Raw genomic sequence first — 72,089 nt, 5'->3', positions numbered from 1 at the left:
TAGTTGCTTTGATAGGCTCTTGTTAACGGGCAAACAAAAATGCTCAGTGAATCACGTTCACTAGATTATAAGTACAGTTTTTATATACAAAAATCGCTTTTGTAACACCAAATTTTTACGAAAGATACTTTTCACATCTGAAAAACGGAGTTCATACTTTGAATGTGTGAAAATTACAAATATCAACGTGTTAACAAATCGCAATCTTATATTTACGAAATCCATAAACAATGATCGCAATTTTTTATATTCGAACCATGACAAACAGAACAAAACACACACACACGAACACACAAAATAACAAAAAGTGCATTATTTTATCTTAAAAATGTAAGACAAACACAATTTTCATCAAAGTTGTGTTGGAAAATATTACTTGTGAACAACTATTATCATGTTGTTGTTCAATACTGGTAGGTGTACCCGGCCGCAGCCATGGTCGATTGTATCCAGTTTCTGTACACAAGGATGTCCTCGAAGAGACCCGGCTCATCGGCGGTCTTGCAGTCGCCCCCTGAGGATGCAACACCTACAAAGGAGAAACGTGTCCCGTCTGTGTGTGTTTTCAAAAGTTTATCAGGTTCCCCGCGCCTAAGGTTACATTATGTGAGGACTCGTAGGGAATCCCAGCACTCCTACATTGTTAACTATTTGACTCACGAAATTTGTGAAGACTTTTGAATCATTTATTATTCCTGCAGTTTTTTTAAATGAAAATTATTTTGATGTATTTTTGGTGTGGTTTTGAAGCGGGAAAGGGTGACCGGATAGTCCGGAGGAAACCCCCACGTCCGGTATGTTGAACACCAACCACTTTTACATGCTTCCGGAATCGGGTATTTAACACGTGTCGCTCCGGCGAGAAGCACGTGTACCGCGTGTCCCCGTCCGTGCTTACCGGACAGCACACAGACACTCTGATTAAAATAAAATCATTAGTAACGATACACGTTTCGGTAACAGCCTTTCAAACGTCACCTTCCAGCGACCTTTCATCGACCAATCACCGATTGAATCATTTTGTTGTAGTGGTAAGTAATAAGTGTATATAAATGCGACATTCGTTCGCTATTCATGGAATTACGTTGTGAGTTACAGCATGACATGTAACACGATTTAGTGCATAATGGTCAATTCAATTTTTTTTTTTAACTTTAATTTTAATTTTTTTAATTTTAAATTTAACAAAAAAGAAATATTAAAAGGACTATATTCAGATCTTCCTGTTGAAGGATTTTTGCACCTTAGTCAAATTACAAAGCCGTGTAACAATTGACCACCGCTTCTTTAAACAATAATAGAAATAAAAAATGCCTCAAAAGTGGCATACATGACTCCACATTTGGCCTTGTCACACAAATTAGGTATCCGTTTCAAAGAAATAGACAAGCAGACATTTTTAAAATATTATGACACATGTTTGCCTATAATAAATATGAATTATTTAATACAGTTCTGTAACCATCTTCTTAGGATAAGTTGAAAATAGGTCGACATGTCCTGGTTTGATTTTATGAAACTTGAACGTTTAACGCTGAGTCAAGTAAATAAAACTATATTAGCTTGCACAGATTTGCTGAATTATTTTTGATTTAAATATTAAATAAAAAACTATTTTTATAATAAGACTTTCTTGAATAATCATCCTAAAGCAATGTGTTTTATTGGGGATGATTTTTTAGTTGAAACGGTGCGATAACTCCGTCAACGTTGAGTTTTTTGAAACCAAAAATAAAACTGAAATTGTTTTATTTATTATCTTACTTATGTGTTCAATTCAATTTATGAATAGGTTCACCTTTCGTAAATTACATAGTACCACCTCGAGATCACGTTTCACGGTAATAACAGTCGACAAGGAGCCAAAATCCGTCAACCGCTAGTGGTTTGTAATCCGTCAACCGCTAGTGGTTTGTAATCCGTCAACCGCTAGTGGTTTGTAATCCGTCAACCGCTAGTGGTTTGTAATCCGTCAACCGCTAGTGGTTTGTAACACCATTCGAAGTTCACCTTTATTTTATGTTTTTGCACAAGTGTTACACAAAGTATAGACGTTAATAAGCCAACTGGTCTAGTTTTTTTAAGTTATCATACGGAAGTTATGAAATTAACAGACCAACTGACCGGTTTTAGGTCGCCTCAGCGTAGTGGATACGATGTGCGCCCATCGATCGGGAGGTCACGGGTTCGAACCCAGTTGTGGTTGCATTCTTTAGATATCCCCCTAATAGACACCAAGTACTGGTTCTAGTCCCAGGAAACGGACTCGAGAGCGTTTCAAAAAAGTCTTAGGCTTTCTATGCAATCGAGCTAAAATAAATATGTTTAAACTAAACCTACTGATCGGTAATTAGATACAACTGCTTGAACCGGAGAATTAAATTGGCCGTGCTCTGTGGAAAGAGGTTTAATGCATACCGGTATACGTAAATACACTTTACGCCTAAACTCGATATTTGCTAAGAAGAGACTTTCTTAAAACGAAAAATATCCTAAAAGCGGAAAGTGTCGTCCCTGATTAGCCTGTGCTGACTGCACAGGCTAATCTGGGACGACACTTTACGCACATTCATTTAACCTCCTGTTTACAGAGCACGGCCCAAATATAAAAAGTTTGTCCTATTACAAGATAAACGTCATTCATGGGGATGTGGGTTGAAGTCAAGCAAAGTTAATTAAACAGATTTAATAGTTTTGAAGGAATTTCAAATACCTTGAATGTACCATACGCTGTTGCTTTTGTCCTGGCATACAAGAGGGCTTCCGATGTCACCCTAAACATGAAAAAGATTGATTAAGACATCAAAATAAACATGTCGAAGTTTTAAAAGTACTTTCGTCCGATAAGACACTTTATTTTTCAATGCATGTACAAGAAAAATAAAGAAGTTATGGCAACTCAAAACAAAAAAACACGGTTTCCTCCCATAGACATCTAGCAAAAAGAGCTGAGAAGAACTGAGAGTTTGCATTTTAAAACGTTGAATTATATTTCTCAGAAAGTTACATTGCGATCATCGTTAGTTTCATTGTTGTTAAGAGTCAAAGTATGTCTTGTGTACAAATCTGTTATTAAGATTCGAGTTTCTACAGAAGAGCGTCTCCTCACCGTGCAAAAATCCTTGTGGCCCGACTCATAGCCCGCACATATTTCCGTTTCCGGTAGCACGTCAGTCCAGTGTTTCATGCACACGGAGTCTTGCATGCAAGCAAAACTACCCTTCATTAGCATTCGCAATAACGAACAGCATAAAGATTATTAAATTCGGATGGTTATGTCATCATCGTCATCGATATCAGCATCGATATTGGCATCGTCATCGTCATCGTCATCATCATCATCATCATCATCATCATCATCATCATCATCATCATCATCATCATCATCATCATCATCATCATCATCATCATCATCATCATCATCATCACCACCACCACCACCACCATCACCATCATAATCATCATCATCATCACCAGCATCATCATCATCATCACCGTCATCATCGTAACCACCAGCACCAGCGCAAACAAACGCCTGTGTCAACAAATACATAATAGAAACAACAACAATTCACTGACAACAACAACAACACTGAAGATTAATGCCTCTACGTTATTGGTTTTGTTCAGTTCATCGAACACTTGGCCGAACCAATACTGAAAAAGCTCAACAACTTCGATCCGCCGTATACCTTGCAATATTGGTAGATCCACCTGCTGCAGACGACCGGCGTTCCCACTTCCGGCTGAAACATACAGGCATACTACTGCTTACGGACTTTCACTTTTAAGACGGAAGTACAAGTGTTAACGAGATTCTTGTATATTTAATGTGAATACATACCTTAATGCGGTTGTGAAATAAATAGTATCTTTAAATATATGTAAACGCAACATTTCCTGTCCCGACTTATATATGAATGTGCGTTTCTACAATCCAATATTGTAACTATTACCATCTGTACATGTTCGCTGTATAATTGACCTCAAGACCTCTTCATTTATTATTTCCTTTTCTTACCGTTGGTATAAAGTCCTACCAAAATATTGTCTACCTCTACTGAATAACACACATGATATTATTATTCGAGTGGAAATAATTGTTTCCTCGCCGCTCAGAAATCCTTTCCGCCATTATCATAAACGATTTGTAGTTGACCACTTCGAGTAGTTTTGAATAGTGTAGTTGACCTTAAAACACATTCAAACTTACACTGGTCGTCCCATCCGGCCAAGTAGCAGACGTCCCCCGTAGCGTACCTGTGTGTTGCGTCAGGAAGACAGACGGGCCGCGTAGCGTTACTAAAACTAAGCGAGGGAGGTCTCCTTTTATTACCACCGACAATTTAATTTCTGGGAAAATGGCATATGTGAACACATATTGATTCAAGAGCTTGCAATTAATTTAAGGACGAACATTATTTAAAGGGCAGAAACCACATTTTGGTTAAATGACGGTTTTCAAAAAAAGGTAATATTTAAAAAAAGACGGCATGCATTATGTTTAGACAAGCAAAGTGTGACTCCTGTTTCAGAAAAATGTTAAAAATATTGTGTTATTAAATTAAATGTATACTGGTCATGCGATATCGCTAAACTACTAAAGCGTTTGTAACGCCTTTTCTCGATAAGTTTGACCCATACAAGTAACATATCGTTTATAATTTATGTTTTATAATTCTTAAGTATCTGAAAACCAGCGCGGCGCAGTGTTAGCGCATAAACTATAACTAAAACAGGACGTGGGTTCGAAAGCCAGGAACGGCAATATTTTGTATTTACTTTTTCACTTTCTTTTGTAATAGGTAAATACTATTTTACACAGTATAGATTTGTTAGTAAACATATTTAACGGCCTTTTTGAAAATATAAAAATCTGTGAACATGTCAATTAAAGAATAGCGCGACAAGTGAATGGATGTAAATAGAACCCTCGGGCTTATGCACATGGATTATAGTGTTCATATACAAAAGGGACATAACTTACTATAATGTACATGACCGAAATAATACAATTCAAATATTTAATATATAATTATTTTCTCTTTATCTATTTTACTATAGTATCATAGAATACATGTATCTGCTATTGTTTATCAATGCTGGGAAACGGGACGATGCACACCTTTAAACCGTAGAGCTCGAAAGCGGCACTACACAGTTGTTCATAACATAGACGTAGATAACCTTTGCCTATGTCTTTGATCGTAACAAGCGCATATATATAGAACTCGATACGAATTATATCGAACCTTTCAAATTAAGTTATTTTGGCAAGTTTCTAATAACGACGTTTCGCAAAAAACGTTTACTTGTAGGTACATCAGTAAGCAACAATGATGTTATTAGGTGTCAATGGTCTGTACACAGGTGGTCAATCTAGCACTACCTGATTTCCTCAGTGGTTACTATTAACGCCAGGTCATTCAGAAGGTTGGTGTCATTGTATTGTGGGTGAATGATCACGTGATCGATATGGTAGAGCTGTACACCCCTATTGTTTGCGTGGACTGAATCGTCGTAAGAGCTGTCGTACAGTTTCCAGTCTCTGAAGTCCTTTACTGGTCCACTTGTACTGGAATTGTTTCGTATTAAAGGGCATTGCATATATACAATGTAATTTTTTAACGTATAACTCGTTCGTTAAGATACTTATAAGAGCAACGTGATCGAATGGTACTTTTTAAATTGCTGCCAGACCCATTATGATGTAATAAAATAGGATGTTTGTTGGCCTTCTACAGATAACACGTGAAGATGTTTAACATTTATCAGGCTGTAATAACGTGTTACTGCTTTTAAGTAGATGACTAGCAATCTATGTCGAACTGCTTACGAATTAACAGTATGAACGTAAGTATAAATTTATATATTAACAACTTTAAAATGACACAAAAAGAAAACAAATAATATTAATGAAAATCAATGTGAAAAAATCATCAGAACAATCAGTGAACACACTATTGGTCTAATTTAGTTCTTTTAAAAACGAAAATACTGTAAAAAAGTGAGTGTAAAATGATAAAACAATGACGAGAGTTTACTAATTTGTATATAATTAATACATATTTTATGTAGGCATATACAAACTTACGTCTGAAGCACTTGTGCTGACGTCAACAGAACACTTGGGTGTATGACGGCAGCAGAACCAACGTTACTTCCGTCAACTCCACTTTGTATGTAAATCTTTAAAAGCCAACATTATACACTTTAAATGAATACAAACTTCAATTAAAAGGGGAAATTAATGAAAACGATAAAAACAATAGCATATGTTCTAATTGGATTGTTGCTGATAACATTTGTTTTGAGCAAGACAAATGCAGACAGAAATGACAGAAGTGACGTTATTATTTAAACTTTATACCGATATATAACACATTGGCAAGATATACATAGGACGTTAACAATATAAATACATTTAAACTTGTACATTGAAAATAATTGCTTATTTTTTAGTTTTACTATTACAGTAAGAAAACATGTTTTTCTTCCATTCAATCTTTTTAATGCATGCCACTTTCGAGTTTTGCTGTTTCACATTCGGTAATGTCTACTTTTAAACTTATTTCAAAGTAAGTTTAGAAAAACCGCCGTTTGATTATGTAAATAGATGTGCCCTAACGCAAGATTAAATGTTGCTTCCTCTAACCATCCATGGCCAGGCATTGTTCATAGCGACATGACCGCCTACGATCCGCTTGTGGCCCGATGACGTAACTGGGACGCCACATGGAACGCCGGGCGTTACTGTAAACGATATTTGTATACAGATATACTTCCAATAATACTCGTACATATGAGGAAATTAAACAATTGATCAGTTTTGTTCCTTTCGATTGGTTTACGGCATGCTTTATAAAATGTTTTAAAACGGAATGATTGTCAAGCGTTTAGGCTGTTTATATTGATTTGACTAAATATGCAAGGACCTCCAACAATCCGTATTCTTATTCGATCAAGACTTACCACCAAGACATCCTGCTGACAACAGCACACACAAAGAGAGAGCCACATATAACACCATCTTACAATAATATAAGAAAAATATTGATGTACTAGACATACAGATATACGTCTCAAGACTTCTCTACTGATAACGGAAATCATACATTGTTGATCGTGAGGTCAAAACATCGCTAGATAAAAGCGAAGAATAGTTATCTTCAAATGCTGTGGAATCATTTATGATTCGCCAACGCCATCAGCGACTCGGTGCAACACGAAGACTAGACTATGAGCTTTTCATCATAAAACATCTTTTTATTATTACACATATTTACGTCCTTGATGCAAGCTGAAGAGGTGAGGGGGGGGGATACATGTTTTGCACACATCTCATGTTTATACTTGCCAATTGCCATATTTCTTTAATAAACGTGCACATGTTTCTGCTTCAAGTAATTAACCGGAATATCAGTGTTTCGACTTGCTTTTGGTCATTTCTGCATATGCTCCTCTAGTTGAGCTTTCGTCTGAGAGGTCATTTGTCCTCTGACTTTTGAATTTTGTTTGGCAGTCACATTAGAGCCTGCACGTTATACTTAAACACCAGCTGTATCTGTAAAAGAACGAGTTGATAAATTGACAGCCGTGATATAAGTGAAATCCAAAATAAACAAAACTTTTACAAAAGTGTTTTTTTTTATCTTTGCACAACAGTTTTCAAAGGTTAATTCAAGGACGAACGATTATTAATTATAGTAATTGATCAGCAATACCGACTTAGTAATTTAAGTCTCTGGAAACGAGCATTGGTATTTTTTTTTAGAATTTACTTATATTTGTTACGTCTTAAGTTAGACTCTGCTGATGTATATGCATTTAGATTGATTATGAAATATTGTTTACAAAGTAGATTCGATGGAAATTACTATTGGGGATAGTGAATACATACGGAATATTACGCTAGTCAATTGTTTCAAGAGTTTGTATCACTCGAGTCGCTTGTGTGATGACGTATCACACGAGATGCGGAGCCTCGAGTGTGATGCGAAATATCAAAAGCCACGAGAGTGATACACACTCTTGGAACAATTGACTAGCGTAATATTCCTTTTATTATATACAACAACTGACGAAAACAGTTAACAAATGTATTTTTAACTTTAAAAAAACTGACAAAACAATGACTAAAACGGTACGCCATAGTTTATTTAAGACGCGTATGAATACAGTTTATGTAAATTAACGTGTAAACATTCGAACAGGGAACACAGGTTTCCGACACGCATACCTTAATGCCATCGTTAATTCAATTTTTATAACAATTAAGTTGACAACTTTAATCCGATGTTTATAACAAAAACGTTTAAACGATATGCACTTCCACTTCTATCTTCCATGTCTTTATCGAAACTTAGTTTAAACCACACTATTTTATTGTATTCCTATCGAAATATACATTTATGCATGATAAACACACGCTCCCAATTACGTTTTTAACACATAGTTTACTGTTAAAAAAACACCACGTCCGACATGTCCTTACAGAGTTTAGATAAAACTATTGTGTTTTGTCACAGAAATGACGTCACACGATGTACTACGTTATATATTTCGTAATATAAAATATTTCTATTTTCGGTGCGTGTAATGTGACGTCATTAAATGGGTCGAAGTAGTCCGGCTAGTACGGTAATACGGAATTGGAAACAGCGCGTAGCGTAATTACGGGATTTTTTATTTCAACGATTGATACAACCTGTATTTTGTTAAAAGCATTAAACAGGTATATAATAAATCATCGTTAATCAATGCTTGAGTTGTATGAGTTAAATGTTTAACTAAGCTCATTGCTATCGACTCCACGATAACAAGGGTCTATTTAAACACATGATTCTACAAAATCATCGCCTTATTAACTGACATTTATAGCATAAAAAGATATAATTTTCGAATAGATAAACATCTCTAAAACCACTTACGTTTATGCTAGTGGATACTATTTATTCATTTATTCCATATAAACATGACAGACAATATCTGTATGAAGCATATTTGCTAGAAGCAAACATTTTACCCATGGCTAAAATATAAGGTTGTTAAGAGATTTATTAGATGCAATACATATTATTTGTAAATACATTTACATAAAATTGGGTCATATGGCATATTGGGCCCGCGTTTCTCCAGACTAGATCAGAAGTTATAATTTCCGGTATGAAGTCATTCAAGATTTAGTATTATCATTAGCGGACAGGTGAGATCCTGATCAGACTGCGATAATCCTGCATGTGCGTAAAGTGTCGTCCCAGAGTAGCCTGTGCAGTCCGCACAAGCTAATCAGGGACGATACTTTCCGCCTAAATTGGATTTTTTGCTAAGAAGATACTTTCTTTAAACGCAAAATAACATAAAAGCGGAAAGTGTCGTCCCTGATTAGCCTGTGCGGACTGCACAGGCTAATCTGGGACGACACTTTACGCACATGCGCAAATGCGGTTCTGGATCAATGCTGGCCACATATGTTATATGCCCCATATTAGCATAACATGACTCATATAAAGATTGGCATTAGTGAAGGCTTACTTGTTCCTATACAATTCGTAAGATATTTATTTCAAACAAAAAAAACCGTTGATTCTTGCAAGAGACAATGTAAACCTACGACTTTAATGTTTGTTACGTAGTAATGAATACACATCATACCGACATCATGATATGAAATCAAGAATACGGATTATGCCGAGGCGACTATGAGTAATTTCTAATTAACCGTTTACCACTTTGATACGTATTTTGACGCATTTGTAGTCCTTTAGAGAGTTAGATTTAATTAAAGACTTTTCTTACTATATTCAAGTCTTAAAGACTTCATTTCCAATCCGTAGATACTGATGAGCAGCAAACAGCATATAACCTGAGCAGACTGCGAGTTACTCGCAGGCTGTTCTGGTTTTATGCTGTTTGCACATAGCCATGTTCACTTTGCTTCTAAGAGGGAATGGTTTAAATCATGGAGCTTGCTTATCTTTTGTAGGACACTCCCATGTCAATTACCTTGGTATGTCTACGAGAGTGCGGTGGGGTTAATATTAAGAACCGGTGATTTAATAAAAATGTTGGTTTTTAAATCTGTGGATTGCAAAGCTGTTAATGGTGTGAAGCGAAGTTCTGTATACGGAATTTTTTATACTTTAGAAAAACACCACAGAAGGTCTTTGACGGTAAATGGCAGTCTTTCGTTGACCAAAGCTCGTTTGAACCACATAGTTTATCATATGCGTTTTACGGTTGTTACCAATCCTTTGTTTTTATTGCTGTCCGTACGCGAAAAAATGATAGGCTATATATTATCCTGAACATTTCTGAATACCGCTTAACATGTCTGAATGTATTAAAATATGAAATAAACAACATAGTGCTTCATCTTACACCCACAGATTGCATTGGACAATTTTTTCTTCCTCAGTTATTACCAAAATCGCTATAATTTCATGCGATTATTTTTTATTTAAACATTCTCTTATAAAAAATACTGTTCTTCCCGCAAATACAAATATTTTGTTAACGTCGCTTTCCGTAGCTTTATTATTTTGTTTTTCCTAATGAGAATTTTTTGCTGAGTAGGGTAAATTCCCGTAGGATGTCAGTCACCATGTTAGGCTGTATTGCTTTCCGCTTCGCGTAAAATGACACAAGACATAGCTGATATTTAATGCTGTAAACGTGTATGCTGTACTTACAGAGAATGACCTACTTTCATGACACCGGTCTGTATTTTGAAAGCTTCTGAGCAAAAACGTAAATATGATGGGATAATATAAAAAGCAAGAAATTATATTTTCTACATATCAATTTATCAAATTATTTAGTGTATATTTTTATTCAAGGTATTTACGCCATGCAAATGTCAATATAAGGTTATATTATAAAATACCAAACTCATAATACTTTTGTTATTCTACAATCCTCCAACGTTAACCCTTCGAATGCTGGGAAATTCGTCGTCTGCTAAAATGTCGTCTGCTGAATTTCTAAAATTAGCATTTTCTTCGATTTGTTCAAAGAATACTATCCGAATAGCAAACAGTTTGGATCCTGATGAGACGCCACGTTCTGTGGCGTCTCATCTGGATCCAAACTGTTTGCAAAGTCCTTTAAAATTCGGTTCCAGCGATGGAAACCGACATGTTTCACCACAATGGCGTCTATTGAATAAACACAAGTTAAACACAAACATTACGTCTTAAAGCAGATGTGCTGCACAAGTTTGCTTGGTACATACGTAATATATTTTCTAAATGCAATCGTATTGTCTACTTTTCTTACAAGTCTTTTGGTGTGTTCTCCAAATATATGATTGAATAATGCCGGAATGTTAATGCCGTGAAGTACAATACACGAGTCGTGTTCTGAGAAAACTGGGCATAATGTATGTGCGTAAAGTGTCGTCCTAGATTAGCCTGTGCAGTCCGCACATGCTAATAAGGGACGAAACTTTCCGCTCTTATGACATTTTTCGTTAAAATGAAGTCTCTTCTTAGCAAAAATCCAATTAAGGCAGAAAGTGTCGTCCCTGATTAGCCTGTGCGGACTGCACAGGCTAATCGGGGACGACACTTTACGCACTTGCATAATGCACAGTTTTCTCAAAACGCGTCTCACATTATTTTCTACATGGTTTGATTTCCAATCAACGTCTCGCCGAGGTCATTTATCCTCCGAGCCATTGTACAGACGCACTAACTTTGAAACACGTTGTACTAATAGGTGGTACATTGACAAGTAACAGACAAATCGGGTTTTATTGCTTGGTCCCGTCTGACCGTTATACCATGGAACATTTAAATTACTATCCCCTGTACTCATTCGTCATATTTCGTGGATGAGCTAACAACGCACGTCCCTCTTATTTACGGTTGGATTACACATTTAATGATGCGCATGTTATTGTTTTAACAAAATTATAAAAGGTTAAGCACCACTCAAGTTTCTTTAGCCAATAAGTGTTTATCCACGAGTGTTATGATGCGAAGATTTCGACGTTAGTGTACTATCCCCATACACACCTTAACTAAAAAAAAATGGTCGTTGGTTAAACGATTTCAATGCAATTAAGACAATAATACGAATATTACCGAATAAATTAATTATTTCAAAAATCACATATACTCTTACGTTTATTATCTTTGCAAACATAGAAGCATGTATGAATGTGTGGGATAGCCTTACAATGGAATGTTTGTTACTCCTGACGCTTACGTAGTTTGAGTAGCTGATTCTATCATCAAAACGTTTAACGGCTTAATTTTGAACCATTTACTGTAATTGCTAGTTTACTAAATGTTAAAGATGGTATGATTCACGTTTTGTCTTAACATAATTATATACTGTTTGGAGAATACCAACATGTATATACATGATTGTTATGTCGCGACGAACTTGCTTTTTTAAATTGTGTACACTATCGCAAATGCCATGTAGACAATAAAAAAGAAGTTAAAAAATATGTACACATGATTAATATAAGAATAAGAATATGAGGAAATCATTTGGCATATTGAATGTGTGTGAATTATTTTGCAAACATAGACACGCGTGTGGATTGCGTTGAAAATTGCTCTTCAGTTGAGAAAGACGTGACAAGAAACCTCCTGGGTGTATTACCATCTTAAGTCAAAGAGCATTATTTATTTTCGCCGAAGCAAATTCTGATTGCCTAAGGGACGTGTCGTGCGATTAATAATATCATTTCAGCCTTAAAAAAATCCACACATATATATCCTAAAAAATTAGTTTAGAGATCTAGAATGATCGCGTCAATTTCACCGACTACCTGCGAGCCCCTGAACGGTTGATATTGACGAGATATGAACATGTTGTTATATATTGTTATGCCGTATAACAAAGAAAAAAAGAGTTAATTCTACCTTTATTTTCATTTTCATAATTATTTTCATGATAACAAAAGCATATATATAGGATCTGGCACGAGTTGTCATATCATACCGTATTTTATTAAACGAGTTCAGGAATTTTGTTAGTAAGCGAGCCGTTGGCGAGCTTACTAACGAATTTCCTGGACGAGTTTAATAAAATATGGTATGATATGACAACGAGTGTCAGATCTTTTTATCACATGCTTTTAAATGAAAAAATTAAATAAATATTTACGCAAACATAATTATAAATCCCGAATATTGTTTACATTTCGTGACGTCATTTGACGTTGCAACGTCATTTCAGCAAAATAACAAAATGCGATTGGTCAATAAACGTAAACTAAGCCAATGAAAACGTTTAAAAATGTTGTATTACACATGTGTAATATAAAAAAAATATGTATTTGTTATATTACATGGAAAACAGGGTATGGCATGTGATAAATCAAAATATCGTATACAAACAATAATAAAATATTCATACCTGCATCCCACGACTTTTCAACCTCTTTTTAAATGTTGATATTAATCTGAAGTACTCTCTGATTATACTCCTTTAATTGACGTTTCGGCATAATGCCTTTATCAAAACATTGGAAATTATATGTAAACTACATTTTTACGTCTTTTGACTGCACAATTTAAATAACAAAGAAAAATGTTTTTAAACGTCAAATGACGTTGTACATGATGACGTCATAAATGGCGTTATATAAAATGGCGCCAAAAAAAATGTAAAAATTCACCAAAAATGAAATGACGTTAAACACTTACATATTGTATCTTAATCTTATGTTAAATGTGTGCTTTATATATTTAATAAATTGATATTTTATAATAAAACAATCATCATCATATGTAATTTTATTTAATGCTTTCCGGTGGTTTATAGAGAAAAATCAGTGAATTAAAACTGATAATTTCACTGTTTCAAACATTGAAAATTATCAGTGAGAATTATCGATAATTTTCATTGTTTATTGTGAAATTACGTCATTTTTTGACGAAATGACGTCAATATCCCAGCAAAATTCTTTAGTTAAACTCTTGAAAAATGTATATAAACTGTGAAAAATGCATTAAATAAAAAGAAAATTTGTTGGATTCGGTGGATTATCGATTTGAATTCACTCGTGATCATACAAAATATATATTTTCACTCGTGGCGAAAATATTATTTTCTATGATCACTCATTTTTGGCGAATTTTTACATTTTTTTTGGCGCCATTTTATATAACGCCATTTATGACGTCATCATGTACAACGTCATTTGACGTTTAAAAACATTTTTCTTTGTTATTTAAATTGTGCAGTCAATAGACGTAAAAATGTAGTTAACATATAATTTCCAATGTTTTGATAAAGGCATTATGCCGAAACGTCAATTAAAGGAGTATAATCAGAGAGTTATAATTTTTTAATATCCCTTCGGATAATTCAACTGAGCTAATCTGAAGTAGTTAAAGTATCTTTTCAATTTTGATCTTTCTCCTTTTAAGCTGTATTAGAAAGTGAAAATTGTTTACGTTTGACCCCGCTATTTATACTAAAACCGTCGTGACGTCAATGACATGTGACGACCGTTAAAGTAAAAATATCTACCAATGAACGTCATACGAAATGGCGGATTTAAGAATGAATACGATGCAAGCGCGAACAACAATAATAAGTTAAATCGTTGACAAAATACACAAGTTTAACAATGGGTATGACTTTAAATATATATATACTTGATAAAACTTTATCAATTGTGCAGTGATTTCCATATACTCGGTATTATTCAGAAATGAATTTCCTTTCTGGAAATGTACATATCTTGCAATATGTTTACAAATGCTGGGTAAAATTGTAAGAAATATCAAGATACACAACTCGTGTGACCTACTCGTCATCGATCATTGATATTGTGTGTAACGTCTAATGAACGTTTTTATTTTTATGTAAGCAAATCGATTTTTTTTTAATTAAAGAAAATATTCCGTAAACTAGATACACGGCAAATATAAAATATACAACTATGTGTCTAAGAAACAAATGCCTACCGCAATATATTCCTGTTGAAAATACAAACATATGTATTAATATTATGCAGCCATTCAATCATATTACATTGTGTTCCAAAAGAGGGTATTTTGTTAAGCAAATGCCGTAATATTTCATCACCGTGCAATTTCGATGATGTGATCGCGTTAACTATATTGTATAATAAATGTTTATTCGCTTCAGAATGAGCAAGATTGAATTATTCAACGTAAAAACGGTTTTATTTTTAAATCTTCAAACCGTACCCCAAAAAGCTTCCAGTGTTATCTTGGAAATAGGCTTATAACGCTTAGTGTATGTTATAACAAATATTAAATAACCCATAAAACGAGTTACGTAAAAAAGATGTTTCATAAAGTACAGCTTATTTCTTCTTTTGTTTATGGATATTTAGATCATTGTTTACAGTTGGAAGATCAGATTTAGTATATTCGAGGCCATGAAATTACGCGCGGCGTCAATATGGTGATATAACTCCAACGATAAATCATAATTTGTCCGACTTTATTATTTAGAACGTGCATTAGCAAAAAAAGACTTTCTGGTAGAAGGCGTAGAAGCTTTATGTTCCCAATTAAGATTAATTTGTGATAGCACGTCGTTTGGAATAACAATAGAAACAAAGCCGCGCTGTATTTCTTGTTGGAAATAAAAGCATTTGAGTTTTTCATGGTGAGATTTTTGGAATGCAAATTTCATTCTTGCGAAAAGCACTTGTTTTTGCGAGGTATAAAAAAAATATAATATTAAGAAATATAATCATAATAAATGGCGTGGTTTACCTACTCAACCACCTGCTTCAACAATTCAAAAAAATATCGTATGTTGTGGCATTTTAATATCTGTAAAATATTGCACATAGGTCAGCCTGTTGCGTAAACATCGGAGAGGGATAATTACGCAATACAATTTTGATGATACACTCAAAATGTAATTTATACTGTACATAAAAAGTAAATTAGTACCAATAATAGAAAACTTAAAACTATTTACAGAGGAAAAAGAAATAGCTGATATAGCTCTTTTGCTCAGGACGAACCTAATGGGACATATAGTAACCGATGGTAGTTGTGGCTGATATGACGACTGTGCGGCGGGCGACCATAATGTTGACGAAGGTTACGAAGAAAAGTAATCGCTGTAATAATGCAATTGCGCAGGTCGACGATAATGGTGAATATAGTTATCGATGACAGCTATGGCGTATACTGCGCCTTTGCGCGCGAAGACCGTAATGGTGGATAAACATAGCGAGTGGCTGATAGGTGACTTTTGCGCTTGGCGACCGTAAAGATGAATATTGTTACCAAGGGAAGCTCTGGGTAATATGATGCCTTTGCGCAAAGCGATTATAATGGTGAATATAGTCACAAAGGACAGTCGTGGTTGAAAAAGCGCCTTGCGTTGGGCGACGATAATGGTGAACTCAGTTACCAAAGAAAGCAGTGGTTGATACGGTGCCTATACGCTGGGCGACTATAATGGTGAACATATTAACCAAGGTAAGCAGTGGTTGATATGAGCGTCTTTGCGCAGAGAGACCTTCACGAAGACCTATGAAACACATGAATGAAATCAGCTTTGGTGTTGTTAAATTTAGCTGTATTTAACAACATACCTTTTTATATCACACGGTTTTAGGTATCGAAAGTATTTTTTTCTGAATAAACATTGCGTATTCTTAATGTTTGCTCCTATATTTCAATTTTCACGATCATTTAAAAAAAAGTCAATTCTGTAGACACGCTTTCAGTTTCATTGTGTTTGTCATCAAAGACCAGATATTCAACTGAATATGTCGTTTATTGCACTTTAATTCGGTACGACGACCGTTTTTGCTCGTAAATGTAATTTATCGCCTCTCCCGAAGTTCGCCTCTTCATTATGTAAGTGAATATATGGCCAAAGGTCACCCTATCAGCATTTTCGCTCGATTGAGCACCTATATTGCAGAAAATAGCAAAGATACCGCAGCACATCTATTGAATATCTGCTTCCATTTGAAAATAATTAGCGACCCGATGTAAAGCTGCGATTAAATTCAAATTTTTTCAAAGTGTTAAGTCGATTATTTAACGCTAACTACATTTTACACCATGGGCAATTTTCACAGAAAATGAGCGCTTGCGAATAATGATTTCCAGCAATTCGTTTACAGTGACAACATCCGTTTTAATGGAGTAACCATTAAACTGCGTTGTTTATGGAATAGTGTTCGATATGATAAATATGCTTAGTAAATCGCAATCTACCAACATGATATCCTTTTACATTTACTTCAATTTAGAGTATACGCTGTAAGTGTTTGTGATGTGACCATTCTTGAGTTGTGTTTATTAAATCCGAAATACAGTCCATGTTAATACCTGAAAGACACACATATTGACTTAAGACAAAATATAAGGTATACATGCCATGTTTGATTAAACATTCTGACAAAGACGCCCATATTGTTTTCGACATTTTATTAAAACTTTGTATATAACACGATTTTGTGCTTATAACGAACTTCTTCAATGGAAAAAATCAAAATTAATATACAAAAAACACAGTAAAAACAGAATTTGCTATCTTACAAAGCAGCACATTCACCACACGCTTATGTCATATACTGGGTATATCGTATAAATGATTTAACATTCCGTGCCAAAACTCATTTAGTTATAATACCCTGGTGGATTATATAAACACAATTTATAGACATAGATAATGTTAGCGATGTTTGAGCGCATGCATAAAACATTTTGCCGCATATGAACGTATGCGGGATTGAATTCCGCAGACAAATAAAATCACCGTATGTTGCCAAAATATTCCGACGGATTTTTACCGTAACGGGAAACAGCTGCCAAACTTGTTGTTTTATAACGAGCTTATAAAAGCACATCATTCTGCATTCTACAGTAGTCCATTAAATCCAGACATTTAAGTGAGAGCACTGCGTTTATCTGTCATGGGAAGGCAGTCTCTTATAGGTGATGTCTGACTGAATTGCCGTTGACCTTGTCCGTACTACGGTTTATATTGTATTCATTAGATGAGCTGTTGCGTTCACTCTCTATGTCAAACTGACTTATAGCACATCTACATCTTTAAAAAAAATGTATGCATGAGTGTGTACCACGTGTATACAAATTATCTTATCTGACCACTGATCCGTATGAATTAAACTGTTTGGGCGTTTTCCTGAGTTGAAAGCAACCCACGCGATAATAGTGCAATTCTACTCTATTCATATTTTACCATGTGTACGATGTGAGTATATGGGTTTAACCCATTTACCCCTAGTGGACTCTCCAATCCTTCTAAATTAGAACAATTTATTTCCAAAACTAGGAATGTCTAGCATATTTATTTCTATATTTAGAATATTTCTTACAGAAATGCCTTTAAGCAAACAGCGCACACCCTGATGAGACGCCGCATCATGTTATGTTTAAACACAAATAAGTTTATCTGGTTTACTCTTTTAGTCAAGTGCCTTTTTGAGAACATGATTTAATCAATGCACTTATAGCTTTTAATAATGATCTTATATCATTTAATGTTGAGAAGTTTTATATTTAAATTAAATAAAACAAGTGAATTCAATAATTCATGTTAAACTAGAAATGGTTCGGCCGCGGCCGACGCGTATCCTCACGCTGCAGCTTTTGAACCAGGGGTAAGTTAAAAATTCCAAATAGTGCACTGTGGCACATATGCTCATAGCTACCATGTGTTTAAGTTTCAAGGTTCTAGTGCTAATAGTGTAGGAGGAGATAGTGGCCAGGACGGACGGACGAACAGACGGCGGAGATACCACATAATCCCCCGCTCCAATTCGGAGCGTGGGGATAATTATCTCACCATTCAAGGCCATGCGTTGTGTATAGCCAAATGACAGCCAATGATCCGCTTGTGATCAGATGCCCTGACAAAGACCCACGTGGGACGCTGGGTGTGATTGTTAATCATATGTTTTAAATAAATAGCCCCAATAATACTCGTAAATATGGTAAAGTTTTATAAGTATTCAGTTTTGCTATTAATGGTTTTGCGGTTAACGAAATTCTTTGTAAAATGTTTAAAAACGATATAATTGTTAAAATTTTAAAGCCCTTTATGTCGGTTTTCCTGTCAAATTTGGTATTCTTTGGAATCACAACTTACAACAAACACACCCGGCTCAGAACCGTTCCATATAAATAATTAGAGCCACTTCTACCGTCATCGTTTACTATTTTCAGAAAAACTGTGGTCTTCCACACTGTAGTTCTTGTAACGCAGAGATATACGTACGACACTACTGATGAAGCAAACACTACAATAGTATTACCAATATATGGCGAGGTTCCCAAAATCGTGAGATAACAGCGAACAATGATTATTTTCAAATTATTTTTAAACGTCATAGAAAATCATTTCAGAATCGCCCTAGCGATGAGCAACACGGTGCACAAAGCAATGAGCAACCAGAAGAATAGAGCGTTTCATTATAAAACAAATCTGTTAAATTATTGCACATAATGACGACTTAGCTTCATGTCATACGAGGGACGTGGGCATACATTTTTTGCACACACCTCTTGTTTGTAATTAACCGTTGTCATCTTTCTTGAAACGAAAATGCACGACTTTCTGCTTCAATCATTATTCAAGATTTCAGTGATTAAACAATGTTTTCATAATTTGAGTGCTTCTTCACAATCTTCTTGTTTAGCTTGCGTTCGCAATTCTCGCTCTGATTCTCAATACACTTTGGTATGGTAGTCAGTTACTAGCATAAGTATTGCAATTTATACGTGAAGTCCAGCGGAAGCAGCACTTAAAATGACGTCGATGACGTCGCAATTCTCGCTCTGAATCACAATACAATTTGGCATGGCAGTCACTTACTGGCATAAGTATGTGTAATTTTTACTTGTTGTCTAGCTGAAGCTGTCAAAGTAAGTATCTGACCGTTGTGATATACCTTATTCCATTTATGCCTAGTGGACTCTCCCATCCTTCTAAATTGGATCAATTTATTTTCAAAATAAGGGATGTCTAGCATATTTATTTTTATATTTAGAATATTTCCCACAGAAATTTTTTTAAGCAAACAGTGCAGACCCTGATGAGACGCCGAATCATGCGGCGTCTCATCTGGGTCTACGCTGTTTGCCAAGGCCTTTTTCTAGACTCTAGGCATAAATGGGTTAAATACATGTTCATGTTCATATGATGTTGAAAACAGCAAAATATCCACATTAAAGGAAGAAAATGTTTAAAAATAATTATTCTTCAGTGGTATACACTAAGAAACCTCATTATGGCTGACAAATAAATTGATCGAGATTTTATTTTGTTTTGAACATAAATAGACTTAATTTCAGTGTATATTTGGGTATGCAAGGTGTCATACATTTTCAGATTAAAATTATCATGTCTATCTTTCTTACTAGTCCTTTTTGTATGGTGTGTTGTAAAATAATTGAAGCAAAAATCCGTGAAGAAAATATCATGCGGCAAAAAACATCATTTCGTATTTAATCATAAAACAACGTCTCGACGAGGTCAGTTATCCTCCGAGCAGCACTATACATTTTGAACTTCAAAAACACTTAGTCCCTACATGAGGTAGATTGACAAGTAACAGACAAGTCAGAATTTATTGGGAATATATCAATCCCCACGAGGGCATGCCTAACGATATCTATCGTTTGGCAGAAGGTTATTGGCGGTTAATACGATCCCTGGCCATAGTTAAGGCTTCAAATCTGTTTTTAAGTGTTCATTATATTGATGAAAATGAAATGCAATCATTTTGGCGTTTTGGCGTTGTATGGTTCGGTCGTCATGCAATAAAATGTTAAAATGAATGTTGCGTGTTCTCATTCTTCATATCACGCGGATTACAACACGTCCCGTTTCGGGATGTTGTCGATTTCAACTTTTCATTTTTATATTAGCCCCATGAAACCGGGCGTTATGCATGTCGGCCTAGATCTGCAGCAATGTCACTGCCAACCCACACTAGATTATCGTCAATAAGAGATTTTATGTACACACAAAATTCCATTAAATAACCCTTTACCACTAAGATACGTATTTGGACGTGTTTGTAGTCCGTAAGAAAGTTAAATTTAATTATAGACCTTAGTTAATAGATTCAAATATTAAAGGCTTCATGTCCAAACCTTGGATATTGATGAGCAGCAAACAGCGTAAAAACTTAACAGACTGCGCGTTACTCGCAGGCTTTTCTGGTTTTATGCTGTTTGCACAAAGCCATTTTCACTTTGCCTCTGAGAGGGAAAGGGTTAAAAGCGGAACGTATTAGAAAGTGTGTACAAGTATATAGGAATATTATCCCGGCAAAGAACAGCTGGTAGGTTGTGTAAAATACGAACAATGTACGTAGAAGGCTTACAGGTGCACAACAGACGGGCGCTAAGATAACAACAGCCGCTTGGTGTATCCATTTTATTAGTTGTAATGTTCTTCTTGTTGTTTTTACATGACAAGGACCCGCAAGGCAAACATTCTGTAAACAGTCTAGCTGCCCTTTAAATAAAAATATCTCAATACAAACCGAAGCTAAAACAATATGGTCGTTCGTTAAACGATTTCAATACAATAACGACAAGAATACGAATATTACCGAATCAAATATTTAACATAATACACGTTAGATTATATGGGAATTTTAAGTGTGAATACCTTTGCAACCAGAGAATCACGTATGAATGTGTGGAATGCCTTTAAATGGAATGTTTTTTTTTACTACGACCGCTTACGAAGTTTGAACGGCTTAATTTTGAAACAGGCACTGTAATTGCTAGTTTACTATATGTTACATATGTTATGATCTACGTTTTGTCTTAACATAATTATTTTAAATTTGGAGAATACGAACATGTATATTCATGATTGTTATGTCGCGACGATATTTTCTAATTGAGTGCACTATCGCCACGGCGTTGTAGACAATTAAAAGTTAACTTTATACCAATATTTACAAATAGTTAATCTAAGAATAAGAAAACTAACAAATCAGTTTGAATGTTGTGTGTTTCAATTGAGAAAGACGGGACAAGAAACCTCCTGGGTGTATTACCATCTTAAGTCGAAGACCATTATTTATTTTATTCCAACCAAATTCTGATTGCCTCAGAGACGCGTCGTGCGATGAATAATAATATTATTTCAGCGTCAGCAATCCACACAAATATTCTAAAAATTTCATTAGAGATCTAGAATGATCGCGTCAGTATCACCGACTACCGGCGAGCCCCTGAACGGTTGATATTGACAAGCTCGGTGCATGTTGTCATTTTCATTGAAAAAAAACATTTAAAATGCGTCACATCCGTTATGAGTTATTAACGTACCCAAAAGGACTGATGTGAACCTCAACATACGTCTTCTTGTACCCATGTACGTATCGATGCATATTCGTTTACTACATGCGAATGTTATACTCAATGAACAATTGTAAATTTGAAATGCGGCGACTCTGTGGTGGGGTGTATCGGTTATAGTTGAACAAAACGTTTATGGATGCTCAAACGTGATGGATTGATTACTAAATTATATGTTATGTATGGTATTCATTCAGTAGACACAACTCTGGCATATTTACTGCTCTTGCTGTCAACTACAAAAAAAAAAACAACACTTTTTATGATACGATCATTTAAGTTGCAGTTATGATTTAGTTGTGTAAACCTTTTGCTTAAAGTAAGAATGCATCATAGTTCCTACTAGTCACTTGCTAATGTATTAAAATATTCCATCATGCAGTGAAGTGAAGTAGATGTATTATGCGTATGTATCATCAGTTAACTACAATAATTATAAATAGATTCAACGACATTTTCACGAACGCATTGCCATTGGAATTGTAATTAAAAATGAACGACCGTCTAAGTGCTTCCACAATTTTATAACATGATACTAAAAATCCTTTATAACATCAAAGTGGTACCTGCCTTTCATAACAGGTTCAATAACAATCTGGGGTTATCAATTTAAACTAGTATTTCCGACAAAATGACATTACTAAGCTCGTACAACTCGTCAATTGTGACCATAAGGGCGACCGAAGTCGGGTTTAACTTGCCACAAAGACGATAGCAAATTGGTGTAAGAAGTTTGCCAGAAACCTACATCCATCCATTTGGTTTTCCGTATATACCAACGTTTGAAACAACATGACCCGGATAAGTTAGTATGCGCGAAATAACGATTATTTACATTCTGAATATTAAACAGTATAAGGAATGTTATATAAGCAAAACAAAGCGTTGAAACCCAAATAGTGTATAGTAAGTTTTATTTCACTGATATTATTTTTAGCTTAACGTTCGCGCGTATTGGAACTAACATATTACTGAATATAGTGTGTAACGTCTAATTAACGTATTTATTATTATTTTAGCAAATCGTTTAAAAAACATTTTTAAAGAAAATATACTTGTAGCTTAACGTTCCAACGTATTGGAACAAACTTATTACTAAATTGTGTGTAACGTGTAATGAACATATTCATTATTATGTTAACAAATCGTACTTTTTATACCATTTTTCAAGAAAAAAAAGGCAGGCAAATTTTATTGTAGAATATGACGTAAACTAAATAAGTGGCGAAAATTAAATATACGACTTTGTGCAAAAGAAACAAAATTCAATGCCTACCACAATATTAATATTAAATGACCCAAAAAACGTTTACGTAAAAAGTGGTTTCATAGTCTGTTAACGTTTAAAGGACAGCTTACTTCTTCTTTTGTTTATGGATATTTAGATCATTGCTCACAGTTGGAAGATCAGATTAAGCAAATTCGAGACCATGAAATTACGCCGGGCGTCAATATTGTGCTATAACTCCAACGCTAAATAATTATTTTTTCGACTTTATTTTTTTTTTTAGCGTGCATCAGCCTACACCACATTTCTGGTAGAAGGCGTTGAAGCTTTATGTTCCCAATTAAGATTAATTTGTGAAAGCACGCTTTATGGAATAACAATAGAAAAAAACGCCGCGCTGTATGTATTGTTGGTATAAGAAGCATTGAGTTTTTCATGAAGAGCTATTCGCCATTCAAATTTCGTTCGTGTGAAAAGCACTTGTTTTTGCGAGGTTGTTTCAAAATAAAATATTAAGAAACATACTTAAAATTAATGGTGTGGTTTAACTACTTAAACACCTTTTTCAACAATAAAATAATCATTTTATCAGAATCCATTCAAAGTGAAATCGATGATAATTATACTTGACTGTTATCGCATTTAAATATCTGTAAATTATTGCACAAAAGTCAGCTTGTTGCGTTAACATCGGAGAGTTATAATGGTTATTATAATTGATATAATTTATCAATTAATATTATATACTAAAAATGTTTTTTACTTCAAGAACAGCACTGCACAAGTAAATGAGTACCAACAATATAAAACTAAACGCTATTAACAGAGGAAAGAAGTAGCTGACTTAGTTCTTTTGCATAGGACGAACATAATGCGAGATATAGTAACCGATGGTAGTTGTGGCTGATATCAAGACTGCGCCGGGCGACCATAATGTTGAAGAAACTTACCAAGAAAAGTAATCGCTGAAATAATGCAATAGCGCAGTGCGACGATAATTATGGTGAATATGGTTATCGATGAATGCTATGGTTTATACTGCGCTTTTGCGCGCGAAGACCGTAATGGTGAATAAACATAGCGAGTTGATGATATGGTGCCTTTTGCGATTGGCGACCGTAATGATGAATATTGTTACCAAGGAACGCCTATGCGCAAAGCGATTATAATGGTAAATATATATAAAAAGGACATTGTGGTTGAAAAAGCGCCTTGCGTATTATGGTGAATTAAGTAATCAAGGAAAGCAGGGATTGATACGGTGCCTATACACTGGGCGACTATAATGGTAAACATATTAACCAAGGTAAGCAGTGGTTGAAATGGCGTCTTTGCGCATGGAGACCTTAATCGTTAATATATTTAGCGAAAAAAGTGGTTGCTTATGTGACGTCTTCACGAAGATATACAACACATGAATGAAATCAGCTTTGGTGTTGTTAAATTTAGCTGTATTTAACAACATCTTTTATCCCATCATCAGACGTGCATTGTCGAAATAAGCCACTGTGGAATAATTTTTCCTCTATCTGGGCAATGCTGAAATATAGCTGTCACGCGCGGCGGAGAATGGTCATGTTACTCGGAATCAACTATAAAGTAATCATTTTTAGTAAAATCGAATCAGATTCAACAAAACAAACAATTTGATACCAAGATGTAATATATTTTTAACACATAAAGCAACTCAAAAAGCAAAAAAACATTATTTACAAATACTCGTGACGTCATTATTAACACGTCATACGGCACAATGCATGTTCTTTCACGCTAAAGCTGCAGTTGTTTAGTGTTTTTTTCCCCATTATTTCTTAAAAATCGGGGACGTAGAGGTATCATAAACAGAAAAACAGGTTAGTTACTTATCTTTTTGTAATGTATTAGACTCGGCACGATTAAAATAATGAAACAATGTTTGCTTAAAATAACTTTGGGATTTTCCGTGTAGTTCGATTTTCCTATTCTATTTTTAAAGAAATAATTTACGAATAAGAACATTGATGGGATAAATCGAATACTAGGTCGGTGCCGAATAAAAGCAAAGTTTATTTTGCTCGGCACGAAAATCTGAACAACTCGCCAAGGCTCGTGGTTCAGATTTTCTAAGCCTCGCAAAATAAACTTTGCTTTATTCGGCACCGACCTAATATTCTCTATTTTTATATCTCAAGGTTTTAGGTACCGAACGTATTTCTTCTAAATAAACGTTGTGTATTCTTCATGTTTGCTCCTATTTTACAATTTTCACGAACATTTCAAATAAATTCAATTCAGTAGACACGCTTTCAGCTTCAATGTGTTTGTCATCAAAGACCAGATATTCAACTGAATCTCTCGTTTATTTCACTCTAACTCGGTACGACCACGTGTGATTAGCGTGTGGCTATGATATTAATAAGTGAAAACATCATTTTGAATGAATAATAATCATATTAAAACGAAACATCATCTTTTCTGAAATAAAAATAAGTTCACTATCAAATATATATATAACAAGGTATGCAACTCGATTTTCACCCGAAAACAGGGTGCATCGCTATGAACAGCCATTACTTCATCAATTTTGCAGCGATGTTCACAATCTCGGTCTTATTCAACGCATAAATGAATTTTCGTACTGGAAATGTACATGTCGTGCAATATTTAAAAAAATACTCGGTCAACTTTTAAGAAATAACACGATACACAACTCGCGTGACCCATTTGATATCGATCAGACAGGATTTCATACTGAAAACTTCACGGAGTAAAGGGCATTTTCCCTGCAAAGTTCACGGACCTCGACACCATAATTTAATAAAACGTATGAAAAAACATTCTTACGGTGCTTGCCGTTGCATTATGCATCAAAACTAACTGTCCAGCGCCGTTTGAAACATTTGTTTACATACATTTCAACTAACTGACATTTTAAACACACGAGTGATTTCATTGGTCCAATGCGAAGGTGTGTCTTTACAACTGGAAATTTCATTAATGAATACTGTCTGATCGCCTTCAAGTAGGTCAAGCGAATTGTGTTTCGTTTTATTTCTTAAAATTGGACCAAGCATGTGTAGAAATATAACAAGATATATACATTTCCGGAACGGAAATTAATTTTTGCGTTATATAAGACCGAGTTCCTGAACATCGGTGCAAAATTGATGAAGTAATTGCTGTTCAAAGCGATGTACTCTGTTTTCGGGTGAATTCGAGTTGAATACCTTGTTTTATTATGCCACGACAGCGCATTTACGTTGGAGACGCTGACATGATATTTTAAAGTGTTATCGGATACCCATCCGATAACAGTTTTAAGCTCCGCCCATCAATATCCGTTTAAAACTCCGCCCATATTTGGTTTACTCAATGATTTTTTTCAGCGTTCCATGTTTTAGCCCCGCCCATTCTGAGAACTACTTTTTTGTAGGCGTGGTATGTCGCTTCTTTGATTTAAATGGAAACAAACAGCGATTCATATTTTATTCAGAAGTTAGAACATTAATAAACAATAAGTTGTTTTTTAAACAAAACTAACACTTTATTAAGTATATATCTATAGGGAAATATAAATTAAATGAGCATTAATCAATGGAAAAAAATTAAACAAATACAAATGTGCACCGCTAGCCTACCATTCATTGGCTGCAGATGAACACAATTTAAAACAGTAATGATAAACATTTAAAAAGTAACACAAATATACTTAACACGTTTTAAATAAAATATGACAGATTTGGTCAAGTTAAAGAAGAATTTATGACAAATATTCACTAAACATCTCGTCTAAGATTATATAAAAAAAAATTAACTAATACTTTACAAATGCTTTCCTTTTTTGTGTCATTCTTATAAAAAGCAAGGCAAACAGGTGAATAGCATACACAACGAATTAACATTGACAAAGTAAAATAATTAATACTTGATTGAGATGCCTGCCATGCTTAATAATACATGACAATTTCAATTTTTAAGTGTCTGAAATCAAACTTTCACAAAAAAAATGATTCTATCTCCACAACCAAACAGGAAATTTGTGTGGTCAACCTGAAAATAAAATAAAGATTCCTTTAGAAAAAAAAAACATCATCAAACATTCATTGCATAACTGCTTTAACCCTTTCAGTGCTGGAACCGAATTTTGAAGGCCTTTGCAAACAGTTTGGATCCAGATGAGACGCCACAAAACGTGGCGTCTCATCTGGATCCAAACTGTTTGCTATTCTGATAGTAATCTTTGAAAAAAATGAAGAAAATGCTTATTTTACAAATTCAGCAGACGACATTTTAGCAGACGACACATTTCCCAGCATGCAAAGGGTTAAAAATAAAAATCCAGATATATAATTTGTATTAAAATTGAAACTTTATAAATATAGTGACATAAAGATTTATAACATGTTCAGATAAAACAATTACATAAATACTCTCAAAAATAAATTTGTCGACAAAAAAGTATTACCTTTCCCACAAATTAATTAGATGGGTTGATGTGAAGCTGTGCCGGGATGCAGTTGGGGGGGGGGATATCTCGAGTTGGTTGAGAGGCAGAGAAAGACTCGGACAAGTGCAACTGACGAGGGTAGAACTGTGCCGCCAAGAATTTTGGTAGATATCATCACCCATGGAATGTGTGGTCGCAACTTTCTGCCATTAAAAGAAAAACATTTCATATTATAATAAAATAAAACAAATTCAACAGGAGATAACATTTCAAAATAGAGTGTTTTAATAACATTTTTATGGCACAACTTGAACAAATTACAACTTTAATAGACACAATATTATTAATACAAAATGAAAATGTATAAACTCCACTTTATATAAAAATAATTAAGAATTTCTTTTAACTTAAAATATTTTTATTATGGACTCGGGGCTTTTTTTGCTTATTAAGGGAATATGTGTTTGTTTTCCTAATTTGAGAAATTTGCGACTCAAATTTTCACAATTTAAAGAAGTTCGGGACTCAAATTTTCACAATTTAAAAAAAGTTTGCAACTCATTTTTTCACAATGTTGATCTGTGGGCGACACAATTTTGAACAGTTTTCGACACATGTTTTCAAAAAAGTTGCACAGCGCGCAACTCATTTGTTCACAGTTTTCAACAGTGATTTTTTTTATGAACAGTGCGTGACTCAATTTGTTCACAATTTTGAACAGTGTGCAACTCATTTTTTAAAATTGTGAACAGTGCGCGACTCATTTTTCCACCATGTTGAATAAACAGTGCGCGACTCCTTTTTTTCCCAAATTTTGAACAGTGCGCGACTAATTTTTACAAATTTTGAACAATGCGCAACTCATGTGTTTTCACAATTTGAAGAGTTTCTGACTTATTTTTTTTGTAATTTTGAATGAACAGTGCCCCACAAAATTGTCCCCCATTTTTGAACAGTGCGCAAATGATTATTTCAAATTTTGTACAGCGCGTGACATGATTTTTTCACAATTTTGAACAGTGCGCAACTCATTTTTCCACAATTTTGAATGAATAGTGCATGACATTTTTTTTGCAAAAATTTGAACAGTGAGCAACTCATTTTACAAATTTTGTACAGCGCGTGACTCATGTTTTCAAAATTTAATTTATGAAAAGTGTGCGACTCATTTTTCCACAATTTTGAAATCATAATGAACAGTGGGCAACTAATGTTTCCCACAATTTTGAACAGTGCGCGACTCATTTTTTCAAATTTTGGTACAGTGCGTGTCTCATTTTTTCACAATTTCGAACAGTGCGCAACTCATTTTTCCACAATTTTGAATAAACAGTTTGCGACAGTAGAACAACTGGCACTGATCATTGGTTCATCAGCATGAGAATGGGTGTTAAAAAATGGCATAAATAATGAAACATGTGTGTTTAAGCATGCATACATAACAATGAAACTTACCAACCACTCGGCCAGGAAACATATGGTGCAGAAGCTGCGGGATTCAGCATGCTCTCCAACTTATGTTGGGATTTCCCAATTGTGAAAATAACCTCAGCAATCTCCAAACACAAACATGTTCATTTATTGTCAGTCAAACAGCAATTAATCCATCATGTCACCCTGACAGTCTCAAAACACGATGCAAAACCAAAGCATTTTCGTTTCGTCTAACACACAGCTGATAACGTCGCTGAATATTGCACAAAAGCAGCTTCATTATTTAGTTCCAGCGACTCGAAATACACGTTCCCCACCCACTTTGATTTCGCACGTGAAGGCCTGTTTTTTGGGGAAAACTGTGAACATCTCACAACTAAACGTATATTACGGAGATGGACAAGTTGAAAAATAAATCACTCTTATCACTTCCAAATTGCACACTACGTTAAAATCCCGTTCCATTTGATTATTGTATTTATTGTTTGAAATTTTCACTCTACACATTCGCTTTGAAAATAGCGGTTGGTGTGTACTCTTGGAAGTACATGTCGAATGTGTTATTGTAAAAAATATTGGTATTGTGTTTTTAGTGCAGAAATTGTTCTTTTAAGTTTCGATTTCTCGCTTTAGTTTTTGTATTATGTGCGTTTAAATTTGATTGATTGTTGCTTACTTTCGAACTATTTTTTTATGCATAGACGCTAGCGGATGTAATCAGGTTGCTACTAATTTGCATATTTATCAATGAATTTAGCGGTTGTTTGTTTATGTTTGTTTTGTGAATATTTTCTTATTTACTTTAAAATGTGGCATAATAAATAGAATATATGGTTGGTGACGTTTGATATCATGTGATATAAGACTCGTCCGATATGGCGTGTGAAAAGGCTCGGCAAGCCTCGCCTTTTCCTACGCCATATCAGACTCGTCTTATATCACATGATATCAAAAGTCACCAACCATATATTCTCTATATATAATATTTGATAGTGATATTTTTTCAGAAAAAATTATTTTTCGTTATAATATGATTATTTATCATTCAAAATTATGTTTTCACTAATTAATATCATAACCACACGCTAATCACCTGTGGGTACGACGTCCGTTTTTGCTCGTAAATGTAATTCATCGCGTCTCCCGAGGTTCGCATCTTTATTATGTAAGTAAATATTTGGCAAACTGTCCCGATTTGCATTTTTGCTCGATTGATCGCCTATACTGCAGAGAACATAGTAAAGATACCACAGCACAACTATTGAATATCTGTTTAATATTTCACATATGATTTTTATTTCGACAAATATGTCGTTATTGCTGTGTTGTCGATAGGCCATTGTTGCTCCTGACATTGTTAAAGTTATAATATGCGCATTTTTCACCGTTTAATTGAGCTGAAAACAGGTCAAAATAGTAAGTTCAAATGTGGTAACTGACCAATTATCTACAACTCATATTGCTACAAGTTGTTCATAAAAAATATATAAAAGAAGGTCTTTTTTATTATAGTGTCACCCCTATTGAAAGGGCCAGCCAATTTGGCTTATGAGACACCTTTCGTGTATACCATGTACCTCCCAACTCCTATCACTATGCCAGGCGCCAGGCGGAAAGAAGTCGGTAACCATTAATGTTTAACGCTCGCGGCTCACGAGCCGGCCATATCGGAACAAGTCCCATGACAAACATCCATCCTTCGACAAACGCTCCCCATGGGGCTCGAACCTTCGACCTCCCGATCCCAAGGCGGACGCCTTATCCACTAGGCCACGGCGAATATATATTATATTCGAAATTTTACATGACTCACCCAGTCCTCTAAGCCGAAATGATCCGTAAACAAAATTGTGTTTTTGTGTCGTATGAACGAATCTGCAAGAAAACTACATTTAGACTCAGAGCGTACATCAAATCATTTCTGTCGTCAGTTGTCAAAACGAAAGTACATTTGATATTTAAATGCATTATTTTTCTATTTCCGGGATATTGTTTTAGTATGTTGATGCTGCATTAACAGATATATAAGTGTATATGAAGTGAAAACACCAAAAATAAACAACGGTTACGATAGACACCTATAAACAAAGGATATACTGTTAGATGCCCATAAATGAAAGGGTCCAGTGGTTTTCCTTGTGCATAGGTAATATGTACAATATGATTGTGTGATGATCATGAACTTTTGATCTATCTATAGAGGAAACACGATTATTACACGGAAATATTTATAAATATAACATATTTACAGTATTTATGATAAGTTCTGCATTTGTTTAACGAAAAACAAAGATTTCGAATCATCAATAAATTTAACTGCGTTTATGTATACCTGTGTGCGTTTTGTCTTTTAAAGTGTTGGCGCCTATACTTAATATTTATGTTTTAAAGCTCGCAAGTTGGACACTGATACAATTCACCTTGTAATTCTTGTTGTGAATTAAGAGAACTAATCGTGAAATATAGTCGTAATTGCTTGGATATCTGCATGATTTCTTAGACGGTTCTTGTCACTCCGTTTTCATTCGGAAAAGTGCTTCCATTTGAAAACAATTAGCGACCCGATGTAAAGCCGCGATTGAAGTCCAGAAATAATTTTTGCAAAGTGTTTAGTCGATTATGTAATGCTAACTTTACATTTTACACAATTTGAAATTTTCACAGAAAGCGCTTGCGAAAAATGATTTCCAGCAATTAGATTTACAGTGACAACATCCGTTTTAATGGAGTAACCATTAAATTTCGTTGTTCACGGAATAGTGTTTGATATGATTAATATGCCTAGGAAACCGTAATTGACAAATCCATTCACATTTACTTTAATTTAGCATATACGCTGTTAGTGTTTGTGTTGTGATCATTCTTAAGTTGTGTTTATTAAGTATATATGCCATGTTTGATTAGACATTCTGACAAAGACGCGCATACTGTTTTCGACATTTTATTAAAACTTTGCATTTAAACCGATTTGTGCTTATAATGAACTACTTCGATGGCAAAAATCAAAATCTTACAAAATATTTAAAGCATCACATCCACCACACGCTTCTGTCATATACTGGGTATATCGTACACAATGATTTAACATTCCGTGTCAAACGCATTTAGTTATAATACCCTGATGGATTATATAAAACACAATTTATAGACATATATAATGTAAGTGATGTTTGAGCGCAAGCATAATACATTTGGCCGCATATAAACCTACGCGGGATTGAATTCCGCAGACAAATAAAATGACCGTATGTTGCCAAAATATTCCGACGGATATTTACAGTAACGGAAAACAGCTGCCAAACTTGTTGTTTTATTACGAGCTTATAAAAGCACACCATTCTGCATTCTAAAGTAGTCCATTAAATCCAGACATTTAAGTGAGAGCACTGCGTTTATCTGTCATGGGAAGGCAGTCTCTTACAGGCGATGTCTGACTGAATTGCCGTTGACCTTGTCCGTGCTACGGTTTATATTGTTTTCATTAGATGATATGTTGCGTACATTCTCTATGTCCAACTGACTTACAGTACTTCTCCATCTGTTTTTTTTTAAAGAAATGTATGCAAGAATGTGTACCACGGGTATACACATTATCTTAGCTGACCACTGATCCGTATGACTTTAACTCTTTGGGGCGTTTGCCTGGGTTGAAAGCAAACCACGCGATGATAGTGCAATTCTACTCTATTAACCCATTTATGCCTAGCGTCTAGAAAAAAGGCCTTGGCAATAAACGTGGACCCAGATGAGACGCCGCATAATGCGGCGTCTCATCAGGGTCTGCGCTGTTTGTTTAAAGAAATTTCTGTAATAAATATTCTAAATATACAAATAAATATACTAGACATCCCTAATTTTGATAATAAATTGATTCAATTTAGAAGGGTGTGAGAGTCCACTAGGCATAAATGGGTTAATAATTTACCATGTGTACGATGTGAGTATATGGGTTTAATTTAGCTCTAAAAGTGTAACTTTAAGTCACACCAGTTTAAACTATAATAATAGAATGTATGTTAATATACTGCATATAATTGGGATATTCATTTCTTCGAGGAGGCATTTTTATTTAATTTTGTTTTCAAACACCATCCTCATCGGCCCCGTATTAGTGAAATTACAGTATGTCTGACCAATGCATTTAAATACAGATTTCATATAAGAATATTGAATGAAATTTAAGGTCTATTTTCGAAATTGTTGTTTTCACCCTTAAGAATCTCGGCTTACATATATCGTTTGACATCAGGCGAACATAGTATAACAGACCACGCACATCAGCTACATTTTGAAAAATGTGTCAATTAGTCTAAGATCCGATTATATAGAATTAAAAAAAAGATTGTTTGCTTTTTTTTCTGAATTGTTATATTCATAGCGTGACTATTATTGTTTCATGTTATTTATACTATTTGTTTACAGTTCAATTTCAAAATTTGCTGCAAAATTTACATTTATATTTGACAGACTATGTATGACTTAATTGTTTTTTCTTCCATTCTAATGCATTATAAAATGTGACATTTGTTATGTTTAAATACGAATAAGTTTATCTGGTTTACTTTTTTAGTCAAGTGCCTTTTTGAAAAAATGATTAAATCAATGTACTTATAGCTTTTAACAATGATCATATATCATTTAGAGTTTATAAGTTTTATATTTGAATTAAATAAAACAAGTGAAATCAATAATTCTTGTAACGCCGAGTTATGTATACGTATGACTCTACTGATGAAGCAAACACTACAGTTGTATTAACAACAGATGGCGAGGTTCCTATATCGTAAGATAACAGTGACAATAATTATTTTCAAATTATTTTCAAATGTCATACAACATCATTTCAGAATTGCCCTAGCGATGAGCAACACGGTGCAACAAGCAATCAGCAACCAGAAGAATAGAGCGTTTCATTATAAAACAAATCTGTTAAATAATTGCACATAATGACGGCATAGCTTCATGTCAAACAAGGGACGTGGCCATATATATTTTGCACACACCTCTTGTTTGTAATTAACCGTTGTCATCTTTCTTGAGACGAAAATGCACGACTTTCTGCTTCAATCATTATTCGAAATTTCAGTGATTAAACAATGTTTTAAACATCTAAGTGCTTCTTCACAATCTTCTTGTTTTGCTTACGTTCGCCATTCTCGCTCTAAATCTCAATACACTTTGGCATGGCAGTCACTTACCAGCATAAGTATGTGCAATTTATACTTGAAGTCCAGCTGACGCTGCAAAATAATTATCTGACCGTGGAGATAAACATAAAAAACATGTTCATGTGATGTTTAAAACTTCAAAAAATATCCAAATACACGGAAAAAACATTTTTTTTTAAATTGTATCTCATTTCTTGACACAAAAGTTTATTTCAAAGACGAATTGTTTAGTATATATTACTATTGTTAAGACAACAATAACACAGACTGACTCATTTAATTATGCAGACAAGATAATCTGCGATATCCATCCTGACGTCTCAATTAATACGTAATAACTTCCGTAAGTTAACAAAAACCCGAGAAAACTACTGCTCTTCCTATTGTGAATATGAAGATGAATTAACGACCATTTCCGTGGCATTACCGCCGTGTTGTTCCTGAGGAGATATTGCTGAGAAACATCCCGTGCGATGCCAGTCACTAGCCAGTCACTTAATAAGGCTTTATTGCATTCATCGTAAAATGTAAAACGAAATAGCTATTAACACGTACTTCCGAAAATTAGATATGTTCAGAGTAAATACGCTGAATCACCTTTCATTACCGAGGCCGAAATTTCAAAAACTCAGGGGCGGAAACTGAGAGACAATCTATTCATTCTTAAATTTCCTGAAGTCAAAGAGACCGATAACAAAACATAAACCGTAAGTGGTATACGCTAAGAAACCTCATGACGGCTGACAAATAAATTGATCGAGATTTTATTTCGTTTTGAACATAGATAGACTTAATCAGTGTATATTTGTGTATGCAAGGTGTCATACATTTTCAGAGTGAAATTATAATGTCTATCTTTCTTCTTAGTCCTATGGTGTGTTCTAAAATAATTCGATGCAATGATGCCTTGAAGTAAATATCATGAGGCAAAATAATCATTTATCCTCCGAGCCAAGGCGCAGAGGCATCAATTTATAACTTCGAAAACACTTAGTACTTACTGGAGGTACATAAACATGTAACAGACAAATCGGAGTAATTGTGTAACGTAACAGCCCCGTGGAGATAAATACATAAATTAGTTATTTATCTATATAACATATTGTTTATTCATAAAACATAAATATTATATTATATAATATAACAATGTGATAGAAATTAAATTACAGATAATATTAATAATGTGATAGGAATTTATAAGTTAATTTAGTTATCATAATTTTATTTCAGAAATTATCAAGGGATGTTTATGCATTTTCAGAAATTTAATAGATGTTTTAGTAATGTAAGAAAATGTTAAAAGTTCATTTACATCAATATGATACATCTTATATCATAATAATAAGAGTTCTATAAAGAAAATATTTGAATGTTAAAAACAATAATAACATAAATGAGGTTTGGAGATGTAATAATACATATTTGTGATATATTGGCCATGATTATAGGATTTGAAAATTATTATTGTTTTTTAAATTATAAATAAAATAAGAGTATACATAAAAGAGTATACATAAAATAGAATAAAGATCTCTTGCAAGTTAAAACCAGACATACCTTTACATTCATTGTTAAAGTAGGCTAAATCAACAATTTGAAAGGTCAATGATAAGATATTCTAGACGTATGAATCTGTTACTCAGCGACTTGTATTTAACAAGTATCCCACTTGATAAAATGGTCAAAAGTACTGACATGGAATTCTAATCTTATTAAATTATTTCGTACATCCATTGAAGTATACCGATGAAGACGATTATACCAATACCTTATTATCACCACAGATAGTCAAAGCAGATGTCTGAAAGGATTATTCGATAATTGGGTAAACACATGAATAATTTGGTTACTCCAGTCCCGGAAGTGTCATTTTGGAACAGTACTTTAGCGGTCAGCCAATCGGCAAGTAACAAGTATTAAGGGAATTATTTGACCAAACCAATTAGAAATCAACGAGTAGTCAGTAGAACGCTTTGACCAATTAAATATGTTATAAGGAATAGTGTTATTTTATGTTGATGTGTATTTCAGTATAAAACGAGATTTTTTATGTAGAAAGGACACTCTGCGCTTAGATTTTGAGGTGAACGGGTCGAGAAAGATCCAATCATGTAGTTGTCAGATTGTACTAATATATTTGAAAATATGAATTATATTAGATGTTAAATTGGACTGGAATTCACATATGGCGTTGTTGTTGAGTATTTCATTCCACGTTGCAATACGGATAAATTGATATTAAAGCGAGATTATACGATTTTTTATATGTGATAAATTGTAATATATTGATAAAATATGTTACAATAATTCAAAATAGGCAAGAAAAATTATACATTAGGGACGAATTACATTAAATGCAGCAAATACAAATTAGCGCCCCTAGCCGATTGTGACGTACATATTTTTTCTATAATAACCGAAGCATTCGTCGTTTTATTAGGACCAGAGTTAGTGTTCGTGTGTCGTAGAATATATATCGTTGCAAGAATTTTAAATGAATCGTTAAACTAAGTTTAGATTCACATCGTACATGCTTGATATACATGCTGGCGAATCCGACTGAACAGCCTATTTCGATTTCATAATTAAATATCTGGCTTATTGCGCATTTTTCGACACACCTTCTTCTTAACATTTATTTTAATTTATATTGAAATATATATATATATATATATATATATATATATATATATATATATATATATATATATATATATATATATATATATATATATATATATATAATAAGTTTGAACATATTTTATATAAATTCATTAATATTTGACAAAATCGTATAATCTCGCTTTAATACGGAAACTGCATTATTCGCAATGTAGCAAAATGTAGTTAATACGAGTCACGTCATTATTGCAATATGAGCATGACGTTTAATCGAACGATTAGTTACACATTGTTAAATGAAGAGAAATGAACTTTGTTTGTTACTGTGTGTTCTTCACGAACAATAAACGATTATGTGACAATTGGGAATATATCAATCCCCATCAGGACATGCCTAATGATATCTGAAGGAAACTATCGTTTTATAGCAGGTTACTTTCGGTCAATCCGACTTAAAGTCGTCGTGTCTTTTTTGAAGATACAGATACTATACAAGACCTCCTGGGTCAAAGCAAAGCTTAGTCTTCAAATCTGTTTTAAAGTGTACAATATATTGATGAAAATGAAATGCATTCATTTTGGCGTATTGCCTTGTATGATTCGGTCGTCATGCAATAAAACGTTCAAATGAATGTCGCATGTTCTCATTCTTCATACGACGCGGATTTAAAACCACGTCCCTCTCGGGATGTTGTCGATTTCAACTTTTCATTTTTATATTAGCCCCGTTCTAGTTAAAGCGGGGGTAATGCATGTCGTCCTAGATCTGCAGCAACGTCACTGTCCGCCCATACAATAGTTTCGTGAAGAAGAGATTTTATTTAAACGAAAACTTCCATTAATTTCAAAGCGGAAAGTATCAGAAAGTGTATACAGATATAAAGGAATATTTTGCCGGCAAAGAACAGCTGGTACGTTGTGTAAAATACGATCAATGCACGTAGAAGGCTTACAGGTGCACAACAGACGGGCGCTAAGGTAACAACAGCCGCTTGGTATACCCATTTTATTAGTTCTAATGTTCTTCTTGTTGTTTTTACATGACACGGCACCGCCAGGCAAACATTCTGTAAACAGTCCAGTTGCCATTTAAATAATAATACAACATGTTCTTGAATAATTTTGTTCAACAAATATCTGTACAAAAAGTCGAATCACCGTTAGGTCATAAGTCTTTTTTACTTGTCTGATTTTTTTTCGTATGTTTTAAATTATGTTAAATGTATCGGTGTTTATCGTATAGATTGGACCACCGCTATAAAATAAGTAAATATGGTTTGAATTCTTGAATCTTTTCTCCAATCGTTAATAATAAAACATGCACTGTAATGATCAGTGATGCACCTTTAATCTTTAAAACTAAGTACATATTTAAGTAAGGCGACACAATAATTTTGTTTGGCAATACTCGTCTGTGTGCGCTTGTAATGTCGCGAAGACTTTGATATTAGTGGTACATTGCCAAGAACATACTTACCTTTAAAGAAAACATGGGATATAAAAAAAGTTCCAACATAATTTATATAGGAATAAAAAAAACACCAAATCAACTAATAAACAAAATCAACGAACGATTATCTCGGGCATGTCTTGGTCACTTTAAAAAACGTAAAAACGGGTGTAAATAACTTTGCAAACACATATATATTGCCATTGAAAACTAAATTTCAAAAGCGACGGCCTGATGTGACGAGAAATCTCTTTTGTGCACCACAATTTAAACTTAAAAACTTATTTACTTGTTCAGAGCCGAATTCTGATTACATGTGGGACGTGCCGTGCAATGCATAATAATGTTATTTTAACGTCAACAATCCACTCATTTATCCTGAAAATTTCTCTTAAGATCAATTTCTCTGACTACTGGAGAATCCCTGAACGGTTGATATTGGCCAGCTTTAAACATGTTCTATTCGTTTTCTATGAAAATTTATATTTGAATAATGCTAAACGTTATGTGTTCATTGTAAATAATTTGCTAGATTTCACCGTCAACAGAAGTCTTTTTGTTCGTATTCATAAACCACGGACTCTAGATGACATACGACCCGTGCATTAACATATAAATTTGAGCATTTTGTTTCAAATGGGGGTTATTTGCTGTAAGAAATGTCCCTACATTTCACCATCATGCATTATTCGACGATGTTATCGTGGTAAACATTGTGTAATAAATGTTTATTCGCTCGACAATAAGCAAGATTGTACCGATTACGATACATTTATAGTAGCACGTTTTGTGGAATTACAACGGCAACAACGCGATGCTGTAGTTCTTGTTAAAATATTATGCATTGAATATTCCATGGATACCTATTTCCCATTAAAATTTCATTTTTGTTAAAGCAAAAGTTGTTTCGAGGTTGTTGCAAAATACATCAATATTGACCAATGTACTTAAACTAAATTTGTAAGGTTTAGCTACTCATTCACTTGACTGTGTCAAGATTTAACAATAATTGTAAAATCAGTATCATTTAACATCAACACGCTTAGCATGTCCTTTTAGATTTGACTATTTGGCAGTTTCATTATCGGGGTGTACATAAACGTTTCCGTACTAAGACCTGTCCCCGAATCGTAGATTTTTCATAATCAAATGTGAGGTTTAACTGAACAACGTGCAACAGTAGTAAACCGTATCGTCCTACATGTCTATTGCTGCATAGAGCAACAAATTGGAATTTAAATCAAAACATATCTTACGTTTGTTTGCACTAAATAGGTAAGGTGACGTACTTGTGTAGTTTATTCTTCCTAAAAAAGTTTTTTTTTCATAGACATTAGTTAGTTATGTCAGCCATGAAACAACATTAAAATACTAGTATTCCTTGCTCTACCTCAAAGTAGCTCTGTTTGCGCTATTTGAGACAAGACATAGAATACTTTGTACGTTCGGGCGTTGTTTGCGAAATGAATGATAAGTTAGCGTAATATCGTATTTATACACGTACTTGTTTGGAGAACGTCACCCTTACGTCGAGACAGAAATACGTTACCGCGGTATTTATAATATCTCAAGAAATTGAAAAAGGAAGCGTGACAAGAATATGGTCTGGTGTGTCATTGGTTCACATTTGTACTGAAATTTATTGAAAACCAACGTAATACCTAATTTGCAGTTGGGTATCCGAACATGACACATTGAAACTTATTTGATACACGGCAGCCAAATGCTGCAACAGGCTAAAACAAAATATGGCCATAGACGATTAATACACTATTTTTTGGCATGCGTTATTGTTGTCTAACAACATTTAGGTTGCTGTATCAACGTAAAAGAGCATTCTAGCGAAAGTGATGTACTACATAACAACAATAATGTTAACTTATGCGTTTTAATTAATACATTTGCTTCACAAATCTAAACTAAAACATGTCATTTATTCGCTTGATAAATCAAAAGTAGAACATAGGCCATAAAGGCGTGTTGTCGTTCACCGTTGCCGCGCCCCCTCGCCATCTTAATCCATTTAAGGAACCCCTGGATTAGTTTGACCTTGATGTACTAAAAAATAAGCTATATTCAACAATACCACTTTTTATGTATATATTGCAAGAGGTTTTGTGTATCGGCAGTATTTCTACAAATAAACGTTCGATATGGTAAATGTTGGCTCCTTGATTTTCATAGTCCCCAAATTCCAAAAAAATCAAGTCGGCAGAATTAGTATTAATGTGGTTGACATCAGAGACCAGATACTCAACGTTAACAGTCGTTTCTTTATTGCGATATAAATTGCTACAAATTCCGTTTACTCTCTCAAATGTAATTATCAGTGTCTCCAGAGGTTGCATCTACATTATGTTAGTAAATATATGGCGAGCGTTCCCAACCAATGAGCAACTTTGATAGATTATGCACCTAAATAATGAATGCTGAAGATACTAACTGCAGTACGAGTATTCAATATCCCATAGGCAATAGTAAATTTCCCTTATGTGTGATGATTAGGACGGTAAAACAATTCAAACTGTCGCCGTCAGAGAACTAACATTATACAAGGGATTATACAATTTTAAATATGTAACCTTTTCAATGATTTATTACGCATTAGTTTAACGACAAAATCAAATTTTGAAACAGAACTAAGTGTAATTGTGTTTATGCCTACACGTAAGTGTTTGTCAATTAAAGTTGCGTTCATTTCATTATTACATTTAATAATTGTTGGTCTTGACTATAAGTACCATTTAATTTGTTTTCTTGCGAACCAAGAGCGATAATTGGAAAAAAAGTCTTACTTAGGAACGCTTAATGATTCATCAGACTTGATTGGCATTTCGTCTGCATTTTGAAAAGTTAATCTCTTTGAAAACTAAAAAGCAACCCGATAGAAAGGTTTTAAGATCAATCTTAATTTGTGTTGAGTAAGCATATCATTCTACTAGAGGTTAATACACGAAAGCTAAATCATTGAATTATGACCAACACATAAGACAGTCATATGTTTTCTCACTGATCCTTAAAATTTGCATGAAACACAATACAATACCACGTAATGTAGTGGCCTTATTGTGAAAGTACACGCATAATTATACACTTATACAGTTTTCATTTTTTATAATATTTTAATCAATACTTACTTTGCGATGGTAGCGTCACATTAAAGACACCATTAAACCGACTAGAATTAGAAACACATATGCATTGTGTTTTTGTGTTGTTTGAATTAAAATCTGACAAACTTTCAGGCGTGTATACCGTTTTTGTTTTTTTAATGTAATTTTGTATTTTACAAGATTGTGCGACTCCAACTAAATTCGTTGATGAAAGAATTCATATACAACAAGATGCGTTTCTGAAACACTATGTGCCTCCATATATTTGACCTTTGACCTTGAAGGATGACATTGACATTGACCTTTCACCACTCAAAATGTACAGCTTCATGAGATACACATGCTTGCCAGATGTCAAGTTAATATCTTCAATATTGCCAAAGTTATGACCAATGATAAAGTTTGACGCTAACAACCCAAGAGACCGACAAACCAACAAACAGACAGGGCAAAAACAGTATAGACCGGGGGACATAAAAATAACAGCAAATCCAGAATTAAAAAAAAAAAATATCAAATGAACATTGAACTATACACATGAGCCGCATGTAAATTTATCTTTTGTGAATGCATTCTAAATGATTAAGACTTTTGTGCTTAACTCATTTTACATAGTCATATTACATTCACTAAATAAATGTATTGACATATATAATGTGAACGATTTTTAAACGAATGCAGAATAAATGTTTCTCGTGGAACCTAAGCGGATAATAATTCCGCAGACGAATTAAGTTAATGTTGATTGCCAAATTAGTATTGACGGATATTGACCGTTCGTAAAACAACTGCCAAACTTATTGTTATATGACACACTCATAAAAGCGCACAATTCTGAGTAACATAGAAGTCCATTAAATCCGGACATTTCAGTGACAGCACTGCGTTTACTCTGTTAAGGAAACGTAGATTATCTGACTCATTGAACGTTCGCTATGCCCGTTTTACGGTTTTGTACTTCATCAGTAAGATGATCACGGGCGTACATTCTCTGTGTTTAACGGATTTACCCTATCTCTCCACGGTGAAGTCTTCTTATTTATGCACCCATGATAGTGTACCATGGATATATAAATTACATGAGCCTAATAATGGTCCTAATTGGTTCATTTGTTTGAGATTTCCCTTGCATTCGCATTAACCCACACGATTTAGGTGCAATTTTATTACCTTACTTGTTTACCATGTGGGCGATATGGGTACTTGTTTTAATTTAAATGCGATAGCGTAACTAAAAGCAACACTAGAATGAACTCAAACAATAAAACGCATGTATACAATGACGAAATTATATACTTCGAAAAAGAATTGTTATTTAATATTTCGTTTGAAACGCATCAACATCATACCAGAATGAGAGTGGTTATACTTGTTGGGAGAAGTGCATTCAAATATAGATTTCAGATCAAAGTAAAAAATTACTAAAGTGTGAGTGGTCTCATCAGCGGACAGGCAAGATCTTGACAAGACTGCGCAAATGCGTCGGCTGGTCTTGAGCAACAATATCCGCATATGGGTCTATTTTCGCAAGACGTGGCTCATATGATGGGCATAACCTAATTCAGGATTGCTGCATAATTTGCAATTATTAAGACAGTTGAATGCAAAGCACTGATTGCCTTCGATGCATGTAACAAACGATATACAAAGACGACTTTAATCTTTGTCACGTAGGAACAAATGCCGTCGCATGACACGAATTAAATCATACAGATTATGCACTGGCGACTTAGACAAAATTTCAAAATGAAGCGTGGAGCTATTTGTGTTTGTGAATGATATTCTAACTTGAGTTCCGTTGGGAAGCGGAGAAATTGAAAACCGGTATTACACAAACATGTTGGTTTTTAAATTGATGGATTCTTAAGCTGTTCATGATGTGAAACGAACATATTTTTTTATTGATGCTATTGTTAAAACCGCAAGTACAAAGATTCTCTTAACAACCGTTTCAGTACCTTATTACTACTGATATTCCTGAGAAAATGATGCCAGTCACTATGTAAGGCCTTATTGGTTTTCATAGTGTACTTTAAAACTAAATATCTAGAAGTAACTGCTTCTGATAATATGTATGCGACCAGTAACATTTAGTTTTAATTCATATTTGCAGCAAACCTTTTTGGTACTGACATCGTACAGTTTTCAATAATTGTGTCAATCTTCCAAGTCCTATCATTTACTCTCCAAACATATGGCACATTAAACCACAACGTAAATGCCATGCAGTAAAATACATTATTCCTTACATCACGGAGTGTATATTGACAGGAGATGAATCGAGTATTTGACCCTTACTTTAGTAAATTCAATCTTATGCAAAAACTATTCATCCGATTTTATTGGTTTATACGTTATCTTGTTGCTTATTAATTCCTCTTTCAAAACAATATAACTTTTAGTATATTCCTGTTGTTATAAATGGATTTATAGCGAGTTAAACACAAGAAATACAAATTTTATGTTTTACCACCGCGCGTTTTAACGTGTCGTGGCTATCGATCTTTTACGATTAGCGTACAGCGAAGCGCCGAGGTTATACATTATGATGTACCCACTCACGTCTTTTGTTAAATTATAGTTTCATTTCTCGGCCGATTTTGACAAATTATATATCATTAGAAAGCTTACGTTACGCAGTAAACAGATATATCAATATATATTAAGTTTTTCTTCTGATTTCGACAGCCCGGCGAGTTATAACTTTAACTTTTGCAAATATCATACCGTTTTGGAGTTTTAGAATCTAGATTTACGGTTGACATGTTCGTACTTAATACCAATTTGTAGCGTTTATATTTGGAGTTCAGTTTTAAAAATTACATCTTGCTTAGGAGAAAAGAATTCTGTATACGATAGAAAAAAAAATTTGTTTAAAAACCAAAGTAATTAAGGAATGAAGGCGGGAAAATGTAGCGCGCGTTCCTAACGCACTGAACTGATGCTACGGTCTTGGCGATTATGCTTTTGTTTAGAAATCGGCCATTGAATTTCTTTTGCCATCTTATTATATTTTTTATGGAATATATTGTAGTATTTTGTTCACGAAACATATCAATAAAGCTTATTATAAATGAATCTTAATAAATTAACGATTTCAGCTCTTGTTTATAACACAGAAAGGTTGTAAAATTTATGATGAAACAGCGTATATAGCGGACCCTCTCGATATTATTCGGCTTTGCATGCATACTTGAAATAAAATGGGTGGCAAAAACATTCATCGTTTGCTGTTTATTATCAACAAGGTAATTATGTATAATTATTTGAAATGTTATTTACCTTAAATTATCAATTTATTAAAGATTCTTGAAAATCATTGTCCGTGTTACGCGGGTCATTTCGTATTTTGACATCAGGGCATCATGTCCAACTATTGAAAATCAGATTTTTTCACCGGGACGATGACGGCTTGGATTTAGACAGGCAGACAGATAGTTTATTCAGACTTAAACAACAGTACATCGTCTTCAACTCAAATATATAAATTATTTTTAGACGAATTGTTAGGTGATTACACATATAGCAGTGATGATTCTGAGAATGTTGCCATGTTTCTTATCCGTGTATTCTAGAGTCCATGGTTTGAGCATTTTTATCGCGGTGTTCAAAAAAGATATCTCAATAATCTTGTTTATTGATAGATCTGTGGTTTTATTGCCCCTGTGTTCAGCACAAACCAATTATCTCGTTATGATCAGATACTGTGCCGACCAATACTAAATAACACTATGGTGTCATACGCCACAGCAGGGACCTATACTTGTATATTGGTCCCTAACCACAGGTGGCAATGTCTGGTCAGATTACACTTTTTATGATACCTCCATGTCTTCTCGTGGTATTAGTGGTCATTTCTTGGAGTAATGTAACGCCCAATACTCAATTTTGCGTTTATGAGATATGTAGCGTATTGAAAACATTTATAGTCATCTGCCCATACAGATTGCCATAAACTAAATACTGTATAGATGTCAGCCAGCTAAATCACAATAATTATAAGTGCTTAATACCTATACATGTACATTTTAAACATTTAAAAAATCTAATACTTAACATTTAACGTATTTAGCGGATACCGGTAAAAAAACTCCGTCATTTCGTAGTCCTATAAAGAGTGTATGAATAATCTTTCCGAAAAATACAAATAATACAGTGTTTTAATTTAGAATTCTATATATTTATAACTCTGTTAACTTATAAAGATATTTCAATATACATGCATAGACAGTTGACCGTGATTTTCAAGAATCTTTAAATAATTTTAATTAATTTATAATTTATGGTTAATAACCTTTCATATAATTTTACATAATTACCTTTTTGATAATAAACAACAAACGATGAATGTTTTGACACCCATTATATTTGAAGTATGCAAAGCCGAAAAATATCAAGAGGGTCCGCTATACATTTGTATACGCTGTTTCATCATAAAATTAACACCCTTTCTGTGTTATAATCAAGAGCTGAAATCGTAAATTTATTAAGCTTCAGTAATACTTAGCTTTATGGATATGTCTCTAGAACAAAATATTTCAATATATTTCATAAAAAATATAATAATCATGGCAAAGGAAATTCAATGGCCGGTATCTAAACAAAAGCATAATCGCCAAGACCGTAGCATCAGTTCAGAGCGTTAGGAACGCGCGCTACATTTTCCCGCCTTCATTCCTTAATTACTTTAGTTTTTAAACAATTTTTTTTTCTATCGTATACAGAATTCTATTCTCCTAAGCAAGATGTTATTTTTAAAACTGAACTCCAAATATAAACGCTACAAATCGGTATAAAGTACGAACATGTCAACCGTAATTCTAGATTCTAAAACTCCAAAACGGTATGTTATTTGCAAAAGTTAAAGTTATAACTCGCCGAGCTGCCGAAATCAGAAGAAAAACTCAATATATAATGATATATCTGAAAACTACGTTACGTTAGCTTTCTAATGATATATAATTTGTCAAAATCGGCCTAGAAATGAAACTATAATTTAACAAAATACGTGAGTGAGTACATCAAATTTATAACCTCGGCGCTTCGATAAAAGATCGATAGTTACGACACGGTCACGTGACTTAGACACGACAAGATATTTGGCGTAACGGTCCCGTTTCTTATCCGTGTAATCTAGAATCCGTGCTTACATCGTACATGGTAACGACAAGAAAATAAGTCAGACGGTCAGTCACTTTTCACTACGAGAGTCAGAATCGTCTTAACGGGTATATTTTATTAAATAATATTTCATTATAATAACTACCAATAGCGGGATAGGTTACACACCAGTTTACCCGTCATAATTTTACGCATTTTCCCATTTTTATAAGTACACTAGTTTGTTACAAGTATGATGATTTATTTGTGTACCCATTTAAAAGCTCATTACATTAAATGACAAGCTCCGAAAAGTACTTGAATGAATCGCAATATGGCATTTATTGACATTGTTTAAAACATGTCAAAATAATGTATTCGAGTGGATAGAACTGTCGCTTGAATCAAAGTTGAGTGGAAATACAGAACGCTGTGGAACAACACGTCTTCGTAAATTGCATAATACGGGAAAATTATTTTTTGCGCGTAAGTGTAACGGCGAAGTTAGGAACATTTTTATTATAACATAATAATTTCAGCAAAAAGTAATTGAATATCAATATGTACGAAAAATATGCACCTTCAAATTATTACGAGTGTACATTAAAGTCCAATATGTAATTACAAATATACGGAAAAGAAACAGAAAGCCTCTATAGAAAATTAATATAATAATAAAAAACCGGTACTGTATTAAAATTCAATTAAGTGTCGCATACATTGTAAATAATATGAAATGTTTAACACGCTTTTTTGGGCGGAGGTTTCTATTGTCATAAAATTTGATTTACAAATTCAATATTTGAAGAATATATTTAATTATATCGTATTCACATAAATATTTACGACCAGCTAAACATATATGTCCATGTAAATAAAAATAATAGAGTCTTACGTCGTCATCGTGCTTGATGTAATTCCTGGCTCGAACCTGGAACTTCGAGTCCTCCAAGAACTGAACGAGAAAGAACAACGTCTCCGCTGCCAGCAGATGTCGCCGGGTCATTTTTCACAGCGTACACAACTAATCCAATTCACAACACACAACAATCCACAACACTTAACAACAAACACTGGCAATGTATATTAAATATATAAGTCGCAAGTTACTCCAACATTTGATATCAAAGGGAACTCAGCAATACGTTTATAACTAAGACAGGAAAAACGAGCATATATAGGTATATCTGATGCAAATTAAGAAAAAAATAACTAAAAATGTCACCCAAAGTTATTATAACATTCAAATTTTAGTTCGTCGTGGCTTCAAACTGATAATTGCATAAATAACACACAATTATCACTCCTCGAGGTGCGGGAGCCTTCAGGTGCGAACATGGTTTCTTTTACCGTCGGCGTCTTAAAAGACAGAGTAAAACCTGTCATGTGCATGGGTGTAAAATACATGTTGACATTTGAAAAAGGAGACATTTATTTTATATTGGCAATCCCGAATTGTTATACAAACAAACACGTGAATAACAAATCATTTTTTTTTATTGTTACACATAATATTAACTTGCTTTAAACATTGAAAATCATTTTCATAAGAATTGCTAAACACAAATGAGAACAAAACCCATATAAATAGACGACACAAAATATAAATAAGTTTGACAATTTAAATTCAAACATTTACTTCAATTTTTTTCCCGATTTCCAATAAATGACTTGTAGATGTTGCATAAAATCTAAAGATAAATTAAGTTGTTTATTGGTCGTTTCAAAGGAATTTGACCGACACACGACGCTTTTTTGTGTGCAATCAGAATACATTTCAACAATTGTTTCAATGATTAAGGAACTAAAAGAGCGTACCGCTAACGATACAGCGTGTTTGAATTTTATTTTATTTAGAGTAAATGTCATTGCCAATTAATTCGCGAGATGTTTTGGTACTTCATTTGAAATTCACTACGAAACTCTGAATCGAAATTAAAAGATCCCACTGCTGTCTGCGTTCTGAAGTTTTTATTTAGCAATAAATACACCAACGCCAATTATCCCGCTTTTTAATCCGGACAAAATAATTAATGAAATCATGTGCAATATTTATTTAAGACTAGAATTTGTAACAGAACATGAACTGTACACGACGCGCGCACACCGCGTCAGGTGACTTACGCATGTTGGAATACCCGTGTCCTGATAGGGCACTTATTTCATTTAATCTTTAAATAGAATCATATGCCGAAATCCATTTGATACTTTAGACAAATGTTGAACATTTGTGTAAATGAAATTGTTAAGCATTAGTTTCGTCAAAATTTACCAGAATTTGCTTTTACAAATGGAAGACGCATACACGGGATTATCGGGTAATGGATAGAAACGGGAGAAGTCGCATGTATGCGGTAAAGATTACGGATAATTTGGAAAGATGATGAAAATTCTAATAACGAACATTTTCAATGTATTATGTAGTGTATGTTTTTCGGAACGTAGTTACTCTACATTTAATAAACATTATGATGTAAAACTTTGGACCATTTTCTATCAAAGATAAATTATAGTTCATAACATTGTTCGCCGAGGGACTCGGCGTCAAATCACCAATTTCCTCGGCATCATGCCGAGGCGTTTCGCGGAGTCGAGATGCGGAGTGACTCCGCGAATAAACGCGGCCACTCGGCGGCCAGATGGCCGATGCCGAGTCGACTCCGCGTACACTCGATGTCGCCAAACTCCGCGGATCGCGGAATTTGCTTGTTTTGCGTGAACTGTTCTGTATGATTTCAAAGCAACGTATCAAAGATATTTATTTATCGAGCCATTGCGCTGCATAATAAACGTAGCAAACACTTTGTACTAACAAGACGTCCATTAACAAGTAACAGGGAAATGCGGACATGTCAAACGGTATGTGCAGTAAACTGTCGTTTTTCAGCTGGTTAATCTCGTTTAATCCGAATTAAAGTCTTTTGGAAATTTTGACCAAACACTTGTTATTTTGGACATTGCTAGCTAAGGCTTCAAATATTTGAGTTAACTGACCTACATGAAAGGGATTTAACATGCATGTATATGTGTATTCACAAATACAGAAATCAACCACTGTCTTCTGCGTTAGTTCGTTACATAAACATGTGTCTTCTTGTTCTAGTATAGGTGTATTGTCGACATGAACGAAACTTGTTCATGAATGTACAAGCTTTACCTACCTTCATGTTTTATTTTTATTGCAACTTTGAATTCACTGATAATGCGCTGAACACAATTGATTGTGAGAAAACCAAGTTTTGTGTATCGTAGCTACATTTATCTGTAGGAAAATGTTAAGCGAGTTCATATATATGTCACAGTATTACGCTCGATCCAATGGTGAGCAACCAATACAAGGTTCTGTACAGATGGCTTTCTTCTGTCTTACTTATTATCATTTATTTCAAATACTTGCATGTTTAATGAACTTCGTTTAATCATTTTACCTGGTATGATTGTATAAGTATAAAGTATGCATAAATAAACACATTGTATTATTATTATATAGTTATTTAAACACGTTAACTTTTGAAATATAGTATATCATAAACAAGGTTTTGTAACAATCTATACTATACATAGATAGCTTTAACAGCACAATGTGGCTCACCTGGAGTGTTTCCTAGTGGTGTTAACTAATTTTTCATGAAGATCTAGTAAAAAAGGCATTGTGAGTATGAACAAACTATTTGCGTCTATCCGATCTAGTTGAGCCTTGTTACCGAGTTCCTAATTTTATTTATTTGAACATTCTGATCAACTGCCATGAAGATCTGGTAAAAAATGTAAGTGTTAACATAGATTTTAATGATTTTATTTATTGATCAAATGCTTGGAAGCACATGACCCACTTTGGAACGTGACCTGTAAATCACTGAGACTAGACCTTGTGACCTAAATGTTGAATATGCTACTTTCAAGCTTGACTTTGAAATCATTTAAAATAATGTTCTAACCAATTAACAAGTGGATCAGAGAGAGAATGTGACCACTAAAGTATTAACAGACCTTTTCTTATATTTGAACTAGTGCCCTAATTGTTGATAGAATATGAAACCCAAAATGACATAGAGGTGGTTAGTTTCATAAGAATCTGGCAAAGAGGTGACACCAAAATTTAAACATTGTAAAATGATATCTTATGTGTTCACAATAAACTTTGGATAAAATACAACAGACAAAGAGTGATAACAAAAGCTCACCTTGTCACATCATAACAAGTGAGCAAAATAACCAAAACTATGACATCATTTAATTGCTCAGTTACTTCCAATAACAATAAAATGTTACTTTTGAAACAAATACAATACCTTCCCTTTCTTACGACAGGCTGTTCTAAAACAAGATAGCCTTGTATCGCTCACCCAAAACTCCTTCTATAGTGTCAAAAACTTGTGTATGATTTGACTAAGTTGTAACCTAGCTTTAGCCTGCACATGACCAACTTGCAAATTCATCTTCTGATTTGATTAAGATGGACATTGTAAGCAATTTTCATGAAAATCAGGAAGATAATGTGACCTGTAGAAAGGTTAAGGAAGTTTTCTATATTTTGACCTTATGACCTAGTTTTTGACAAACTACCAACTTTCAAACGGAAACTTTATTTCATCGAGATAACATTCTGTCCAATTTTTTCATAAAGATCTGGAAGAAATTGTGACCTCTGGAGTGTTCACTAACCTTTTTTGTGATTTGATTTGTTGACCTAGTTTTGACCACATATGACCTACTTTCAAACATAACCTAGAATTGACCGACATGAACATTTACCAACATAAGACAAACAAGGGCTGTTTGAAAAACATGCATGCCCCCCATATGGGCTGTCAGTTGAAGTGGTAGCCATTGTGTGTATACATTTTTGTCACTGTTACCTTGACCTTTGACCTGGTGACCTGAAAATCAATAGGGATCATCTGCCAGTCATGATCAATTTACCTATGAAGTTTCATGATCCTAGGCCTTACTATTCTTGAGTTATCATCAGGAAACATTTTTACTGTTATGAGTCACTGTGACCTTGACCTTTGACCAAGTGGCCTGAAAATCAATAAGGGTTATATACCAGTCATGATCAATGTTCCTATGAAGGTTAATGGTCCTAGGCGTAAGCATTTTTGAGTAATCATCCGGATACTATTTTACTGTTTTGAGTCACTTTGACCTTGACCGTTGACCTAGTGACCTAAACATCAATAAGGGTAATCTGCAAGTCATGATCAATTTACCTATGAAGTTTAATCATCGTAGACGTAAGCATTATTGAGTTATCATCCGGAAATTATTAAACTGTTTTGACTCACTGTGACCTTTGACCTATTGACCTGTTCATCAATAGGGGTCATATGCCAGTCATGATCAATGTGCCTATGTAGTTTCATGATCCTAGGCCTAAGCATTCTAGTAACTGAGACCTTACCCTTTTATCTAGTGACATGAAAATCAATAGGATTCATCTGCCAGTCATGATCAATGTACCTATGAAGTTTCATGATCCTAGGCCTAAGCGTTCTTGAGTTATCATCCGGAAACCATCTGGTGGACGGACCGACTGACGGACAGACCGACATGTGCTAAAAAATAAACCCCGAACAAGCCACATAAGAAATGCAGCATAACACATTCTAAAAGTAAAAGACATTATACTTTGACTTTGCGCATTATACTCGGACTGGGTGCATCATTCTCGGACTTGCTGCATTATGCTCGGACTGGATGCATTATGTTTTGACTTGGCGCATCACAATCGGACCGGGTGCATCATTCTCGGACTAGATCCATTATACTCGAACAGGATGCATTATACTCGGAAAATGCAGATTATACTTGGACTGGTTGCATTATACTCGGCCTGTGTGCATCATACTCGGACTGGGCGCATCATACTCGGACTGGATGTATTATACTCGGCCTGTGTGCATCATACTCGGACTGGATGCATCATACTCAGAATGGGTGCATCATTCTCGGACTGGCTGCATTATGCTCGGACTGGATGCATCATACTCGGAATGGGTGCATCATACTCGGACTGGATGCATCATACTCGGTCGGTGTGCATCATACTCGGACTGGATGCATCATACTCGGAATGGGTGCATCATTCTCGGACTGGCTGCATCATACTCGGACTGGATGCATCATACTCGGAAAGGGTGCATCATACTCGGACTGGCTGCATTATACTCGGCCTGTGTACATCATACTCGGACTGGATGCATTATACTCGGACTGTGTGTATCATACTCGGACTGGATGCATCATACTCGGCCTGGCTGCATTATACTCGGCCTGTGTGCATCATACTCGGACTGGATGCATTATACTCGGCCTGTGTGCATCATACTCGGACTGGATGCATCATACTCGGACTGTGTGCATCATACTCGGACTGGGTGCACCATACTCGGACTGGATGTATTATACTCGGCCTGTGTGCAAAATACTCGGAATGAGGCATCATTCTCGGACTGGCTGCATTATGCTTGGACTGGATGAATTATGCTTGGACTGGGTACATTATAATCGGACTGGGTGCATCATACTCGGCCTGTGAGCATCATACTCAGACTGGGTGCATCATACTCGGACTGGGTTCACCAAACTCGGACTGGATGCATCATACTCGGACTAGGTGCATCATACTCGGACTGGGTGCATCATACTCGGACTAAGTGCATCATACTCGGACTGGGTGCACCATACTCGGACAAGATTCATCATACTCGGACTAGGTGCATCATACTCGGCATGTTTGCATCAAACTCGGACTGGGTGCATCATACTCGGACTGGATGCATCATACTCGGACTGGATGCATCATACTCGGACTGGGTGCATCATACTCGGACTGGATGCATCATTCTCGGATTGGGTGCACCATACTCGAACTGGATGCATCATACTAGAACTGGGTGCATCATACTCAGAATGGGTGCATCATACTCAGACTGTGTGCATCATACTCAGACTGTGTGCTTCATACTTGGACTGGGTGCATTATACTCGGACTGGATGCATCACACTCGGGCTGGGTGCATCAAACTCAGACTGGCTGCATTATACTCGGACTGTATGCATCATACTCAGACTGGATGCATCTTACTCGGACTGTGTGCATTATACTTGTACTGCATGCATCATACTCGGACTGGGTGCATCATACTCGGACTGGGTGCATCATACTCGGACTGTGTGCATTATACTCGGACTGTGTGAATTATACTCGGACTGTGTGCATTTTTTTCGGAAAGAATGCGTTATACTCGGACTGAATGTTTTATACTCGGACTGGATGTATTATATTCGGATTGGCTGTATTCTAATCGGACTGGCTGTATTATACTCAGACTGGCGACATTATACTCAGACTGGCTTCATTATACCCGATTGGCTGCACTTAACTCGGACTGTGTGCATTATACTCGGACTGGGTCATTATACTTGGGCTGAGTTTATTATGCTGGAATTAGGTTCAGTATACTCAGACTGGTTGCATCATATTCTAACCGTGTTCACTCTACTCCTACCGGGTGCATTATAGTCGTCCTTGATGCATCAAAGTAGTTTACGTTTATATAATTTGACCGTGTTAAAGAAGAAGTTTTCTGTTTTTATAGTATTTAAATCATCTTGCCTTTTGATTTTAAGCGGTCTACCTTCATCCATGTTAGCGTGAAATTTTCAGATATACCGGTACTGTCAAATTCCTTTAGATATGCATTTTCGAAATACCATAAAAAATACAGCCCAGCCCGCAAAACAGAGCGAGAAGAATAAGAAACTATATTATCAAAACTATAAAAAATATTAAACAGAAATTTGGCATGAAAAAACCCACATCAAAGAACCAATCAAACCGACGATAACAATAGTACTTATCTCAAGACATTCAGAATCAGTGATCGTTCCATCTTTTACATAATACCAATATTTGTCCAATGCCGTTCTATTTTTATTTTAATTACAATGTTCATATTTTTATGCTTTAAAATGCGTAGGAAGTTCGGTTATTGTGTTCAACAACTAAGCCGAAAATATAAAAAACGAGACGATGACTAGACTTACAAGTGGTGTTGTTGAAGAAATTATTTAGCAAATTAATGCAACCGAAATATCAATAATAATCAGATAAACTTGAACTTGTTAACTTGTACAAACTAACTCGGTCAAATGATTGTACAAAGAACAATTCGGATTAAAATCACACATGCGGTCTTAAATTTATTATTGCTTTAACATCGCCAGCGCTGCCTCGGACTCGCTTCCGCACTATCGACCCAATTCATTGTTTATGCTTGCGGGCAAAAAAGAGTGTCCCTTGCGATAAACTGAGGAACCTTGCCAGAGGTTGAGCGTCAACATTCTTAAAACGTTCCAGCTTTAAAGCTTTCCAACAGCAGTACCGCTTACCAGTGGCGGCAAAATACAATCTTACATCATCGTTTCCCTTTGTGCGACGTAGCTGTCGAACATAACTTTTTCACATCGCGAAATAACAGTGTTCAGAGGAAATATAGAATGCCAAAACAATTCTGCACATTTTCTTAATCTAGGGAATGAAAATCTTGGTATGAGTTTATAAAAAAAATATAACGGTATCATACTTAGGAAATGTCTATAGTTCAACCAAGGTGGCTTTTATAAAGCTACCAACATATCATTGACACTTACGTACACTCTAGAGCTGAAAGAAATTATCAACAAGTTTACTACGTTTTATGTTGTCGTCCGTTGCAAGTTTACTACGTTTGATGATAACGTCCGTTACAAGTTAACTACGTTTGATGATGTGGTCCGTTACAAGTTTACTACGTTTGACGTTGTCGTCCGTTACAAATTTACTACGTTTTATGTTGTCGTCCGTTACAAGTTTACTACGTTTGATGCTGTCGTCCGTTCCAAGTTTACTACGTTTGACGATGTCGTCCGTTAAAAGTTTACTACGTTCGATGTTGTCGTCCGTTACAAGTTTACTACGTTTTATGTTGTCGTCCGTTACAAGTTTACTAAGTTTGATGATGTCGTCCGTTACAAGTTTACTACGTTTGATGCTGTCGTCCGTTACAAGTTTACTACGTTTGATGTTGTCGTCCGTAGGAAGTTTACTACGTTTGATGATGTCGTCCGTTACAAGTTTACAACGTTTTATGTTGTCGTCCGTTACAAGTTTACTACATTTCATGATGTTTTCGTCCGTATATTATACTAGAAGTCATTAACGATATCGCTACAGTGTGTATTTTGTTTAGCATATTTAAACAACGTACTCTATTAGAAATTTGAAATCTCCTAATTAAAAGATTCAAGTCAGCCCTGACGTGGTATGGCGAATGAGCTGTCGTCTCGTCTCATTGTACGTACATGTAGATTATTTGGTAGCGATAATAGCGGTACTCCGTGTGCATTTCATTAATACCACGATTTCAGAAAATATGTTCTAAAATGAATTTTCCCAAGACCCCGAAGTGTGACGGAGCACTTTTATCATTTTAAATTTTAATATGTTAATGATGTACATCAACGAGACTTAGAAGTTAAATCGCCAGCTAAGTAACATGATGAGTCCGAGATGCGGTTACAAATACGGATATATATGTATTCCTACTTACAAAACTCCATCAGGGTTTCAACTGAGCAACTCAACAACCATGTTCAGTCCAAAAACGTTTATGTACACATAGTTATGGGCATAGGCCCGATGTTTACACTTTGAATGGGCGAATAGACACAGGATTCTACCATAATCAGAGATTAAGCAACCATAAAGAAAATAAAAACGTATGCATACAAATTAATATTATTGATATTTACCTTATCCAGTACACGACACATCCATTCAATTAGATTTCCCAATCAAGAATGATTTACTAGGACTTAGCTTCACACCTAAACATACCATCTGATCAGAGCTAAAAAAGGTGCAACATGCCACAGGCAAAAGAAATAAGATTAAGAAGTGATTTTTTACATAGGTACTACATTGGCCATTATATTAACAGCAATTATTAGCTTATGCACAAACGAATAAAATGTATTCTAGAGCAAAAATTTATGACTATCACCGTGACATTTTTCGGGGCCAGGGGGTTTGAAAGACGTCGGTCGCGAACTTTTTGATTACCAGGCGTCCTTTTCTTGGATCAATCGGTGCTTTTATTTTATTTTGTAAATCATCGTCTATATCGATCGCAGTTCTGTGTATACCTAGTGTCAAGAAGGACAATTATCAATATTATAATATCGGATTAGTTCTTTTAATTTGTGCGGAACGTTTGCTGGTCGAAAAAAAAATTACTCGATTCTTTTGTCTTTCTTAAACTTGTTAAACAGTTAGATGCTGGACATTCCGCGTCCTGGTAGATGGTTGCAAGATGACTTTTGTACTCGGCAACCATCATGCGGACATTATCAGCATATACATCGACAGTTTGCTAATGGTCTAAATACACTATGTCATATTAAATATGTTGGAGTTCAAATATATACGAATAAGGAATCCATAGAAACATCGCCAGAGGAATGTTGTTGACAATCCCTAGTCTTTTACGTAAGACAATTGACCTACATATTATAGCATTATACTTGCAATACGACACGCATTTTACTAATAAAGAGGTCGATTACAATGTAGTCGTGTTGCTGCAGTAATGCTATTGCGTTAATGCGTTGGTTAACATACACACCGTTCAATCGCCTTCATTGACGACTGTGGATCATGCGACGGCTGAGATAGTGATTACATGTCGTCGGATAGCCGAGTGTGAGTATTTACATATTCTTTATATTTTACGTATTAGATTGAGCAAGTTTGAGTGTGTTCATTCAGATTCTAAGTAAGATGGACTTTGTGAACGTTATCCCTACCTTCTTAGTTGCTTACTTTTCAAGAAATCTGCTAGAATGTGGTCAAACATCAACCAAATTCACCACTCTTTCGGTCAAACTATTATTTTTGGTCATTCCAAATTACGGTATCAAACAGATAAAACAACATTTTTATCAACGATAAAATTCGCGTGGTTTTTGAAAAACGCCTCAAGATGACGGCCGTGACTATTAAATGGTCATGGTAACAGGTACAAAAATAAAATTATTCTCATATAATCGGCAAAGACAATGGAAAATGGCATGATAAGATGTTGACATAACTCCTTGACCACATTCGATAAAACTGTCTTTTGATCACAAAAACAGTTGTAAGGTTTTCATCCGCATTATGAAATAAAATGGGTTGGGTGATTGGATTTCTTTTTAAACAATTCCTACTTTGACATTATGGAAACAAGTCATATACACGCAATATGTCTCTACATCAGCATATCATGTAGAGTACAGTTGACTCTCATTATGCCGAAGTCAGATATATCGAGCCAATGGAAATTTCGAAAATAAAAGTTCATTCCCTTCTATAATTTGAGGCACAAGGTTTTTCTTAATTGAAACGCACGAATGCATTTACAAACTAAAAGACAGCTATATGTAGCTGGAAAGTAATGCTGGAATCTCCTATTGGAGAGCTTTCATCATCGTGTTTCACCTGTATCTTGTTATAACTAGTCAAAAGTGTACATCTTGTAAATCGGGTTACTCGAATATCTTTTATCTCAAAATAATTTGTATGGTTTATTAACTTCGACATTTCGAGATTCCACTGTACTTCGAAATAGGTTGTCATATGTGTGTGGCATGCGTTGTACTTTATGGTCACCTTCTATCCTTTTCTAAAATATCGATGATTATGTTAATACTCTTATTACGAGCTAACTTTTGATTTATATCGGTTGCGGCTTTCTTTCAATGTTGGTCTATTTGGGATTTACGGAAAATTGATAATGAAAATGTGATTTGTCGTGGTCTGACTGAAAATAGTTGAAACTGTATAAAACAAACTCATACATTCAAATAAATTAACAAGTCAAACGTTAAATTATCACGCAGAAGTCTGCTTTCAAACAAAGTATAAAGAACCCATCGATATCTCTTGTATGATATACTGCCTTAGCTATTTAACAAGAGATGTGTTTGTTATAAACACAATGCCCCTTCCCCCCCCCCCCCCTATTGCGCCGCTTTGAAATAAAATTTCAATATATCATTAGGCAGGTTTAGAAGTTATCTCCCTGTTAACGCGTATTACTTCTCTTGGATTGTATTTTTTACTTTTGACCTTGAAGGATAACCTTGACCTTTCACCACTCAAAATGTGCAGCTTCGTGAGATACACATGCATGCCAAATATCAAGTTGCTATCTTCAATATTGCAAAAGTTATGGCCAATGTTAAAGTTTTCGGACGGACGGACAGACAGACAGTTAAACTGCTATATGCCACCCTACCGGGGGCATAAAAATACAACACATGATGTATTTCAGGTACACTATTAACTGATAATGGACCTCTTTAAGTGCCAACATTGCATCGCTACAGCAGCATTGTTCCCGGATAGAATAATCCATTTAGTTGAACACCACAATTCCGTGTATCTAAAATACAGAGATAATGATCTTGACAGTACAACTGGGTCATTTGGTTATCGGACAAAGGCATATATCCGAACATAATTCCGGATGACGGAGAAATCTTTGTCACAGACGACAACAAAGTGGGTATGTTAAGAGAGCGAAATCTAATAAAATATGACGAGTGATTCGTTTACAACACTCACAGCATGTAATGATAAGAAAAACACACAGATCAGTTTAGAAACGTACCTTCAAGAAATGGAAATGGAGCGCATTGAATACCAAGAGATGCCAAAGGACAGCGCGCTCGACTATTCGAGTGCTTGACAGTATAGCGTAAGTTATTATGGGGAAATTGTTTATATTCAATAAAGTTAAGGTAATATAGTCATATTCTAAGTGGAAGAGGACCATAATTGAAACATATTGATCGCTTATGTTTTAAAAAAGTTGTACTTTGTAGACGATGCTGAGTTCAGGTATATTTTCCACAATCTATTGAACATTTGTGAAGACATAAAACAAACTAATAAGATTTCATTTCAAGTTTGATAGCAATAGCTTGGTGGGATGGTTGGACGGTCCTTAAAAAAATAAAATAAATAAATATTTGTTTTTTTTTAACCATGTTTCATAGAATAAAAATCTTTTTGGGTGGGTGGGGGTGGGTGGATAGGGGGTATAATGTGTGTTTGAGGTCATTTATAAGATGATTATTTCAAAACTAATAATAAAATGAATGGGATGGGGGATGGTTTGAATGGAGTCTATTGTGGTATGTCGGGTAAGTGTTGTTTTGTCAAAGTATGAATACAATCTGATGATAAATAAATACGTTATGACAATTTAATTTAAAATTATTAATTTGACCTTGAGAGTCAATGTCATTCAAAAGTCAAGGTCAAATTCAACTTGCCATGTACCGTACCCTCATGATAGTAGGGAAGTATTTGAGGTCTGAAAGCAATAGCATTGATTCTTTAGACCTAAAGTGGATCTAAACACAAAATTTAACAAAATATTAAAAGTTACTGAGACAAAAAGGGCCATAATTCCGTTAAAATGCCAACCAGAGTTATGCAACTTGCACTGTACAGTCCCCTTACGATAGTTATTGAGTTCTCCAAGTCTGAAAGCAATAGCTATGATATTTTAAGAGTAAAATGGAGCAAAACACAAAACTAAACCAAATGTGAAATTAACTTAGTATCAAAAGGGGCCACAATTCTGTCAAAATGCCGGTCAGAGTTACATAACTTTGCCTGCACAATCCACTTATGATAGTTAGTAAGTGTTGCAAGTATGAAAGCAATAGCTATTATACGTTAGAAATAAAATGAACCTAAACACAAAAATTAACCGAATTTTCAATTTTCTAAGTAAACAAAGGGAACAAAATTCTTACAAAATGCTTGATACAGTTGTCTGCTCTTGTTTATAGATTGGGTGTATGTTGGTAAAGAAGTATGCAAAATATAAAAGCAATATGTCAAGGAACTTTTACATTCCAACACACACGCTCACCCGCACTCCGACGCCGGGGTGAGTAGAATAGCTCCACTATATTTATTTCATATATAATAGTCGGGTTAAAAATGTTATTATCATTTTGAGAAGTAACTACAAATTGTATAAAAGGTTGAACTTACGGCGAATTATCAAACTCTACTGTCAGAGGACTTTTTCAACAGATCGGAAACATTTATTTCCTGATGTGAGATAGACTGATAACAAAGTTCTGCACAAGTCTTAAGCAGTTTAGAAACAAGAGGGCCTGAAAGGCCCAAAGTCGCTCACCTGAGATTCAAAGATTAACAAGATTTTACTATAGCCATATATAGCCATATACGGAAAAATGCCCCGCCCCTTGGCAGCCATGCAAATGTAACCATGTGCAAACCCATCCAAGATATCATTGAGACCAATCTTCTGACAAAATTCCATGAAGATTGGACCATAAATGTGGCCTCTAGAGAGTGTTAACAAGGTGTTACTAAAGCCGTATATGGCCATATAAGGAAAATGCCCCGCCCCCTGGTGGCCATGTTTTTAAAGCAAACGAAACAATTTTCAAAATTATCCAAGATATCATTTGGACAAATCTTCAAACCAAGTTTCATGATAATTGGAAAATAAATGTGGCCTCTAGGGTGTTAACAAGGTTTTACTATAGCAATTTTAGGAAAAATGTCCCGCCCACTGGCGGCCACGTTTTTCAACCAACTGGCATCATTTTCGAACTCGTTCAAGCTATTATTGGGATAAATCTTCTGACCAAGTTTCATTGAGATTGGTAAATAAATGTGGCCTGTAGAGTGTTAACAAGGTTTTACTATAGTCATATATAGCCATATAAGGAAAAATGCCCCGCTCCTTGGCAGCCACGTTTTTCAAGCAAACGTAACCATTTTCTAACTCATCTAAGATATCATAGGGACCAATGTTCTGACTAAATTTCATGAAGATTGGACAATAAATATGGCATCAAGAGTGTTAACAATGTTTTACTATAGCAATATAAGGAAAAATGCCCCGCACCCTGGCGGCCATGTTTTTCAAAAGCTTACTGTAAGTAAGGTATGCTCCTAAGATCTAATAAGGACTCTTGCTAAGTACGTCTGTGTAAGATATGACAGAGCACTGTGAACAGGCTTTTTATTTTTTTTAATGTTGACAGACTGGGGCCGTTGTGTTCCATGTCGTTTCACTAAAATTGTTAAAGGCTCTATAAAGTTGAAGATCCGTAATTCTTTAACGATTTTTAAATATATTTTTTCATATTTTATTAATAAAGGTTATCAAAAAACAATATATATATATGCTATTGGACATTACAATAAAATATAAGCAATACAACTTGTTTTGAGCTCAAAATAAAGTGTCCTCCAAGTCAATAGTGTTTACAAACAATCAGTTTATTTACATCGCTGTTTACTCGGAAAAAAGAAAGTGAAAGTGACTCAGGTCACCAAAAATATAACGATGATTTTTAACGTTTTCCGGTATCACCCACAAAGTAGGTCTCTTCTAAATGGTTAAAACGTTTGTAGTGATCTAATAAGTTTCTTTCTGCTGGTTAAAAGTTGAATAAAAATTGAATTTTCTTTCGGCTATTTTTAGCATAGTCACCGCTCTGAGGCTACACATCACGTTAGTTGCAAAAATGTAAACATTTCTTCCAATTATGAAACGGGTTTATCTTCCATAATTCTTGACAATGTTGTACCTAAGCTGCTTTATTAGCAGTTTTTATGCAAGACTAACTGAAATCCGGTAAAAATCAGACCAGTTGATATGCATAATAATTGGATTTGTCACCTTTATAGAGCCTTTAAATGGAATTTCATTGTTTGCTTACATATACTATACAATAGCCAATAAAAGTTGTTTCATCTTTATAATACAATTATAAGTATAAGCAATGCATATTCTAAAAACAAACGCGTAGACCAGACATAGGTTTTCTTGGGACTAAAGAAAAATACTATTCAGTTGCATAGTCACAATAATGGTATTGTTCTGGTTTTGTATATGCTTCCGACATCACTTAGTTTTGATTGAACACTTCTCGCTATCAACAGACCAGCTGTCTATAATCTTCCTTGTTAAGAGGAACTTTTACTGCTCTCAAGCAGTGGTTGAAGTGTGCGGTTATGACTTGGTATACAAAACTTCCTTCTGCAGTATGTAGAGGATGAATATTAAATTATTACAATTTTAATGTGACAATTAAAAATGCAACTGAAAGTTTTTATAGACCGTGTTCGAAAATGACTATTTCTGAGTAAGATATTTTTAACAGACATTCTGATTTTGCGAAACGAAGGGATTTTTTTATAATTCAGAGATGATTTTGAAGGAGTCCGACGGACACCTTTGACACAAAAACAAGGAGTCCAATATATCCACGAGTACGAGGACACATATTTTCCCCTTAGAAGTTGAAAGGGTTAATAACTAAGAAAAACCCTTTCTTTTTCAATCTTGCACATCGTTATTTGCATAATAGTTGATTCTGTTTTCATTTAAATCACAGAAAATGATTCTTGTTTTTATTTCGCATTTATTTATATTCTATACAGTGACCCTTACAATAACTGAAGAAATATCTGACACCTCGCTCTTCAAAAAAAAACAGTTAACAAATCGTATTCCCTTTAATCATATAAAAACAACTTAGCATGTTTAGATCGTCTTCATTTATGAATTTGAACATACTGGCAGATTTCGATTTGGCAACCGCCTTATAAAACACAAGTTATTTTTTTACTTGTGTTATTTTCTGTATATGTGTATTCGCTTTTCTGGACATAACGTTTTACAAATTACCAGTGGAAGATGTGTGTAGACAATGAACAATACACAAGTCTATACTCCTGAAAAGGTGCACGTCTACGTCAATCAATCATTTTATAGCCAACAGGTGCTAGCACAATCAAAGCGCTGGAGGCACTGAAGTTGTTCGCAGTTGTCGTCTTGATTAGCTTGTGCGCATTGCGGAGGCTTATCAGTGTGCACATGCTAAACTTATTTGACGTGCATTAAGCCCCGTTTTCCCTGAAAGCAGCCAATATGTACAGATTTCAATTATACACACTAGACTGGCCGATGTCGTCTTACAAGCTGGTATATACACTCACTGCTAGAGTGAGTTGTGGTTCTTACCGTACTTTAGGCTTCTTAGCACATACTGATTTGCAAAATATGCTCTGTAAATTTAGCTGGCCGCTAACGCGACCAGCTAAAAATTTAGTACTTAGTATAAAAAATTGTTTTATAAATCGACAAGAAAATGTGTAAATTAGTGAAAAAATGTTGTTGTTTTTGTTTTCTTAATAAGTAGAACGGAAAAAAGTATTTAAAAATATTTAAACATGTTTCCAAATTCGTATATTAATATATATAAAACGCTGGAAATATATTTTTTCGATATAACCTTCTAGGGTGATCACGTGAATGATTATTGAATACTTTCATTTGCGAATGGTCCATAATTGAATATATAGTACCTGACATACATGTGTATTTGTTGTCTATAAGAAGTCAATACAATGCCATAGAGGCAATCACGTGTATAAGCAACGGACACTATTTTCTTATATTGGCCGCACGTGCTAAACATAGAAGAAGAAGAAAATTAATAACCGAATAAAGTTACTGTCGTCGGGTGCACCCTGTCACTTTGCACTGTTTGTTAAAAGCTAACAAAAAATCAACAAGTATTTAAACTATTATATTAAAAATCTGACATTTAAAATAAAACATAATTATTTGAATGTGAATATCCTTTGGATTATAAAGTAATTTTAGTAATACAATTTTTTGGTGTGTGCTTTTAAAATCGTGTATTATGTAATGTTTGATACACAATAGAAACAGTTCGCTCCATAATTATAACTTAAACATATCACATAGGACCCTATGCCATAATCATAAATCGACCAGGCTACTCCAAACTCTTTTTTTTACCTCAGCCGTACGCTTCGGTCCATACACAATGTGAAGGTATCTGGAAGGCTACTAGTTTGTCATGGGGATTTCAGTGGGGTTTTCTATGTTTGTGAATTTAACGAACTTTACTACTTATAAAAAAGCTTTGTTTAAATTAGTTTTCAAATGAAAATACTATGGTCATGAGTTGTAAAAACTATATTATCCTACTCGAGGTTTGTAAGATCTGGGTTTTAATTTGTATACACACACATAATAAACTAGTATTTCTGAAAATAATGAAGACCATAATAGTCGTGAATTGACTCAATTTTTATTAACTATTTTCGATTAATAGCGTATGTCAAACATTAGATATGATTATACCAGAAACATAAACGTTTACCGATAATTGAGCTCACTTTTAAGGGACCGTCAACCAGATTGACGAAAAAAGAAAAGTTTTTAAATACAGTATTTTTTACAATTATTAGTTTATTTTGATTAAAATATCACGACTGGTATATTACATTACTTGCAAAAAGTTCATATCTTCAGTATTTTCTGTAATAAAATTTCGCGATGTAAAATCGAAAGTACATCGCGAAAATGGGTGACATAACGATATACACACTATAAATTACGCAAGTAGATCGTTTTTATCAAATATATACAATTCACTACGCATGCACGATTTGCATTCCTGGGTTTACCACGTGGCGATGATGATCATTCTACTTGCGTTATTTATAGTTAACTGGCAGTTACCTGGTACACATACCCAGTTAAACTTTATCCGAATATACTGAATATATGAAAACTTAACAACTTTTTCAAGAAATGTAAATTAGCAATCGTTATATTTTAATCAATACAAACTAATAATTGTAAAAAATACGGTATTTTAAAACTTTTCTTTTTTTCGTCAAGCTGGTTGACGGTCCCTTTAAGACGTTAACACGTAGTTTCTTCCCACAACAATCCAATCGACCTTAATTGTTTGTGTCGATCTTAAACTTGGTTTTGGTATTCTATGTTGAGTTGTCAATCAATTTAGCTTACAGTAATACTATGTTCTAAATTAAATTTTAAGCGTGCGATAGTTCTGCTACATTATTTATACTTGAATTATCTTTTATAGATCTAAACGTAACTTTAGAAATGTTAAATTGAGATTGTGAAGATTTGTTCATGCCTTTGCATAATCTTATTCAAGTAGAAAATTGAAACAAAATAATAATTATTAAAAGATAAGCCGATCTGACAATCCGATTCTTTTAGATAACAATGAAAACAAACAACTTTTGTTCGGTTTTCTTTCCAATAGATAGCTGGCATTTAATGCAACATTCGTATCTTATAATTTTGTTTTTAACCATTATTCCAAGAGGTTGAAGTATTATATTTGCCCAAGGCATGCTTTTCAAGTGCCACACTTCAGTTTGAATTAGAGACATCCGGACTGTAGCTGCGGAATAACGTTTGTTTTTTGGAATCATTAAATAGTAAGTCTGTACTGTACATCAAGTGTGAGCTTGTGAGCTTGATTGTTATTACTGTTTGAATCGTGTGGGCTATAAGCGTTGATATAAAAATCAACATTACTGTACTTTACGGATAGCAGTGTGTACATAACTTAGAAATAAATATTAGAAATAAAACAACGAAACTAAAAAGGCGCCATGTCGCGACATATGGCCATTGTTGTCTGCTTCGCGATCGTCCTGATGTCGTACCGTCACGTGACCGGACAGGCGCATGACGTGGCAAAGCTGGACAAAAGATTGACGTCCATTAAGAGTTTTGTTGATCGTGAAATCATCGACATCCGGTTTCAGATCTCCGAACTGAAAATGACTGTCGAGCAAATGGTGGTCGATCAGAGGAACGCTAGCGCTGGGTCCAATATTGGCGGACCGTTCCCTGACTATGGTGAGTACGACTAGTGACAGAGGGAGGAACATACGGAATAAATTTAATGAAAATATTGTAATCATATATCAAAGAATTTTAATGACAAGCGTCTCCGGTAATTAAATATTTACGTTCAATATTTGAAAAAATCGTTCTCCAGATGTGTTCCTTAGCCAATTTTGCAATTATAACGACTCGTAACTAAAGATTCTGATGTGTACAATATGTCTGAAACATAGTCTTTTATGGTTATAGAAATACATGGGTGAATAGAAAAGAAAGTGATAATGTCAGAATGGCTAATCTTATTAAAATTAAAAAAAACAAGTAAATGTGGTAATGTAACATACACATTATTAATAACACATATACAAATATGTTTTATAGTTTGGTCATAATATGAGTAAATTAATAAAATAATACAAATAAAGTTGTATATGTCGCTAATCGACAGGGTTTGAACACATGAAAAGTATGGCATCAAAGCCGAGTTTGATAATGACCCAAATAAAGCTGATAGTGTAACTTAAAGTAATGAATTTCATAAAAGAATAATATATTAAAGCAATAGTTTTCACATAATCAGAATGCAGCTAGAGAATTGAATAAACTCAAGTAAAGTTTTCTTTCTTTACTTTTATCAATAGGTCAAGGAATGGCAGGTGTTAATCAAAAGCAGATTACAGATCTCAAAATTAAATTGAATGCACATGAAAACCGACTGAATCGATTATTCAGTACAGTTAATGAGATTCACGTGGTAAAAAACTCATCTAAAAGAACAGCTAAAGCCGACATTGAAAAAAAATGCGACGACAGATTCAACGCGCTCCAAAAGAAGTTTGAAGAAACCGCAGCTGCTATGATGAAAGGTTACAATGAACTAAAATCGCACGTGAACGTCAAAGTCTCTTTGTTCGATCAAATACATAACCTTTCCCAGTCCGTAATCTCCGAACAAAACAAACTGAGTACGAGGATTGACCAGACAGATGCGAACATCATTAGACTGGAAGGTGAAGTGAATAAGCTCGAAGTCAACGAAATGGTCGAGAAAAAAGAAAGAAACGAAATCATCAAGAACTTAAAAGATGAACTTCTCCAGTTGAACGCAGGCGTTAAAACGAAATTCGACGACAGAGTCAAGGCTCTTCAAAACAGGTTTGAAGAATCCACAACGGCGAATTTGGCAGTTTATAAAGATCTGGAATCGCAAATTTCCGTTCAATTGAAAGATCTTTCCAAGTCGTTGATCGCCGAACAAAACAAACTGAGTGTGAGGATAAACCAATCAGATGCAAACATCGTAAGACTGAAAGATGGATTGAACACGCTGGATGGCTTTTCGAGAGCGATCGAAGGGCTGAAAAGAAGGACTGACAAGTGCTGTATAGGTAAGTGGGGTTATTATTGTACTGTTAACGAAACGTCACATACTTTAAAAATATGACCGTAGACATTTGCCGACACTGCAAAGAATATAACCGAAAAACCAAGTACCACACACACATACATTCTTCCAAATTAAATACACTTTGGCATATGTATGACTCATTGATTTAAAATGATTTATTTGAGATAGCTACATTTAGGTTAATCATTTTTTTATTCGTCTTAAATCTCCCGGAAGGCTCCCTTTGATAATGACGTGGCTACTCAGCAAACTGGATAGGTTCATTAAAATGAGTCGTCGGTTAAGAATAATAAGTGATTTAAGTTAACAGTGTGAATAGATCGGATTATATAATCGTGATAATTTTACAATCAATTAATAAAAACAAATGCAATATCAGGTAAATATAATTTACATGAATAATTATGATCACAAATTTGAAGACTTAACAAATAAAATAGATATGTGGTATTGTTTTAAAATCTGAGGCATGTATTGCATAATTGAAGACGCACTATGTACACTAAAAAATAAACAATGAAATGCGTAACAGGACTTTAATCGGTTACCATAGTATCAGTCGATAGATTCAACTATTCCAGTCTACACTGCTGAGCAAACACGTCATATTCCGTGACATAAGTTAAGTCCAAAAGTATTATAAAATAAAATAGGAAATGTGATATAAAATCTATCCATGTTTAAAGATATCAAGATAAGAACAGTAAGACCATGGGTTCAAATTTGATCACCGGAGACAAGTGAGAACATAAATGTATAATGGCGAGATAGAGTTAAGATTAAGAATATTACTTTATAGAACATGAATAATTAATTTTATGCTGATTATAATGACAAACGTTTAATAATGGAAAATATTTCTAACTCTGAAAGTATATATACATACTTAAACTTCAGATTATATGTATAGAGAAGAGTTATAGCCAGTTACTAGTTGTCTGTCCTGAAAAAGAGACTACAAAGTACATAGGTCAAGAATAAATAATTAAGCGAATTAATGAAAAATTCCCAAATACAGCTACTGACTGAGTATGTATACACCACCACCATCATCATCATCATCATCATCATCATCATCATCATCATCATCATCATCATCATCATCATCATCATCATCATCATCATCATCATCATCATCATCATCATCATCATCATCATCATCATCATCATCATCATCATCATCATCATCACCACCACCACCATCTTCTTCATCATCATCATCATCATCATCATCATCAGTATCATCATTATCCTATCCTCATAAATATCTTCATTATTAACGAGAACATGATTATAATCTAAATCAAAATCATTATAATCATCATGATGCATTTTTAGTTTTGTCGCCATCACTGTTTCGTCTTAAGCATCATACCAGTTTTGATTTTACATTTTTATTGAAAGACCCATCCCCATGTGGCCGTTATATGCCTTCATATAAAGTTTGTCAAAGGTGCCGATTTTTTCTACATTATTTGCATTTTGCTATTGATATTTTTAGGATAGCCAACTATGGTAAATTCATGTACATATGTCGCTACAGGAAATAGGCAATAACATTTTAGATGTATGTTGTAGATTGTAACCCATTAGAACCAGCTCAGAATCCATCAATCACGTTTAATTATTGAGACAAGTTTTCTCTTCAGATTGTGGTGACCCAACACCAGAACATGGTACAGTAAACACCACAGTAACAAAGTATGGAACTGTTGTTAAAATATCATGCAACCACGGTTACGTATTGAGCGGAGAGAACATCGTCAAATGCAACGCTGACTCTGTCTGGTCTGACTCAGCCACGTGTAACCCATATGGTAAGAAATTACTAGGCATAATTCAGTCCTGGTACACATTCTTATTTCTTAAACGTTGTGCTTGTTTCTTTAGTTTGATTATTCCTGGGTTAGTTGGTTGTACCAGTACATACATATGCCAGTAACGTACAACTGCTCTACACGTGTGTCGTTCTTCGACACATTTTTAGAGCAGAGCTCAGGAATGTTATAAACTATAGCAACCTGTAAGTGTGCTATCAACCAGGGCTATAAACTTAGATGTAGACTTTATTCGTTAAATTTTTTTTCTACACAATGAATTGATAACATAATTATTTGCATTTTGCTAAGTAAGTGTAAGTATGGCCAACAATTGTAAATTTTAAAACAATGTCGCTATATGAAATATACAATGACATTTTAGTTGTAGATTCTGACCCATTCAAAATGCTCGAAATCAACCAATCACTTTTTATTATTTTGACAAGTTTTTTCTTGTGGTGACCCAATGTCAGACCATGGAACAGTAAACACCGCAGCAACAACTTATGGAACTGTTGTTAAAATATCCTTTTATCAAGGTTATATACCGAGCGGAATGAGCATCATCTTATGCAACTAAGATTCTACCTGGTCTGAATCAGCCATCTGTAACAAAATATGGTAATAATATTCTGTACATGGTTCAGTCATGGTACTCACTCTGATTTCTGACGACGAATCGTGTCCGTGTTTGCTTCTTTAGTTGTAATTTTCTATGTCGTCAACAGTATATCAATCATATCATGGCGGTGAGTGAACAAACTTGCAATTTGCCTGGGTTAGCTGATTTTACCTCTACCAAGTGTACATTCTTATACCAGTAACTGACAACTGCTTTACACTTGTGTCGTTCTGCAGAGCAGAGCTCAGAAATGTTATAAAATATAGCAACTTGTAGGTGTGCTATCAACCAGCGCTATAAACTAAAATGTTGGTCATGATGCTCCACCTTATTCTTTAAAAAAAATGTACAGAAGACATGTTTGTTTTCTCTAAAAATGTTTGGGCCCGAGCAAACATTTATGGAATTTATTTATAGTTGTCCACCGCTAGTTTCCATCCCTGTATTATGATTTATTTTGAAATTAGTACATTCATTTCGGTCCCATATTCCAATATTGTATCTTCACAAACTTAATAACAATTTCCCCAAAACAACTTAGAAGTTAATCAATTTGTATCTACTTTAGTTATAAGTATATCATTTTGTTTGTTTTGTTTAACATTTTCCTTGTAATATATTTGTACCTAAGACTGTGGAAGTGCTGCCCCAGAAAATGGTGTGGCCACAGCCCCCAATGGCACTACCTACCAGAAGCAGGCTATTGTGCAGTGTAACGCAGGCTACAGACTAAACGGCTCGTCAGTGATAGAGTGCAATGCAACTGGCTGGAATGACTCTGTCTCATGTGTTATACAACGTAAGTGGAACATGATAGTTTATAAATTTTAGCTATATTTTGTTATTTATTTGCTAAGATGTCAAGTAATTAATTAACAACAATTAATATCATAAACTGTCTACTTTTCTCTTTTTTTTAAGAACTTTCGACGATATGTGGACTGCGTTGGGTTAAGCTAATTTAATTGTAGAAACCTGGAGTAGCTCATATATCTACATGTTTTAAGAAACATTGGCATTCTGAATATTGCTCTGCTATCAATTGTTATAGAAAATCAGGAATATCGCAACTCTCCTTTCAATAAAATAACCTACATTGTATTTGTATTTTGCCAATTATTCTCACAGTCTACACAGCTACAATTATCATGATGTCAGCATTCTCAAACCATATTCATAGTTTATGGCCAGTTATCTACATACACATATTACCGAAGATATTATGATGAAATATGAAAATATTATAGTACAAAGTATACTGGGCATGGTGTTTGTTGTATAAAACGTACGGAATAAAGCAACTTTTACTGCAACGTGTGCCATTAATCATCGCGTCACTGTTACTCCTCCCATTACCGATTATGAATAAGCAAACGATGCTCTTCTAAAAAGGTTTACCGTTGTTTTCACGCAAGTGTGTTTACATTAACAGAACATAAACAAAACGTATTGTCATCGCAACGATTTATTGAAAAACAAGAGCAGTCATTTTAATTACCGAATCTCCAAATTTCGTACATATAAAGTTAGTTTATTATTTTTACTCAAAAGTACCAGACCTTTCTTCACTTGTGATAGTT

At 34.5% G+C, this 72,089-nt stretch overlaps 2 protein-coding genes and 1 long non-coding RNA gene across 3 annotated transcripts in view; 1 reads left to right on the top strand and 2 right to left on the bottom strand.

Moving 5' to 3' along the window:
- Nucleotides 1-303: 303 nt before the first annotated feature.
- LOC127870356 (ovochymase-1-like) lies at nucleotides 304-7,133 on the bottom strand. The gene is made up of 9 exons (XM_052412980.1): nucleotides 6,973-7,133; nucleotides 6,656-6,753; nucleotides 6,095-6,189; nucleotides 5,390-5,575; nucleotides 4,214-4,308; nucleotides 3,693-3,746; nucleotides 3,110-3,198; nucleotides 2,714-2,774; nucleotides 304-529 (listed from the first exon to the last, which is right to left on the bottom strand). Exons 1-9 carry the CDS (start codon nucleotides 7,067-7,069, stop codon nucleotides 405-407), a joined length of 900 nt encoding a protein of 299 aa, XP_052268940.1. The 5' UTR covers nucleotides 7,070-7,133; the 3' UTR covers nucleotides 304-404.
- Nucleotides 7,134-27,469: 20,336 nt separating this feature from the next.
- On the bottom strand, nucleotides 27,470-29,495 carry LOC127870355 (uncharacterized). Its single transcript, XR_008044774.1, has 3 exons — nucleotides 29,429-29,495; nucleotides 27,992-28,176; nucleotides 27,470-27,576 (listed from the first exon to the last, which is right to left on the bottom strand). It is a non-coding gene; the product is annotated as an uncharacterized LOC127870355 (long non-coding RNA).
- A 36,766-nt stretch (nucleotides 29,496-66,261) lies between these two features.
- The window catches only part of LOC127870354 (uncharacterized), a 7,503-nt gene continuing 1,675 nt past the window's right edge, over nucleotides 66,262-72,089 (top strand). Inside the window, exons 1-4 of the mRNA XM_052412979.1 lie at nucleotides 66,262-66,671; nucleotides 67,301-68,047; nucleotides 69,717-69,884; nucleotides 71,141-71,308. Coding sequence (XP_052268939.1) covers nucleotides 66,422-66,671; nucleotides 67,301-68,047; nucleotides 69,717-69,884; nucleotides 71,141-71,308 — 1,333 coding nt within the window. The 5' untranslated portion in view covers nucleotides 66,262-66,421. The remainder of the gene's footprint in view (nucleotides 66,672-67,300; nucleotides 68,048-69,716; nucleotides 69,885-71,140; nucleotides 71,309-72,089) is intronic.

The sequence above is a fragment of the Dreissena polymorpha genome, chromosome 2, assembly GCF_020536995.1.
Source record: "Dreissena polymorpha isolate Duluth1 chromosome 2, UMN_Dpol_1.0, whole genome shotgun sequence".
Taxonomy (NCBI): Eukaryota; Metazoa; Mollusca; class Bivalvia; order Myida; family Dreissenidae; genus Dreissena; species Dreissena polymorpha.
Note: the sequence above shows the minus strand (reverse complement) of the source record. Positions and strands in the feature narration are given on the sequence as shown.

Coding starts and splice junctions, on each gene's coding strand:
- LOC127870356 (XM_052412980.1), bottom strand. CDS start 7,069: ATGTCTAGTACATCAATATTTTTCTTATATTATTGTAAGATGGTGTTA. Junction 6,754..6,972: donor GTCAGCAGGATGTCTTGGTG/GTAAGTCTTGAT, acceptor TATCGTTTACAG/TAACGCCCGGCGTTCCATGT. Junction 3,199..3,692: donor GGATCTACCAATATTGCAAG/GTATACGGCGGA, acceptor CTTGCATGCAAG/ACTCCGTGTGCATGAAACAC.